General features: G+C 41.3%; 2 protein-coding genes across 4 annotated transcripts; both read left to right on the top strand.

Annotated features, from left to right (window-relative positions):
- The first annotated feature begins 20,965 nt into the window (after positions 1-20,965).
- On the top strand, positions 20,966-24,694 carry LOC121183212 (claudin-18-like). The gene is made up of 5 exons (XM_041040170.1): positions 20,966-21,185; positions 23,155-23,319; positions 23,412-23,550; positions 23,635-23,748; positions 24,405-24,694. Exons 1-5 carry the CDS (start codon positions 20,966-20,968, stop codon positions 24,547-24,549), a joined length of 783 nt encoding a protein of 260 aa, XP_040896104.1. The 3' UTR covers positions 24,550-24,694.
- A 3,759-nt stretch (positions 24,695-28,453) lies between these two features.
- Positions 28,454-70,374, top strand: lmo4b (LIM domain only 4b). Of its 3 annotated transcripts, XM_041040167.1 has the most exons (10): positions 28,454-28,867; positions 30,402-30,640; positions 32,737-32,822; positions 33,228-33,366; positions 33,464-33,561; positions 34,934-35,091; positions 61,263-61,503; positions 66,149-66,245; positions 67,054-67,209; positions 69,500-70,374. In XM_041040167.1, exons 1-10 carry the CDS (start codon positions 28,744-28,746, stop codon positions 69,506-69,508), a joined length of 1,347 nt encoding a protein of 448 aa, XP_040896101.1. In that variant the 5' UTR covers positions 28,454-28,743; the 3' UTR covers positions 69,509-70,374. The 3 variants fall into 3 exon arrangements, with proteins under 3 accessions (XP_040896101.1, XP_040896102.1, XP_040896103.1); XM_041040168.1 differs by lacking the exons at positions 61,263-61,503; positions 66,149-66,245; positions 67,054-67,209; positions 69,500-70,374 and adding an exon at positions 35,207-36,636; XM_041040169.1 differs by lacking the exons at positions 28,454-28,867; positions 30,402-30,640; positions 32,737-32,822; ... (1 more) ...; positions 33,464-33,561; positions 34,934-35,091 and adding an exon at positions 59,306-59,757.
- Positions 70,375-72,089: the final 1,715 nt, after the last annotated feature.

Raw genomic sequence — 72,089 nt, 5'->3', positions numbered from 1 at the left:
TGTCAGAATGGGGCAAAAAGAGAGGTGCTAATCTCAATGAAGAAAAGGGTAAAAAGAAGATTGATATTAATATCAAATCAGGGCATGTGTGGGAGAGGCAGCGTAGCGCGAAATGCTCAATCTAAACCACAGGGACATCCGTCGAGGAAGCACTAAATGTGGACTGACCTCCTTAACCCATCCACAGGATCCTTTCTGCTGTAATAAATAATAGAGGATTGGTTGGGTCAAGCAAAGCACCACTTCCTGCCCTCTCCTCCCACATGAAGGGTCTGTTTGCTGATCACCCCCGAAGACACAATACACAATGTGTCCCAGAAGCCTCAATCAATTATTGATGCTTGATGAGAGAGGAGCCAAGACAATCTCTTAACTTCTAACTTCTTGGTGATATGAAAGTGAGATTGAATGGTCCTGGAGTACACGGCACACCCTCCAGGTTAATTGTGGTTAAGCATCATTTGTGTGCACGCAGCGTGATTGCTGCCCGGCACAGCTGAGATGAGACTGACCCTGAAATGGGCGCTTTGAAATTGGTTCTGCGCACAGATTTTGTCTGGAGTCCTATTAAATTGTGAATTTATTTGAGCTCGGTCTAGCAAGTGTGCATGCTCGTGCTAAAATACTTCAGCTTGTTTGCAAGTTTCAGTTTTTACTCCTTTTTTTCCCCCTGCTCTCTCCAGACCGCGTTTTTCACTGCTTTGTGGCAGGAATCAGCCGCTGTCTGATACAGATGCTGAACAAATATGTACAGATAAAAAACAACTCCCATGTCGTCTCACATTTCAGCCTAAATGTATGTAGTGTCCTAAACAGAGATTATCTGGGCAGCTGATCTTGATTGTCTTCCCCTTTTCGCTCCCAGGTGGCAGAGCGAGGTCCACATGTTTGCACAGGCACAGCAGCAGTCCCTCGGGGGCAAAGCCACTGCAGCTAAACCCTCTGATGCTTCTGATCGCACATCACTCTGTGCATGTGTGTGTGTTTATCTATCTATGCATACAACACACGGACACATCTGCACAGTGAAGGTACAGTTGATAGACTATATCACACCCTATTATGCCACAAAGAGATTGAGATAGCACCAGGTTTGTGCGATTCTAATCTCCTTCGCAGAAACACAGTTTTACCTGAAACTTGTGAGATAATCAAACAGGAGACTTCTTCATCTGCCTGTTAGATGTAATATTATGATAAAGTAAAGAACAATAAAATTGCATTAGTGGCTTTGTGCTGTGAAAGCTGACTGATTTGCCATCACTCGGATCCGTGACAGTTGTTTATTGATGCCTTGGGGCCAAACGACAAAATGATGAATAGAGAGGAAGTAATCAGAAGCACTCTGAGATGCACCACAGATACGCTGCCTCCACAGGGTCTGTGCAGAACAATCAGGCTGCTGGATGGTTTTATTAAGAATATTATTCTCATTAAAATGGATCCTGTCATGGAAAAAAAAGAAGGGACGTTGACCTGAATTTATCTTTTCAGATAATCAAAATAAAACTCAGGACATTTTAAAAATACATTTGCTCTACAATCAAAACAATGCAGAAAAACCAGTTTATTTCCACTCATCAGATTCCTGTTGTGCTGTTTCCTGCTGCTCCATCTTTCATCCTAAGGTCTCACACAGTGGAGGTTTATGTGAGGATATTGGTGCCCAAGGTTAAACACATTATGTCTGCGTTCAAGCCAGCAGTTTGCTCAGCTTTATACAATTAAAGAGAATTAAACTCTGTTTTTTCCCAAACATAATTACAGGCTATGAAATGAGTCATGGTGGAGTGTTACAGACTCAACAATGGTGGAGGAAAAACTTGTTCATCCGATTGTGACTGCCAGAACATTGCCCCGTGGAGACGGGAGGGAAACAAACGCACACACATGCAGAAAAAAATAAATCCAAATTCATCTCCTTATTCTTTCATTCTTTTGTTTGGGTACAGATGTATTTACTCCTGTGTCACTCACTCTTTTAAAACTGCTCGTCTTGACTTTTTTACAGTGAAGCTGTTAGTGCAGCTGCTTCAGTGACAAAGATTTGACTCTTTTTGTGACAAATTTCCGGCGGAGACAGTGACAGACTAAACTTTCTTTGCCCCCACCAACTCCCTCTGTTTTTTTCAGGTAAATGGAAACAACTGTGTGTGTGTGTGTGTGAAAGAGAGAGAGAGAGAGAGAGAGAGAGAGAGAGAGAGAGAGAGAGAGAGAGAGAGAGAGAGAGAGAGGGGAGGGGGGTAACGGCAGGAGATGGCTCGCCCTGTGGGAGGATTTGCCCATGAAAATATTTCGCAATCAGGAGTGAATCAGACAGATAATAAGTGTTTAAGAATCTGTGAACCCTATGGAGTGCGTTCTCTTCCCTTTTATCTGATGCAACTATCGCTTGTCTTTTCTTTATCAGCTTACAGTATGGGATGCCACACAGCAGCAGCAAGAGCAAATGTTGGAGGGGAAAACGCTTGGCTGCAGTGCCCTCTTGTGGCAGCTGGTGGTATTTGTGCCGTGGAAACTTTGGGGAAACAAGGAGCGTAGTCATGCCTGAAGTTGTGTTCAGCCAGAAGACTTAAAAAATGTTATTGTCTCTTCTTTTGTCCTCTGCTAAGACACAGAAACACATATTTAAAGAGTGCATTTCTGGTAATCTCTTTGGAATATAGCTCTGCATGGTGCTAACACAGGCAGAACTGCAGGAGACAGGAGTTCTGGTCAAGTTGAAAGTGTCAGAGCCAAATCCTCCTGCCATGTTTGGATTCTCTGGTCCACCGCCTGCCCAAATGAGCCTCTCCCCCTGCTATGGGGATGAGAGGACAGGAGATAGGATTATGCGATGACTTGTGTTTGCAGATGATGAACAAGCCCTCATTAGTGAGCACTTTAATGTGCGGACAGATAGCGCGCTCATTAGCTCTAGTAATGACCACTTCACAGTGTATTGGTGCTCTAATTGCATGTTTTGTTCTCTCTGAGGCTCCAGCGCTGCAGAGAGGAAGACATCTCTCCCCTTCCCTTCCAAGAACCGAGGGCTATCGCTCCCTAACTTACCGTCTTTTCTCTTCCTCTGCTTCAGCCATTTATCACAGTTTGAGGACGCAGCATATCTGTGGTCACCGCAGCGCCTGAGTGAGGCACGGCAGATTAGAAGCTCCGAAAATCGTGACGACTAAATGGAACAGATGAGACTGGATGAAAACCTGGGTATTGTCCCTGTAGCTAGGGCAACAGAGGTTCCAACTCAATTGTACTTCTGTCGATTAATTCAGTTATGCAGCAGTAATAATTTTTGAAGATACTGAACGATATGATGGAGCACTAGAAATATGAAAAACTTAAGATCTCACCTTTTGATGCAGAGAAAATATGAGTAGCTTCCAGCATCAAAAGCCCTAATCATATCATATTTTCTCAACATAAAAGGCTCTCTCCTCTCCCCATTTTATTTCCTCTGCTGTAGTGATATGTCGTGTCAATCGTTATATTATGCACAAGTGCTGTCCTTTTTATTGTGAATTCCAGATCGGGTGGGACATTTGATATGGAAGCTCAGAGGATTCTGATGCCCTTCTATTTTCCTTGATTTCGTTACCAGTGGGACATTTTTGCCTCCATATTCTTTCATGTCCCTCCCTTCTCTGAAAGTAAGTTGTTTATTCTCCATGATGACTATCTCCGGCTCAAAAAATATCTTCTGAAAAGACTTCTGAGCAAATCTGTCCAGGCTTGGTCCCTTTTTAAATCTAAGGCTTGGGTAGAAGCCTACAATGGCTTAGACTCCTTGGAGGAGGCAGCTTTCTTTTACTCTCTTTCTCCATTCCCAGTCATCTTTGTGATACTTGTGAACACACAGCTTTATGACAAGGAGCTAACTTAAATCAATTTAAAACAGCTTTTGAAATGCCTTTCGATATGCCATTGTGTTTACTTGAAAAAGAATGAAAAGAAAATCTGAATTGTAACATCTGTCATATTGGGTGCCCCCCTCCCGTGCAGCTTTCGTCACACACACAATGAAGTATTGATCGATTCAAGTCCATTTAGGTTTTGAAATAAATATGAAAAAAACGTATAATCTATTGGGGCTAGAAAGCAGAGAAAGCAGGCAGAAAGAATCGGAGGGCCTGCAGGCAAACAAACGCATTAAAGACATCCAGAGCACAGAGGCAGCCAAGCTATGCTAAGCCAGCAGGATGATTCATTTAAGCACATCTCTCGTCTCTGTAAGCACCACAGTCATTGTTGCTCAGCTGTGTACACTGCAGTGAACAGCGGCTTTAAGTGGAAGCGAGCTGTGGTGGTCATTCTTTGGAACAACAGTAAAAACTATCAAAGTTTGCAGAATAAAGAGCGGCTCGCTCGGTTCATCTGGTTACTGTATTTCAGACCCAGGCTTGAGTGCTTTTGCTCCCCGAGAGGATCAAGTGCCACTTGAAATCATAGGAGGTACTGACCATGAAAAAGACCTCAGCCTCATGTTACACATTATATCTCATAGACCATCAGCCTGGCGCACAATGCAACTCAAGACCCTTCAAGTGACATCTTAGTACGAACAGGACGGGAGAATTGCGCTGAAATACCTCTTTGCAGAAGCCAACCTGAGCTACAAGCAAATCCTTTTAATCCAGTACAGTATACTTAAGGACTGACCATTGGTAAACCCTGGAGAAGAGAGAAGTATTAATAAGCTGTCACAAGGCTTACTCATTCTGTGATTTCCACAGACACTTCACTGCCATGGTGAGAGGCAGGGGAGGGCTCGGGGATGAGTGCTCACCCCTGATCTTTACCCCTCTTAAAGCAGTAGGGAAAATGGAGGCAGGCAGGGGATTATGGAGTGCAGTAATTGTGGAGAGGTGTTGGAGTCAGGATGCAGCGTTTCTGCTGGATTAAGACAAGAAGACAGGCTAATCTTGGATTGGGAGAGGAGACACAAGGGTCGGAGTTGTTCTGGAGCCCTGAGGCCGTTTGGAAAGCTTAAGTGGCAAAAAAAGGGACTGCTTATCCATACCTCTCTTGTGCTGCAAGACGGCCCTCTTCAAAATCATGCAATGCTACCATCTTTTAGCATATTATACATGTCCATATGTTGTCATTTAGCATGACAGAGGCAGACTCGAACTGAAGTCTGATTTGCTTGCTTCTAATGTGGCTAATGCAAAGGAAAGGATGAGACTCTGGAGGATGGTCACTTCCTTTTTCTGCATTTTTATGCGACTGCTGACATTCAGCAGCCCTTGATGCTTATTAGCAATAATAATCGTGATGGAAAACGCTGGCAAATTGCATTTTTCCTACTTTATTTCCCCTCTTTGCCTTCCTCCCGACGCCTTTGTGCCAGCACAGTCCCCAGTGCTTCCTCACTCCAGTTTGTTGTTGTGCTTCCATTGTCTCCCTGAGGGGAGGTGACCCCGTGTCTGTTGGTTGTATCAGCAGCCCTGCATTGTACTCAGGGGGGGATTTAGACTCTCAAAGCATCTTCCCGCTGCAGCTTTCCCAGCAAACACCCAAAGTGGTATCTCGCCTTTTCTCTCGCTCAGACATTAATCTTGCTCTACCCTTCTACATCAAAAATGCTTGTATTGTCAGGGAGCGCTAATGTTTGCCTCCTATTCACTATATATACACATATATGTATTTTTGTGTCTGAGGGAATCAGTCGAATGCATTGTTCCCAAATCATTGTAATATCTATTTAGAGTGGCAACAGCACTGGCTGCCGATGCTCAGTATTCATGGAGCATAAACCAGCCTTAAGACTTAGAAAAGCTGAAAGGGCTTATCCCTATATTCTTAAACTCCCCTCTTTTATGTTGGTCTTAGGCATTAAGGATAGGATTGTGAATAGCAATTGTTCAACTGCTGCACTGAGAGTGAGTGTGTATACGTGGGTGGGGGTGTTTTATTCCCTGGCAAAATCCTTTCCTTTTCTCCCATTTTTTTCAACTGTAAATATTAACTGTGTTCTTAACTCTTAACGGTGTATGGGACAGAGTAATGTGCTTTTAAGGATATATTATGTGAAAGATTTTCCACTGCATACACTGCTGCTTGAAATAAGAAAAGGCTATTTTATGGAGCCTGAAAACAAATTTGCTACGGCAGAAGAAAAAGAAGAAGAAGAAGAAAAAACAGATAGAACTTTGCAGTATCAAGTCGTCAGCAAACAATGAAGGAGAGATCTCGAGGGGGCCGGGCGAATCCTTAAAAAATGATTGCATCCCTTTTTTATTTATTCGGTTTTTTTTTTCTTTCTCTTTTTTGTTCCGTCGCTATGTTTCAAATCCGTACTCGGTCTTTCTTCAGAAAGTGTGTAGTGCTAATGCATTTCAAAAGCCCATTTTCAAAGCACAATAGAATATCGCCATAGAAGTTTAGTGGTTCCGCTAAAGAAAGTGGCTCAGTCATTGAGAGCTGTACTCCATTGTGCCGGAGCCTAAGACATTCTCGCTGAAAAGTCACCGTCATTTTTCAGTTTTCATAGCTGCAGCCGGAGTTAAAAGGTTGTCAGAAAGCTTACATATTTCTGTGCTGCCTTATAACCTGTTATAATAATTACCGTTGTGAATCTGATTGTGTGAGACGTTACTTTACAGCAGAATAAGATCTAGTATATAAAGACGAAGCACAGCTTTTAAGTTAAGTTCTGCACACGGCTGAATCAGTGTCCTGGAGCCCGACTTGTTTTGTAGAGACTCGTGCAGTAACTTGACCCTTTCTATCTCAGCGTAACCTCTGTAAACATATATTCTGTGAAGTTGCGAGAGCAGCATAGAGAAGACCTTTACATTTACTGTAAAGTGCAGCCGACTGTGTATAATCAAAACAGAGGATGGCACTTATGGGACTGTGACAGCTGCAGCCACTCCTGTTGGTATCAAATAAGACCTTCTGAAACCTTAAGGATGAGTTAGCATGAAACAAATTGCTCCTAATTGTCAGGAGGATAAATTGTGACTGTGAGCGTTTGTAATTCTGTCAGCTACCATTCACCCCCTCATCTCCATTCATCTGGGCCCATGTGCTTTAATTGACAGGGTCTGGACTGGCTGAGTGAACTGGTAATAGAAATAAGGACCCAGTGTGGATATTTTAATCAGCAGTGACTTCTGTACGGGGGCAGAAATGAGCCAGCGCACCACAGAGCGGCGGGCCATCCATCTCCAGAGCCTCAGGTGGAGATGGAAGAGTGCCTTCCCCATTGGATGTGACAGCCAGTCGGGGGGGTGGGGTAGGGGGGGGGGGGGGGGGCAGCTCAGCACTCAGTACTGATGGTTATTGGGATTTATGCTCCCTATCAAAAACAATAAAGTGACCTCTCTGAATCAGCACAGGCAGAGAAACTGTCACCATTAGAAACAAGAGCTTATTGTGTGATGGTGGAATGGACTGCACCTCTGAGGTTCGTGCTGTTTGGAGGTTTAGCCGTTGTGTGCTTTGTCTGCTGTGATATTCTGGATTCAGATCTTATACGTTCTCCACCTCAGCTAGCTGAAGATTAATTTAACAGTAATGTGATTCAGATAGTCTCATGTATAAAAGGAGCCACTTTCATTAATACTTTTTCTTTTTATACTTTAAGTTCATTTTGTTGATACAACTTTTCTACTTTAAAGAATAGTTTGGGAAATACACGTATTTGCCTTCTTGCCCTGAGTGAGATGAGAAGATTGACACGACTCTCGTGTCTGGACGTGTCAGTGCACCTGTACACACCTGCTCAGCATTTTTACTCTTCAATATCTGTATACACTAAACAATCAGTGAGTTAATCAGAGCTGTTTGTAGGTGGATTCTTTTTTTTTTTTTTTTAATATAAACCTTTGGCCAGAGCCAGGGCAGCCTTGTTTCCCTGCTCCCAGTCTTTAGGTTTGGTGTCGTGGTGCTGACTACTCGATGTGTAAATGCTAATCATTCACTCCATGCCTGCAGTATTATTACACATGACAGCTGAAGTCCATATAAAAACACATACTCTAGTAGTTCATAAATAGGCCGACAAGACTATTTATAAAATTGGACAACAGGGAACAGAGCAGAATTCATGTCTGTTTATTTAGCTGCAGGATATTTGGTGTGGCTTGCACATGCTAACTTCTGCATATTCTAATTTGTCCCTGTCATGTTTATCATTAATCTTTGGCCCTAGTTTGCTTGAGACATGGTGATTTGTTGAAATGTCCCCTGGGAGTACCAAAGACATTCTCCACTATGATAATGGCATTATGCCCGCCTCAGAGAAAATTTGTCATATAAATTATACATTATCAGTGACTACATGAGTCATATGTTGATATGACAGTCCTCAGTCTGGGGCAAAACACTTGGATGTGTCATTTATAAACATTTTCACCGTCCCAGGGCTCCAGTTAGGCCACGCATCAAAGCTCAGGAGTGCTCTTTGATTATAAATCATTTATACAGATTATATTAACTCACTGACAAATATACTGACTCTCTATAATCAAATCACAATGCAAAAAAACACTGATTTTATCAAGCAGGATTACTTTTGCGTTACAAGGGATACACTATCATATCTTTACTATTATGTGGAGGACAGAGACACAACAACAGTGTATTAAGTTTTGAAGGTTGCTGGTAACGTAAATTTTATTATGTTAGCTTCCTTTTCATGAATCATTCATTTGACAGATGCATAAACCGTTTCAGGCCGTCGCTCCACAAAACTCATCAATCAAATGATACAGTACAGCACATTTGAAATGATTGGTATTATTCACCATTGTCCTTCAGTGAGTACACTTTTTAAACGTAGTAGGCTCATATATCAATCACACTCATTGTTACTATTGATTATTTTAACCAGGCGGAATCACAAGATTACGAAGAAATGATTAATCATGGGAGTTTTTCTGCTTGTTGTAGTTTCATGTGTTTTCTTCTTGTTGTTTTTACTGTTTTGTAAAAAAAAAAAATAGAAAGAGTCCAGTGGGCTGATGACTGGATGAATCAGTGGACTTACAGGCCTCATTTCGCTGCAGTGGGGAAGAATAGGAAAGTAGAGACATGCTGCTGGCAGAGATGAATTAGAGCTGCAGAAAAGCACTCAGATACTCGCAGGTGACATTTTTCGCCCTGCCGCTCTGTTCCCTCTCTCTTCCATTTTCTCTCCACCAAAAAAGGGAACAGAGGGTAAAAAGGGTTGCATTGTGCAAAATGGGACAAAGTATGAAACATATTCAAAGTAAGTATGAAATTCCCCAACTTCAGAAAGCCCTTTAGATCATCCATCCGAGTGACGTAAGGGAAAATAATATACTTGACCCTTTTGTCTGTGCACTTTGAGAAGTTTGTTATAATGGCAAGCCCTGTAATAATTCACTGTACCTCATGTATATTAAGTAGAAATTCACTGGCTTTTATGATAAATTGCCAGGGTAACGCCAGGACACCTCTTTTGCATTTCAATGCGAGAGAGTGTCAGATTCTTATTTCATTACCAGGCGACACATTAGCTGATGGATTTTAATTTTCTTTTTTTTTTCCCTCCTGCAAGGAGGAATCCACAGAGACCGGGTGGAAACAGAAAGGGTTTGAATATGAGGATAGGTGGAAAAATGAAATAAATAAATACAAATCAGTGTCAAGTGCCTTTATTGCAATTTTGAGGCCATCACCAAGAAAAAAAAAAAAGTCAGTTTCTGTTCCTTTGCATACCTTTGTGGATTGCCTGTCCAGAGTGTGAAATGATGTAGCCCCAGTATCACTGGTGCAGCTCTCTTGCTGAGTGGACAGAAAATCAAGGTTTAATTCATACGGTGATAAAAATCTGGATGTGGTTGAATCTAAGACATGCTGAGCAGGGGCAATGTGGAGCAGACGTGAGAGCGTAGCCTTTTCAGAGCGTCACACAGCGGGGTGCTGAGCTGCTCCTCAACCCTCTCTGCCTTCACTGTGAAGCTAAAAACTCTGCTGAGGGATTCTTTCTGCTCAGCTACAGGGACGAGAGAACAAAACGCAGGTGCCAAAAGCAATTATCAAATTACCTAAGCCTTTCTTGCTCCTGTTTAATCTGTTTGTAGCAAATCCAGCTAATAATACATGAGGGTATTAAATGTGGCCCCTCTATAGAGATAATAATTACAGTAGCTTCAGTTTTCAGTGGGGAAAGAAGGAACAAAACTAGGTCAGAGTGAAAACTCTGCTAAAACAGAAGTTCTCTTTCAGGTCTTGGCCTTCTTGGGCTAAACAAATACAGCTGACTGGACGTGACCAGTAAAAGTCTATAGATCACTGTCTGTAACATCACTCTTATATAACTGTGACACTGTAAATGTCAAGCAGGATGCAGCAGCATATAAATGGTTTGTTCACGTCTGTGAATCTCAAATCAGATTAATTTGTGTCCATAAAATACATTAATATTTACCATAAAAAGTCAACTTACAGGGACTAAAACTGAGCATAAGAAGCCAATTTTCTGGGACTTTTGATCCTATGAGTTGATCTTCATCAGCAGATGGACTTTGTGAAGTTGTCATGGAACTGTATATATCTGTAGAAATATAAATATGACGGAAAGGAAAGGAAGGAAAGAGGAGGAGGAAGGAGGAGGAAAGAAAGACATTAAGAATCAGCAAAGCAATTTGCGAGCGAGTTCACAGGAAAGATTTTACTTTACCTAACTTAATTTGATTTTAATACATGGCCCAGTCCGTCATATTAACCTGACCAGGACTGGGTTGAATCCATAAGTTTGCTGCTGACTAGGTTCTCAGTAACCACTAACTAGTTTCAAACTAGTAATTTACTGAATCAGATTTCACTGTTAATGTCTTATTTAGCAATAGTTGCATATAACTGCTAAAAACTGCCCAAAAAAAAAAAAAGGTTTTATGAGACCCAGCATTATTAAACTTGAAGATATGATGTTTTTATTTATATGTGCACACAAGGAGAAATATGTGTTTCAGTAATATTAATGTAGTTTGGAAAGAGTGGGAAGTATCCAGTTATGCTAGCCACGCTATTTGGTCTAATGTTATTAGCATAATGTTTGGTCATTCATATGATATATTGTGTTATTTCTATTAATCCAGTTACATCATAATAGCATTAAGTGTCAGATATGTCGACCACATTTTGCAGTAATTTTTTTTACTGTGATTCATGGGTCATGTATTAGCAAGCTAACGTTGCTGTAGCTCAGTTTGCAGCTACTGGGTGTAAATATTTACTAATAACTAATCTTAACATAAGACCTAGTGTGTGTGTGGTTTCAAATCTCCGCTCCATAACAAGGCCAAGTTTGAACCGAGGCACAGTTTTGTCCACTGGGACAGTAACCCATCATCAGCTCCAGTTGTATTTAGCTTTTGGGGTTTGGCCTAAACCAGTCCTGTATGTTGAATATGTCCATAGCTGAGATGGAGCGCTGCAGCCTTCCTGCTGCCCACATTTCACTATATTCACACTCAGTGACAACGAGAACCTCCCTCATTTCACACCCAGTCCTCCGTCCGTGGAGCATGTTCCTACCATCCATTGTCGCCGCATTAACCGTAGGCTAACATAAAAGTAATTGGAAACTGATGCGAGCCAAAGCTTCAATTAATGCACCACCAAAGTCCCCGTTCTGTGTAATCGGCAATAATGGTTTCATGTTTGGGAGGGCGTTTGGTCACTCGCATTCAGCACTCACCTCCTGACAGAGACTGTTAAACCCTGCTCAAAATCCCCACTCCACAGTAATCTTCATTTCAGTCATTTTCCCTCTTTCTCCATCTCTGATGACAGCTCCAGTGTCTTCGCATTGCTTGCAGTCAGATCGTGCGCCCGAGTGAACAGGAGGTGTAATTGACTACTGACAACTCAGCGACAGGATTCTTAATTATTACTCTAGGGTATGGTGGCTGGCTGGCCTGGGTTCAGCTCTCTCACTGAGTATGCTAACAGAGTCATTTTCCTCTTCTCTGTGAATATTGAAATGCAGTTTTGTTCGCTGCATTTTCACGTCAGACCCCGAGACTTTGAATTTACGGGATGATTGCAAATGAAATGCATGTGCTTTTGGTTTAATGCTGCACCGATCTTACACTAGTGCAATGCAGGCTGTAGAGATGGGTCCAGGGCATTACAACCACATCAATAACTGACCCTATCAGTGCTGCTATAAGCCACTTTATTTACGTTGCTGTTGTCCTGTGTGAGAATTCTTATTCACAGATATACGTTTGATTAGTGACTGTAACTTATATATAACATTTACTCCAAACATGAGAATATGTGGTACCTTTTGTTTCCTCTGCCTTTGTGTGTCAATACTTCATCTGCCCTTACAGTGATAAGACATTATACTGAAGCTTCTGCTGCTACTAGTGCTACACAAGAGCATAATTCCTCTGGTCCTTGCCTGTTTGTGTCTGCACTGGGCCTGCTCAGTGTGATAGAGCAGAGGAAAGAGGGTGAGCATCGCTTTGTGCTGCAGTCTGTATCTTTTGTGCGGGTGGATATGGAAGAGGGCGTGAAACAATTGGACAAAATGGCCCTAATGTGCTTAAAGAATCTTCTGTCTTTAATCAAAGCTCACACACATGCACCACAAAGGCAGACAGAGCAAACCCAATTCTCCGCTGCTTCTGCCGAGTGACTGTTCCTCTCCTGGCTTCGGCGTTTCTCCTCTCTGTGCTGAAAATCAGGATCAGGTTGGCTTTGTGGGGCTCTTTTCTCAGCTGTCATTCTCATAGATTCATTGCCTCATCTCTTAAGGAAGGGACAACAGGGATTTGGCTTTAACACCAGACAGCAAAGTGTAACTTCGTATTTGTGTTGTCGTGATTATAGCTCTATTGTTTGATTGCTTGATCCACTCAGACGTTGTACTTTTCCTACCACCTGGAATGAACAGGAAATACATGAATAATTAAAACTTTACTGACCATTAGCTAAACCCTTCCTCTGAACAGTCACTGTCCAGCAACTGGGACGGCAAGTCTGTGGCTTCTCCGTGTGCTGGGGCGGTGTTCATGTATGTTCATGGGGTTGTAGTATGGGTGACACTTGGCATATAAAGACTTTGAAGGGTGTTGTCTTTTATTTTAGTTTTCCCTTAACCAAAAACACAAGTGTAAGGAAAAATGTGTTCATCTGCTCTAATGTAAGCTGGATTTGTTAGCATGTCCAGCTAACTAGCTTACAACACCCAAGACTGAAGAGCACAGTATTTAAAACGTATTAGTTTGTAGGGTGATGGAAAAAATATCCCAGTTTATGGAACTGTTTCCACTTCACCTCCCTTAGTAAACAGTATCTGAAATAATGAGAACATCTTTTCTCCTTTTATGTTAAACGTGACTACAAACCATGAGCTAAGCAACCAAACAGAATTATGTTAAAACAAATTTTACTTTTCACTTTTATATTTTACAAAACTAACCAGGTCTGCAGTAATATTTTGTATATGTGTGTATATGTGTGAGCAGCCATTAAGTGCATGGTTAAAATCTTCTTACAACATTTCTGCTTTAATCATTGAAAAGTAAGCTGAGTTTACAACCAAGGGATGAAGCTAGCATTGGTTTAATTAGCCACGTAGCTATTGATGATGAAAGCTGAAATTATGAACTGAATGTAAATGTAAAAATGGCAGGTGTAGCAACAGTAGCTAAAGGAGGCTGGGTTTACTGAGAGGTCGTTTGTCACCTTTAAATATATTCAGTCTTTGTTTATGGTGAAGCAGCTCAGTTCATATCACGTTTCTTTATTCCCGGTTCTACTTGTTCGACACAGTTAAGAGATCAAGAGTGATCGGAAATGGCAGCTCATCTCACCTGTAATTTGATGATGAAATAAATGGGAATGAAAGGAAAAAAGGGAGCGTACCTGGGAGCGTAAAAAGCATGATGGCTGCTTCATGACCGCTCCTCTTGCCCTTAGTGTAACATTCAGGGGAAGAGTGTCCCTTTGTTATTGCCCCCCTCTCCCTGGCAATTATCACAAACTCCACTTCCCCTGCCCTGCGGAGCCCAGAGAACGGAGTGGCCGGAGTGGGAGAATAGCTACATTTATAATTTTTTTCTTCTCTTTCCATAGATTAATTTTCTGGGAAGCCCTGTCACTGCTGTACAGGAAAGCGGAGAGAAAGGAATAGAGTGTAAAAGGGGGGAGACGGGGGGTGGGTGTGTGGGGTGGAGAGATTGGGGCTACAGTGCACAAGCCTTCTCGCTTTTTCGTTTCCTTTTTTTTTTTTCCTTGACAGATCATTTTCCATGCAGGGGTATCAGGGGGTCTGGCCGATAATTGGCATGCAGATTGCAGCTGATGGCGTCCCGCAACAGAAGAAAAGAACTGGCTAGTTAGAATAATGAGCCAGCCTGGCTGATGGATGGGCAAGGGAGGAGGTCATACAAAATGTTTCAGACAGAAACACTCCCCCCCCCCCCCCCCCCCCCCCCCCCGACCACACCGCTACCTGCACCTCCCATTTTTATTTTTCTATTTTTTACAAAGCCCTGATATTTCATTATTTCCTCCTCTCTCAACCTTCTAAGGCAATGAAAGCGTCCCATCTTCCTCTTTCTTCTCTTCTCCTCTTATTTTTGCCTTCCTCCCACCCCAGCCGCAGGACGCCTCCCTCGCACTGTGCAGAACTGTCTGCGTATACGTAGCACACAGTGACAGTACAGTTTTGGGTACATGGAGCCTCTAAAATGTCACAACTCATTAGGAGCCTGACACCCTTAAGAGACTCTAGTGTTTTAATTACAGTAAAGGAGTTAATTACTGGCCTCTCAATGGATTTCTGTTTCTCACCCTCTGCCAGTCCAAGTTTCTAATACAGGAAGTAGGAAGTAAATATAACAGAAACCAAACTTTTTTTTTTTTATGAAAACTTTTAATAGTGCTTTAAGGTGGGATGGGTTGGTATCTGTATCTGTATTTCACTTGATTCTGGTCATCAGTGGACATTTATAAACCATTATGAGCACTTTAATCATTTTTGTGCAGTGAAATCAAAGAATGATCTTTTTTGTTTGTGCATTGTTAAAAACACAGCTCCTCTTTGGGTGAGTCTTAGTATTCGATCTGGGCCTTTCCTCCAGAAAGCATGTTTTACCTCTCCACCACCTTCAGGGTTGCATTTTATTGTGAATTCTTCTTCTAATCCTCGCAGCTTTACAGATAATTAACCCAGACTGTCACTGTACTCCTCACCTCACTGCGCTTTTTATCTACCTTCTAGGTCAGGTAGTTAGGTAAACTGAGGAATTATAATAACCTGTAAGTGTTATTAAGTACCTTGTTGTGCAAGAGAGAATGAAGCGTTGCTTGTTTTGTTTGTTTTACCAGCACATTTTATTTAGCTCTGCCGGTTGATTCTTACCTCTGCTTTGGTGCACTGTGGTGTTTTAGGAAATTCAGAGTCAAGTCAGACGGCAAATATGAGCAAAGTATTACTGAACGACCAGTAAATTATCTCTCAATGTGCATTATGCAACCTGAACATGATAATCAGTGGTGGAAAGAAACACAGTACATTTACTGAGGAATGTTGGTTGGAGGTACTTGGGTTTTTCTATCTTGTGTAACTTTATTCTTTTGCAATGTTTAGTTTTAGGAGTTTAATATATATCAATCAATGATCATGCAATATATTTTGAGTATATTTACTTTCTGATAATTCTACTTCATGCACTACTACTTCATTGTACTTGTACTCATTTTGAATGATGGCCTTTACCTGCAGTGGAGTATTTTCTAAGAACTTCTTCCACCACTGCTGATAACTGATTGTGTACCAATCAGAAACCTTCTGCACTTAGTGTTTGATATTTTTTGTTTAAAACCATAGCATCTTAATTACGACATAATATAAACTAAATTCAATTCAGTTTTATTTATAAAGTGCCAAATCATAACAGAAGTTTCCCTAAGACACTTAGGCACATATAGAGCAGGTCAAGACCGTATTCTTTATAATATCATTAAAAGGAAAAATAATAAAAACAGACCACAATCTGAAAAAATTATAGTTTATAATAGATAGTTTAAAAAACAAAATACAAAACAAAACAAAAAAAATCACAAAACCAAAAGCAATAAACTCTAATCTTAAAAACCATGTGGACATGGTGATAAATACATTAATGAATAAATATAAAATATCTGAATAATACTGTAAAATAATATTGTTAATTAAAATCTAAAACCAAATAAAAAAAAGAACATAATGAATCAGTTTTCTAGTTAAGAATTCCATCCTGTTAAATATTTAATCCTACATTATTTTCTTTTCGCAGACGTTACTGCTGTCTCACCATCTGCATCTGTTGGTTTGTGGCAGCTGTTGGTAACGCCAGCATTTCCTTCATGCATTGGATGAATACTGTCCATCAACACAACCACACTCACAAAGTGATTTTTTTTTTTTAATGAACACTGACTTTGAGTGTCTCTGATTATATTTTCTAGTGTGATTTCTCTACAGAACAACAACAGGGGCACAGCTACTGATTTGTTCATTCATATTGATTTTTAAATACTTTATCATTTACAGGGGAGCGTGCACACCTGTAAATTACAGCACACTTATGTAAATACTGAAACTGCTGTCATGATGGCAGGTAAGAGTGTCCATCACTCACTAACACCACTCATGTCTTTAACATGAGTAGCTCTATAATTGTGGAGGAAATGAAAAAGTGAAATGATGGAAAGTGTTTGATGAAGTTCTGCGGCTGCAGCAGCTTCCATGCAGCTCTACAAACTTAATCTCACTTGCACCCTCATCAACACAACACAGAAGGGAACAAATTTACTGTTTCATCCTCATTCTTCCAGGCACGCTGAGGAGCTGTATACAGTACACACCAGATCAAAGCCTTAATTGAAAAATAATTATAGGTACTTAATCATAGAAAGCACTGGGCTAATTGAAGTGAAAACAAGGAGGCAAACGCAGACCCTCAGAATCGTGGCAGAAAGAGGATATTGTAAAAGCTTCTTCTTCAATCCCCATTGTCTTCCAGATTAAATAGGAGAGGGCTATTAGCAGAGTTAATTGGCTCTCTAATTTAGATCTCGCCCCACTGAAAGCATAACGGATGCGGGCCTGTCGACCAATGATGTGTGCACTCTGTCACGCTGTCCTGCTGGACTGTGATTGGTTAATTGCTCAGGGATTTTTGAAGATTTCTCTCATTCTTCAAATGTAACAGATTTGTGGGGGCTGTGTTCATCTCCCTGGCTGCTCAGGTAGTGTTCATTGTGTGGAGGTTTGAAGTGGGTGACAGTGGGAACTCACGTGACTCATTTACCACAACCAGATCACTCAGTCTGCCTTCTGGCTCACATTAGCTCAGTTTTTTTTTTGTTTTTTTATTCAACCAAATGCTATAACACTGTTAATTCATACTGATTTCTGGCACCTTATTCATAATGTGGAATATGTACTGAAATCCTGATCGTCCTCCCCCTGACCTGCTCAGATTTTTTAGAAGTTCCTGATGTCCTCAGAGAAACAGCACATTCTCCCCAGGCCTTCTTACGTGAAAGGCCTCCTTATCACACTCCCAGCAAGTTTGCTCCCTGCTGCGACAGCCGCCTGTGTTCTCTGCACTCACTCTGCCCTCTAGTGTCCGTCGCCCAGCAGTGCACCGATTACTGCCTAAAAATCCATTAAGACTCCCAGAAAGTGGACGGAAGTAAATGGGCCATTTTTCTACCATTTTCCGAGACAGCCTTTCATCATTTCAGCACATCTCTTTCTAGTGTTTTCTTATTGTAGCCTGAGTGGTAATGGAGCTCTTGACTGGAGTTCAAAATAGAAGTTGGTGTGGAAATTTTTCTTTCATGGTCTGTCACCCAAACTTTTTTTTCCCCCCCAAAGTCAGTAAAAATGACAGCAGATTATGCTACATGCTATGCTATATGCTTTATATGATTTTTCAGCCTGCAACGGTCAACATAGTGAAGCATTCAGCAGCTAAAGCGTGGGGTGATTCTGGGAGACTGTTGATGAACTGCTGTGACCTGCAAGGTGAGGGTCGCATTTTCCAACAAGTCCAACCTCAGCGTCCACATAGGTCGTTTGTCTCTATACCCTTGGATGGGACCCATAGGAGCCTACGAACAGTGGGGTCTCCGGACCTTTGTTGTCATGGTAACAGTAATGGACACAGTTAAGGTCAAGGAAGGGGCTTGGATGAAAGAAACAATGCTGACCATTGGCTGCACACGGGAAGCAAACAGCAGTCTCCCATGTGAAAGTCCTGTGTTTCTGTCCACCTAGACCTCCCCCCGGTGTGGACTTAGTGTGTGTACCAGATCACCTGACTCTCTCCTTTGCGCCTGATATAATTACATCGGCTGCTAGAGGTCGGCTAACAATAGAAGTAACTATGGGTAAGCAAAGGACAGTCTCTGCTTTTTGGAAGCTTGTTTGCTTGTACTCTAAACACCAACTCAGGCTGCAAGAGTCCACGTGAAATAAATTCTGTCATCTGCCAAGTCTGCGGGGGTCTGCATGGACCCCTGTGCAGGCAGCCACGTGCAGTAAAGTTTAGTAACTACAATTTTATGAAATAAAAATGATAGTTTCCTACTGACATTTGTCCATTGTCACATGTTTTAGTAAAAGCTCTTACCGTGTGTTGAGACCGAAGACGTCAGCAGCAGTTTCTGCAGTCGTATCTGCGGGGCTAACTTGATCAGTCATTAGACCCTCATCTTAGAAGTGAAACCAGTCCATGAGCGTCTCACAGATATTTCCCGAGTTGTTGTTGACTAAAAAAAAAAAGAGAATATTACGTTTATATTCATCATATGGATGCAGACAGAACTCCAGCGTGTCTGCCTGACATGTAAGTTGTTTCCTAACGCGATTGCCATATTGTTTTTACAAAGTAAATATGTGACTGTTGTGTTTTCAGTTTGTAGAAGATGTTAAATGATCTTATTCCATATTCTCTGACTGTGGCATATTCTGTATTGGCCTGTTCCGTCTCTTCAGTGGAGCTATGTTGTGTTTATTGAGTAAAAATTCAAACCCTTTTCGTGGCTTTGCTGTTCCATCAGAGGAAATATTCCTTTGCATACATTTCCCTAGAATTCAACCTCACATTTCTGTGTCCGGAAACTTTTGCATCTCCATTGGCTTCGTATGAGTTCTTGTTATTGTTGCCAGCTGGAATATAGATTTGTGTGAAGTAACTTCTCTTTTCATGCATTTCTATGGGCAGCTCATGGTAAGTAAACAGTGGCTCTTACAGATGCTGGAACAGTTGTTTGCTTAAGGTTCAGCCTGCTGGGGGACAAATGGCCCCGTGCAGCAGACAGCAAAAATCATTAACACTGCAAATATCAGGCTACTGTTATTTCTACTGGCAGTGATCAAATAAGGTTTGAGTGTGTGGGATATGCTTTCCTGGGTGGGTCATTTCAACTACTTTCACAATACTTTCATCAGTGATTTACTGCACAAAGAACGAGCTGAAAGGCCGAGTCTGAACTTTTTTATTTATTCAGCCTTGTTTGCCATTTGTCTTCAGCCTGTGGATTTTCTTCATAGCACCATGATTAGTTTCAGTATTTGTGCGAATGCTAGAATTCTAGTAACAATCTTTAAAATGGATAGAAAGTGTGGTAACTTTCACCATGTCATATCATATCCCTCTCAACTTACTAAATAATAATTTGGTAAACTTGTAATTCTATAATTAAACTGTGTCTGCCAGTTTCTCATAATTAACTATTAACTAATTATTGTTGTTCTTGTTTGAAAAACATGAACAACAATAATAACAATAATATCCAAAACTACAACACAACCTTTACACAGGTCTTCAGATACTTGACATTGATTCCGGAGTTGAGCAAAGGTATAATTACACCAGTACGAGTGGTGTTGTGCACACTGAACAAACCCCAGCCCAGTTTCGATTGCGTCCTGGTGTCTCGCACATTTTCCTCAGCATATCACGTTAGCATATCAGCGTCAGTCAAATTGGTTTCAGTTCATTACAATCATATCAGTATTTACTTTTTCCTGACTGGCTGCTGGTGCCACAGCGATACAGAGCACCCACCCCAACAACAGTGTCATGCAGTGCTGTTTAATATAGGCCAAGGCACAAGAACATACTAATGATCGAAAACCCTGTGTGCACTGTGCTTCATATGAGTTCAGGTTTTCATTTCTAAAAGGAAAACGACGTCATGTCTGTCTGTAAAACTTCCACGTTCCCACTGTAAAGCATCTGGTAACACATTTCCTCCGTCGGGCTCCTGCTCGGAGCACTGTGGTCCGACAGGAACACGAACCTTTCAGCCGGCGGTTGAACAGTTTCGCTGAATTCATTTGTGAAATTTGTGCGTGTGCTGTGTTGTCTTGTGATGTCACGTACTTCTGAGCACCAATCAGAAGTGATCAATATCTGAATCAAACTTTGATGAGGGTCGGTGGGTTGTTTGCTCATGTTGCCAGGCCATCGTCAGTCAGTCATTATTGGGCTTTTTACTAATGTCAGTTTTAGTGTATTATTGTGTATTATTTCATTTAGTTTATTGTAATCTGGGATATTTTTATATAGATCTGTCAGCAGTCTGTGCAGCAGCTGTGTTATTACTGTGGCAGTCTGGAGAACTCTCCACTCTGTGGACGGCTGATGGCCGAGGTCTGATGTGATCATCAACACAATTTGCACTAAAGAAAACAACAACAACTGAAGTGACTCTAAATGATGACCAGTGCTGTATGAGGTTCACTTTACCAACCAGAATTAGTGAGCAACGTTAATCACATCTAACTGATACTGACTCGCTCCACCCAGCTTCTCGTGTACATGACTGGGCTGTGTGCAAACAAACAGGGTCATTGCTGAGGTCCTTCTTAACTTCACACCTGCTGATATCACATTCAAACAGGCAGCCGCAGCGCGGAGGAGAGGCCGTTAGTTTTTACATCCAGACTTTTACTGTTTTTGAGAGAAAAGGCGGCACCATGGCAGCCACTCTCTGTCAGGTGATGGGCTTTCTCCTGAGTTTGTTAGGGGTGGCGGGAATAATCGCTGCTACAGGGATGGACCAGTGGGCGACGGAAGACCTCTTCGACAACCCCGTGACGGCCGTGTACTCGTATTCAGGCCTGTGGAGGTCATGTGTCCGGCAGAGCTCCGGCTTCACAGAGTGCCGACCTTATTTCACCATTCTGGGACTGCCAGGTATGTTCTGTCATTAGCAACACAGAGGTAACGTGTAGTGGAAGAAATGACTTTATGGATCCACAAGGGGAGAAAAACTTAACATAAGTAAATCTACAGAGATGTGCTTTCTTATTTATATTATAGTGCTGTCAGTTAATTAAAAAAAAAAGATAAAAAGTAGTTTAATCAAGGTGTCACTGGTGAAAAATGAGTGGACTGAGAGGAATATAAGAGGAAAATGTAACAAATGATTTTTTTGTCCCTGTTTCCTTTGAATGATTAAAAAAAAAAAAAAAGACGTCAGACCACACCCTCTGTAACGAAGGCGTGGAAACTCTCATCGCTACTGTTCCCGAAACTGGGACAAAGACTCATGAAAATTTTAAGTAAACATCTGATAAGACCTGTTCCTTGTTGAAGCACACAAAACGATAAGCAGCAGCAGTGACACTGCCATTTCATGACTCCGTGACATTGGCGGTCACTTTGTTTGAGCGGGACATCTAAAATGGCTGCCTCAATGATTCAGTTAATGGGATTCATGTTGTCAGCGCTGGGGCAATTTTTAATATCGGCAGCAACAGCAATGGACATGTGGAGCTTACAGGACCGATCTTTGACAGTAGTAACCAATGTTTACACCTATTCTGGGTTGTGGAACTCGTGTGTAGGGACAGCCTATGGTACAACACAGTGCAGGCCTTATTTTACCATACTTGGACTTCCAGGTAAGAGAATTACACCTACAGGAAAAAAAAAAAAAAAAAAGACGTTTATCAAATATTTCTCCACCAGGTTGGATTAGGAGAACGTTTTCCAAAGGACCTTGGAAGGTAATTTAGAATATTTGGAAGGTTTTAGGGCAGATTTTCTCCATTTTCCCCACTGCATAAAAATGCAGGCGACTGCAGAAAAGATGGTGTCTCTCCAGAATCAAATGGAAATTTGATGAAACATCCAAAGCTTAGCTGAGCAAGCACAAGCTTTACCAGAGTGTCACACAATGTAAAGTACATTTCCACACTCTGTACTTAACGGCTGAATATAGTGTAGAGCACATTGTATATAAGGTTTTAAAGGCTTAAGTCTTGAATAATACAGGTACAATATCTCTGGCCATAGAAAGATGGCATTTAGGTCAATGTGTTTTATTACATGGTGCTTTATGAATTTTTATATCACTGCTGCTAAAAAAACAAACAAAAAAACAAAAAAAGCATCATTGTAATGTTCTCTTTTCTTAATTCACCTTTTTTTTAAACTGTAATTGAAAGTGAGTGCTGTGAGTGCCGAGCTCTCTGAACCTCCTGATAAACACATGCATCAGTGAAACTAAGATTTTTTTCTCAATCAAATCAAAAACAAATATTTTAGGAGATTCTGACGCGACAGTTCCAACTGGTTCAGCTAGTCAGAATTAAAAGCTCAGAAATGAGTATAAAGCATAGGAGGATAAATATCCAGCCTGATGTATCTCTGTTGTTTTTAGTTGATGAAAATTCTGCAGTACTTAGATTGTTTACTTTAAGTAAATGTAGAAATATCACACTGTAAATTAAAAACAAAACCTTGTTTGCATTGAGAATATTAATGAAGTAAAAGTAAAAAAGTGTCATGAACTGAGTATGTGTTTGAAAAGTCATATTATTCACTACGTAAAATGGAACCTTTCAGAGTTATGTTATTACTGAACTACAGTGTGATATTTAAGGATTATTATTCCTGAAGCATTAATGTGAGAACAGTATTTTAATGTTGCAGCTGGTAGAGGTGAATCTAATATTTCATTTCCTGATGGGTAGTTTCATCTATAAATTTTATATTTTATTTTCTATCATTTTTGTTTGTAAAATCTTTAAAGGAAAACCATTAACTTGAGCTGTGATCCATGAGTGAGTGTGCTGATGTTACGACCCCCCACTCTGCACTGGTTGCACATTCATCTGATGTGACATAAAATGTTGTAACTGGTATGTTTTCCTTTCAGCTCTGCTCCAAGCCGTCCGAGCCCTGATGATCGTTGGTATTGTTCTTGGAGCCATCGGCTGCCTGATCGCCATATTTGCGCTGAAGTGCTTGAAAATGGGGAACATGGAGGACAACATCAAAGCCACGATGACTCTGACGGCCGGGATCATGTTTCTTCTTGCAGGTGCTGCAACGCTTTGCTCACAGTGTTTTGTTCTGTCATTGCAGCTGAGCCATTTTCCCTGATTCCATACGATTTCTTTTGTGAAATTCCAGGTGTCTGTGGCATTGCTGGGGTGTCAGCCTTTGCTAACTTGATTGTGCAAAGTTTCCGGTTCACGACGTATGCCGATGGTGGCTTCAGCATGTATGGAGGAGCGAGTGTCGGTGGACTCACAGGAGCTCTGACTCCAAGGTAAACATGAATTCAGACGAGCGTGCTCTGTGATGGTTTAACTCCTACATGAGTTTCAGTCATTCTTACCATAATTATCCGCAGGTATACTTTTGGCCCCGCTCTCTTTGTGGGCTGGATCGGTGCAGCTATCTTGGTCATTGGCGGCATCATGATGTGCCTGGCCTGCCGTGGCATGAATCCAGACAGGAAGCAACGGTATGTTCAGTCGCTGAAAGAGGAAATGTGTGACTTCTCGTGACCTTTAACAGGACACGTAGGAACTGCGGCAACTTTTGACGCTGGAACTCCTCTCCTCCTGCTCAGTAAGATAAATGAGTAAGCTGCTAAACAGAGCAAATGGCCCAACAGAAATGTCTAGTAAGCAGGTAGCACATGCAAAATATTGTGCTGGGGCAGACCGTATATTCTCTGCTGTAAAAAGACAGCAGAGACATCTTGGCTTCTGACAAAGCTGGACAACAATATATGGATATGGATGTATTTTGTCGTTCTATGGGGCAGTAAAAATCTTAGTTCCTTTAAATTTTAAGGACACATACTCAGCAAAATGTAAATGCAAGTCTTTTGGTGTCTGTATGCTTTTTTCCTGTGCATATATAATACAGAGCTGCAAATGCTTACGAGGCTGCTTGCAAAACAGTGCACAGGTTCTTATATTCCTCTCCTGGTCACACCTGTTTTCAATCATATTCTTTCTGGCTTCTTTAATATTCACATTGGTGGTTGAATGTCCAGATGTGAGGACGTTGGTGCTGGTGTGACTCTGGATGTTAGAATTCACTCCAGGAGCCAAAAATCTTTGTTGTGTTCTGTCTTTTATTTGAAATGTATAATTCTCTGATTTTCTTCAGGTACGATGGGATGGCCTACAAAGCTGCCTCTCACCACACTATCTACAAGTCGGACATCAGACCTGCACGTCCAGCCTACAATGATTCCTACAAGGCTCAGAGTGTGGATGGAAGGCAGTCGAACCAGAGATTTGACTATGTGTAGAATGATTTCAGCCATAGATACCTCCTTTTTATACTCCAGCTTTATAATGATCCACACGTTTTCTCGTTTTTTGCCTGCATTAATGGGAAGAGTGGTTATTTTTTTATTTCTCTGTTCTTTAATTTGACAGGCCTGCTAAACATTTAAGGCGTATTTTATAAATATTTTTTCAGTAGCATTATATAATCCTAATTATCAAATGCTCTTTGTTGATTTGTGTTGTCAGTTTTTTTCTTTCTGTGTCAAATAAAAACAAGAGTGATTCTTATTTTGTCGAATACAAAACTTACCATCACAACATGCGACACAAAATGAGGATAATGACAGAACCTGCAGCTGGTTGAACCATCTGTTTGTGAGTTTGAACTTAGCCCAGTTATAATGAAATGCTGCTGAATAATAATTTAAACACATAAACTGTTGTGAAATTACATAAAATTACAAAAAAATCATTCAGCCTAAACATCCAAACAACATTTGAACGGTTAGCTTACCTGGATGTATTTTATCATGTATGTATATGAATAAAACAAAGTCATACCTTCATTAACAAGATTAGTCTGGTAAGTTTAATAAACCTCTAAAACTGTTTTTTTTTTTTTTTTTTTTTTTTTTAATTTAACACTGCACAATTTCAGTAAGAGGGAGAAAAGCAAATTGCATACACTTGCAGAAATATAAAAAATCAGTTTGTGGATATCCCATCATGCTTGGGATGATCAAACCATCTGAAACAAACACCCATATTGTTGATTGTGTTGTTGTTTATCCTATTAGTGTTATCGAGAGAAAATACAGTGGTCATCAGTTTATCCATGGCTGTTACCTGTTATCTTCAGCCCTCCAGCTCCCGCTGATGAATAAAATAATTCTCACATTGTTTGATGGTAATTGATTAAAACAAATGGTTTCCCTCAGACAGACAGTGCATCTTTGATGTGAGCCTTGTTCACTGGTCAGACGCTGCTGTGCTCTGTATCTCTGGACTGGTCTTTACTCCCAGGGAACAGATAGAAAAGAGTTTAGATTATTTGCATGAAGTCACATTTCTTGATAAAACAATTAATGAAAATAATTTTAACATTTTATCACACTAAAAGAGAGTCATTCATTGTCTTATGAATTTAAGAAATAATGGCTCTGCATTAAGAAAATGTGACGAACCCTCTTTAAACACCTTTTCTGCTTTGTGTTTTTCAGACTCCTTCACGTCGGTGGAGACTGGACTTGGTCTGCAGTGAACACTCTGTTATCACCTGCTTGGCTCATGAGTTGAGAGTTCAGGTGAGGGCAGACCAGTAATTGCTGTAACAGTCTGTGTGCTGTGAAGAGTAGTTTGAGTTTGTTCAGATGGAAAAAAAGGACTTTGTGTTGCTGAGGCTGGAGAATGTAAATCCAATGTAAATATGGCTTCATCCTTGGAACTCTGGCACCACCTACTGGCTAAGAGACAATCATGTGTTAAAGCTCTGTACAAGAAGAGACGTATCACATCACAGAAGTCCTTTATTTTTCCTCTGTCTTCCTTTTTCCAGATCACTCTGAGACCTTGGTCTTATCCACCACCCACCACGAGGCAGACTGCTCGCACGCAGGCCATGCAACTGTAGGAAGGTGTTGGGAGATTATGAATTGTGAAGTATGTAAGTGTTGTTGGTAGCAATATAAATTAGCTCTAAATATTCTCATGTTCATATTCAAACATTTGCATTGAATTAACATAATTATCATGTTATTTCCTGGCTGATTATTTCAAAAATAAATATCCCAAATTCTTTTCATTCCATTTTCAATGGACTGATTGCTAGTGGTTTAATAATTAGAAAAAAAAACAAGAAAATGTCTTAGTGCTTGTCCTACATGTGAATTCACTGGACTTTTAGGCTGCTCCGGGCTGGCAGCCTCTTCTGTCTCATTTCTTAAAATCACTCTTAGACAGATACGAGGATAAAGAGCTGAAAGCTGTTTGCTTTTCATGTCCTTCAGCTCCTACATTATCTCCAGCAGCAGAGAATCAGGTCTTAGCAACAGAAAGAGACAAGTTATAGTGACGCAGGATGAAAGTGAAGCTCCAGTTATAGTTCTTATTGTCAGTGGAAAATGCTTCCAGCTCAGACAACAGCTGTGTTCCAGCTGAGGCAGCACAAACCCTGAAGGCAAGTAGTGAAACAATGGAGCTGGGCAGCTGTGGGTGGAGGCTGGGACACGCCTTATCAAGCTCAGCCACAATAATCTCATCTGTAACAATATACACGTTAAAGAGCACAGGAGGAGAAAAAAGCAGACAACAATCCATCCATCCATCCATCCATCCATCCATCACACACTTCTGAACATTTTAGTCTTTGTGATCAGAACACAAGAGACTCGGTGCTGTGCAATAGTTAGTCCTGACATGTCTGGAGGTGTCTGAGTTCTGCCGGCAGTTTTTTACAGTGCAGCCGAATCCCATTCAACCTGCAACCTTTAGATTTCAGATCTGCTGTGTGAAAACTGATCTGCTAACACTGCTAACACTGAAGAAAGGAAGAGGTATAATGTGAAACTGTGAAAAAGACCTGTTGAAGCTAAACATGTGCAACAAACATAAAAACACACTACAGATTTGCTAAAATGCTACAATGGATTCAGCCTTTGTCTGACACTGAGATGTTTCTAATATTTAGTCGACCCTCAATGATATAATTCAGCAAAATATTAGAAACAGCCCTCAGTGTGTATCTATGTGCTCACATTGCTCATTACAACAAATAGTATATGATCAGTATGTCCTCATACACCTGTCCCTCCAAACATCCATTTATATATAATCTGCCCACGTAGTGGATCTGGTTCAGTACATTTCACGACTCATCAAACAGAGAGTGAAATGTTCTGAGAGGTTTCTCTGCAGCACCAAGCAGAAGTTGATGTTATTTAGAACACAGAAAAAAACAGGAAGTGTGGTTACCTGATACATCCCCAGTTTTCTGATAATTTGGTGAGTTGCATGAACACAGTTCCCTGCTCACAGCAGATGAGGAAGCAGACTTGTTTGAGACTACCACACCTGTAATCAGCCGTGTTTGTATTGGTAATATCACATGCAAAATATATTTCTTCCTCTAATTTAATTGATCAATGTATTTTCTATTGAAAATAATAAATGAGTAAATTGTTTGATTGAAGTGATGAAAATTACAAATGTAACTGTGGTTCAGAGGATCTCTGATCACCACCACATGCATGTGTGAGTTGTTTTGTTTCACCTCTGCTGACCTCCACAGGCGGTGCTGGGAACCTGTGCTGTGCCCGTTTATTTCATTCCTCTTTGTGTTTAATCGAAAAGAAACCATCAGATCAGTGTCAGTGGTGTAATGCACTGGAAGACTGAGAACACGCTCTGCATTGGAATAAATACACACTGAGACATGACGTGAGATTAGTGAGGCAGAGCAGGATCACAGCCTGCGATCAGAGTTTAGAACGGCTGTGGAGAGCAGGTGATAGATCAGAGGAAACTAAATGATTCAAACTGTACCAACACGGTTATAGATCTGGAGAGGAAAGCAGGTTTAGCTTGTGTTTTAATATTTGCCTCTTTTTTCCCCTCTTCCATTTAATGCATTTATTTGCCACACACACCAGTCCAGTAGGCGGCGCTTTGCATCTTTAACTCTGGTTGGTGACCCTCCATTTAACACAAAGAAGAAGAAGCAGCTACAGTCCAGTGATGCTACTTTCTGCACCAAGCTACCGCTCACTCTGCTGCCTACAGCTGTAGTTTGGACTCGTTTGTTTTTTTAGCGATTTCTTTTCCTCTGGTTTCAAGTTGTGTTTAAATGTATGGCGCTTCATCAGTCTACGTGCTGTCGACGGGATTAAAAGAGAGCAAGCGCGAACTGAACACTGTCTTCATATTTAAAAGACGTTAGCATGTGCTTTACCTGGCTTTATAATGTTAGTAGAGAAGCTAGCTAATATTAGTTTGTTCGGCTAGCTGTAAATCCGTCCCTCTGTACGGCTGTTAACCCCTGTAACAACTAATGGCGCTAAGCGGCTAACGTTAGTGAAATGTATTTTTGATTAGTTTAAAGTGAGTCAGTTTAGTTATTCGCCCGCATAAGCTAGTAGCTTTTTGCTGGGTTAGCCATTAGCAGTGGACCTGAGACCCTTCACTGTCTGTGTCCGCGGTATGGTTCATCTGGCTGATTGATGGGGCTTTTAAGGATCATGATGCCGCCCAAGATCCAGCTTTTGGCTGTTTTGGCGTTTGGAGTGGCGATGCTGTTTATTGAGAACCAGATCCAGAATCTGGAGGAGTCACGAGCCAAACTCGGTAAGACCGAAACACAGGTGCTCAACAGTTTTCACACAGAACATACGGATCTGTAAGGCTAACAAGGAGCTAACAAATGTCTTATTTATTACTTAACAGTTATTTAAATGGCTGCATTACAGTAACTTAGCAGCCACTGACTAATGGAGAAGACAGTGTTTCATCATCAGCTGTCACAACTTTTCCAAAATGGGTCAGAGTGTACGTTCAGTGCACTGCTCTACAGGTGTATGCATGTAGTGTGTCCGTGCAGGCTTCAAGGATTTTAAAATGAATATGCAGTCATCATGTACCCACTGCATTACAGTGAGTGACTTAAAGCCAGAGAAGATGTCTTGAAATTTCAGGGTCATTCTGTGTCTTCTCTTCTTTTGGAGTCCTTCAGGTGGCTTCTGCTGTAAAGCTGACCTGTAGATTTTATTAAACACTGTAGGCTGCAAATATCTGACAGTGGGCAAGGAATTTAAAAAAATCATTTACTCTGAGCCAAGTTTATCATTTTTCTTCTCTCGTTGAATTCATTTCATGGGTAGGCTGCTGGCTGGGAGAGACTGCCAGCCACTCCGGTCCAAGCAAGTTTAATAGACTGAGAAGAATGTATGTAAAAACCAGAGCAAGTCCAGAAATGAGAGCACTGGAAGTGACCCATCCATTAACTGACATTCAGATGTCAATCAAACATTCCAGACGTAGTCGACCCAGATTTGAAGCGTTCTTAGAATCAGCTAACCTTGGTTCACTGCACAGCAGCTGAATAAAAAGCCTTGTTTTATATTGTTACACTTTCTATATCACAGCTCAGTAAAGCAGACTGTTGAGTGGAATGAGGTAAATCAGTGCATATGTTATTTAATAATACACAGGCGTGGATTGTGTGGAGAGGCATAAACATCCTGCAGATGCACGGCCACCCACCTTTGAGCTTTCTCTCTCCTCACGGTGTCAGACAGTGACGGGCCAGCTGAGCAGCAGGATCCCTGCATCACACTGAGCGACACACTGCCTGTCTAAGACATACTCACAAGATTATTCCTGTAATTGGCTTTAATTAACACTGCAGTGGAGAAAAGGAGCGAGAGAAAGCACTTTTAATTACGCCTCCTGTCAATATCATCAAAAGCTTAATTACCTGTTTTGATGTTACTGTTTTTTGAAGGACGATGTTGTTTTCCCTAAATAAGACGTGTTAACAAACCTCGCTGGCCTTAACTTAATTTGTTTATCTATACAGTGGATGTACCTTTGTCTTTGCTGGTGCTGTTATGTTGGTGGCCCCATGCCTGCTGTGTGTGTGTGTGTGTGTGCTGCTAAATGAGAATAACAATAAGCTTCAATCGACTTGCTCATTAAAATCCAAGCAGCAGAGAAAAGCTGAAAAGTTGAATTGATATGTTGAAGATCATATTGATCCAGTTTAGAAACACTTGCCATGAACAGCCAAGCAAACAGAATCTGCTGTGTTTATTTAGTGGTCTTTTCAAAGCTTCATGTTTCTGACCATTTACGGGAACTCCGACGTTTTCTTCCTCTGCAGAACGCGTCATTGCCAGACACGAGGTAGCTGAGGTAGAGCAGCGTCACAACGAGGACGTCGGGCGGGAATTATCACCAGTGGCAGAAAAAGACGACACGGTCATCATCTACAACAGAGTGCCCAAGACTGCCAGCACATCCTTCACTAACATTGCCTACGACCTGTGCGGGAAAAATCGTTTCCATGTCCTGCACATCAACACAACCAAAAACAACCCTGTCATGTCTTTACAAGACCAGGTAAGAACATGGACCGTTCCTGCATTCAGAAGCAATACTGCAGACAAGCTCACAGAGATATCAAACTCACATACGAAACACGTGACGTCAGAATGTGTTACAGCACACAAACTATTTTACCATAGCTGGAAATACTTTTTTATACTGTGGCAGATAAAAGATGGCCGTCAGAAACTAGATTCAACACATGCTCAGCTCATGACAGGCTTGTGGCCACTTTGATCATCACAACTGAAAATCTGCAATTAAAAATAGCCCATTGTTGTGGCCGGAGTTGTGCTGGTAGTAATATGAAACATTTTCACATGAATGTAAGAACTTTAATACGAGGAAAAGTTACAGTCCCACCAATAACCCTGACATCTGTGCAATGTTTGTGAGTTAAGTCTCCGACTGTAAATTCTGCTTCTGTGCTTTCGTGTCTGTGAGTTACGGAAAAGAATTTGTAGAAAAAGAAAATTCTTAGACAAGTTAATCATCGGTGTCAGTTGTGTCTTGGTATGTTTCCGTCTCTCGGGTGTGTTTGTTTCCGTAGTGAACATAATGGAAAATGTTGATGTTTTAGTTTAAAAACAGTTTATGTCTTTCCTCTGCAAACATATGGACTCCAGAGAATATGTGTGGCATCAGCACACATTACATGCTGCCTGTTACCCTGGCTGCAGTTATACTGCTGTCAGTGCAGCTCAGGACACATAGCGTAAATGCCCCAAAGCTGTGCCCGTGTTATTTTTGGCAGCTAGTGCTGAGGTAATATCCTGTCTGCCATCTCAGAAACAGTCTGCCTCCACTGCACATGATAAACCAGAGACATCAGTCTGCTGCTGCGCCTCAGTCCATCTCGCTTTACAGCAGGGACGTTCAGTAACAGCGTTTAGCTTGGACAACAATGTTGTGTATGTTTTACTTTGTTATGTTCGACTCTCAAACTGGAAAGATCTCAGCTGACCATCATCGAGACATTGTTGAAGAAAGTGAAAGTGACTCCTCTGTATCATTTGGAGCTGATGTACAGTGTTCGCTCACTTTGTAGTAGAATTAAGTGTCAGTGGATAAAAGTCTTCAGTCTATGCTCAATAACCCGTAATGACAAAGTGAGTTTTATGCCTCCGTGCCTGCGACAGCTGAGGCCAGAGGCGTTATGTCTTCAGGTTGTCCGTCCGTCCGTCCGGTACTTCTAGTTGAAAATGTATTAAAAATCAAAAATTGAAATCTCTCATTTATAAAATGTATTCAGACAATAAGTTCAGTACTTTGTTGAAGCTCCCTCTGACAGCAGTTGTTTCTGGGTAAGTCTCTACAAGCTTTGCTCACCTGGATTTGGGCAGTGAACTGTTGCCCCAGTCTCCTGCCCCGTGTAAACCTCTGTGTATTTGGCTGCATTCAGCTTTCCCTCAGTTTGTGTCTCATTACACCACAGAATCTTTCTCCTCGTCCTCGCCCTTTAAATCCAGACAGGCTGTCTTTTACTCAGAGTGGCTTCCATCCAGCTGTTCTACCCAGAAGGCCTGATGGAGCACTGATTAGATGTTTGTCCTTCCAGCAGGTTCTTCCATCTCTGCAGGCGTCCTCTGCGTCTCTGTTAGACTGACCACTGGTTAGAATACTTAAGTAAATAAGAAATTTCAGTTTTGGATTTTAACAATTTTGAAACGTAGCGTGCCAACAGGGAAGGAGTGTGAGTACGTTCTGGAGCCAGTGTATGTTGTGTGTAGTTTGTATGGTACAACCTGAATGTTGAATGTTTTTTCACTCTGATTATTATTCTTTGTTGTATAATCAGTCGGGGGATAATCAACTTGTCTGTCCACTAAATTGGTCCAAATGTATATAAATGTAGGACATAACTCACTGTGTCCTCCACACTGAAGCCAAAGCTGCTACTGACACAGGACGCTGAGTTACTAACACTGGAACTACAGTGTTCAGAAACCTGTGAAGACTGACCACAGCCTTTTTAACATGTATGAAAATAGGAGCAGTAAATGTCCTTTAAGCATAAATGGAAATGTAAAAGGAGCCATTTTAACTTGTCTGTGTTTTTCCTTCAGTTTTCCTTCTGCTCTGTGATCAGTTTCCATGATGTTTGGTTACAGGTGCGCTTCGTCAGGAACGTCAGCTCGTGGAGAGAGATGAAGCCCGGCTTCTACCACGGACATGTAGCTTATCTGGACTTCTCTAAGTAAGGCCCCTCATTTCCTGTAATACCATTAATATCCAGATTAGTTACAAACAGTTAGCAGAGCAGATAAAGGGAGGTCATGTATTGATTGCTAATGTGCGCTTTAGTGTTGATTAATAGCATTGTTGTCCTTATCTCCCCTGACACTATCATTTCACTGATCACAGGTAATTATCCTAATGGTCTAAGTGTTTTTCAGTGAGACGGATCCTGTTCTCTCAGTCCTCCCTGATGCTGCCACACTCTCACTAATGGAAAAGCTTATTCTTAAGTGGAATAAAACACTATGAACGTTGTACATAAAGGTTGTTGCCTGAGGGTCTTTTGTCGTTCAATCACTGAAGTGTCTGTTCAGTATGAATAGAATCTTTAAAACAAAGTGCCAATCCTTTTCCTGTTGAGTAGATATGGTGTGAGGAGTAAGCCGCTGTACATAAATGTGGTGCGAGACCCCATAGAGCGGCTGGTGTCCTACTACTACTTCCTGCGTTTTGGAGACGACTACAGACCTGGGCTTCGACGAAGAAAGCAAGGCGACAAAAAGGTCTTTATTTACAGCTCATCGACGCCACTCATTCCTGTCCAGGACCTGTGTCTGTCAGCATTCGTTGATGAGAGCGAGTGTTTGTGTTGTCTTTCAGACCTTTGATGAGTGTGTGTCGTCCGGGGGGTCTGACTGTGCTCCTGAGAAACTCTGGCTGCAGATCCCCTTCTTCTGTGGCCACCATTCAGAGTGCTGGTGAGTGGGCAGCACCTGCTTCATCACCAGCAGAACGCACCCACAGTAAACACGCCACCGTGGCACCTGAGCCACAGGACGTTATGTTATTGTGTGATTCTGTGAACGTAGCTCAAACTTCATACCTTCACCACAGGTTCCCCGTGTGGAGTAGATGATCTGATTAGCTTCTGGAGCACCTGTCTGCATGAATCTGCATTTTAATGAAGGAGCACTGATTTCTGCTGTAACTCCTTAACACTTTAAAGTGACAGGTTCATATTGATTCCAGAGGTGTAGTATGTATACAGACAAACATGTTGGTTAAAAAACCTCTGCTAATTATTTAAGTAATTAGCTTAATTAGGAGGAAACTGATTTTTCTTGTGAACACAATAACTCAAGAACAAGAAACTTCATAATTACACCACAGGCGCCGCACTTAGAAGAGATGATGTGGTTTAGATTTTTTTCTGTGCCTTGCTGCATGTTAATGAAGGAAAAGTGGAGTTCATGGAGGCGATGTGAGTGTCTCTTGCTTTTATTTCCAAATTGTAATTTGGAACGATACGATTTTCAGTTTTAGGAATGATCAATCAGCGGTGTCTCAGGTGGCAGCAAGGAAAAGTCCAAGCAGGCAGCCACCATCTGTAATGCCTGTACATTTAGCTGAAGATAGTTTTGTGTAAGAAGAAACACCACTCTGCAGAATGGTTAATATTTAAAAAAAAAATAAAGAATGGGCTGTGTTGTTGTTGTTGTTGTTGTTTTTAATGTATTAATAAAAGACTCAGAGTGGCAGGTCTCACTCTACAAAAACCATCTCGGTAATCTCTTGCAGCAGTTTCAGCCACGTGGTTAGCAGGTAGCTTAGTAATACTTTAGTTTAAATGAGTTTTTGGATTTTTCCCAGTTTGTGCTCATCGAAGCATCTTTTTAAGCTTGCCACCCTAAAAGCTCTAAATCTGGTTCTAATTTTAATCTTAGCTTAAGCAGCTACAGTTCAGTCATTCAGTCACAGGGTCATCAGTCAAAAACGTGCAGTTCACTGCAGCTTGGTGTTATTATCATACATATGAGCTTGTTATGTATTAATGTAATGTCTTTTTTGAATTCATAGTAATATTTGAATATTATTGATTAATTCTAAGTCTGCTATCACTGTAATATCTCATTAAATGTGTTGACTTTTCTTTAACTGACTGGCTTTAAAACAATCCGTGTAAAACACCTCAACAACATGCAACTGCATTATTTCACCGGACACTGACACTCAGATGGTTCCTCACACACACTGAAGCGAATCATGGAGCGTTCAGCATCAGAAGCACATGATGCAAACACCAGTCTCAGATGTCCTGATCGTAGCTTACGTTCACTGTTTTGTGTGCAGGAATGCAGGCAGTAGATGGGCCCTGGAACAGGCCAAATACAACCTGGTGAACGAGTACCTGCTGGTCGGAGTCACTGAGGAGCTGGAGGACTTCATCATGATCCTGGAAGCTGCGCTGCCACACTTTTTCAAGGGAGCCACAGAGCTCTACAGGACAGGTACCAAACACAGCGCCCATCATCTCACAGCACTCATTTTGCTCCCCCACAGATCAGTTGTAACCCTGTGTTGTCCAGACTGACAGACTCATTAAACCGTCTTATATTACTCCAGGAAAGAAGTCTCATTTGAGAAAGACCACTGAGAAGAAGCCTCCCACCAAAGAGACAATAGCCAAGCTACAGCAGTCTGACATCTGGAAAATCGAAAACGAGTTTTACGAGTTTGCACTTGAACAGTTTCAGTTTGTGCGTGCCCACGCTGTCAGGGAAAAGGACGGGGAACTTTATGTCCTGGCCCAGAGCTTCTTCTATGAAAAGATCTACCCCAAAGTGAACTGAGTGTAGCCAGAACATAGTGACAAGGGCCACACAGGCAAAAATTCTATTACAAGTCGTAAACACTGGGACACAAAGAGAGACACTAAGTGATGCTGCTGAACGTTGGATTTGTTGTTCCTGTACTTTTCCTGGGATTCTAATTTTGACCCTGGTACAGTACAGAAAAGCCTTTTCAGGCCATACAGTGGAATTTCTATGAGGAATGTGTCTGTTCTTTTTTTATTGCCGTGCAGCTGTTGAGAAAACCTAACATGGATAAAGTGTCTGAGCTGCGAGGAAGAATTTCTGCTCAGTTCAGGCTGAAGCGGTTTTTGAATGTGGTGCATCTCAAAACCCAAACACAAGGATTGTTAGGAAGCGATGTCTTTGGTTTCTGGGTTGGACCACTGAGATAAAAGCAGCAAACCTCAACATGTTTTTCAGTTCACTGACGGAAAATGGAAACGAGCTCATCTGGTTTATGTGTTTTTGTTTTTTTGCACACACGCTTTAGGTGCACCAGTACTTGTTTACAAATTACAAAAGAAATAACGGTTACAAAACAAAAGAGAAAACAAAGCTGCGTTTGTCAGAGTGTATTAACATGCAGTGGTATGTTTATGGACCAAATGGTAGCAACAGAAAATAGATCGGACCATTGCATCCTTTGGTACGTGACTAGTAATTTTTTATCTCAATTTTTTAGACGTTTAACACATTGTATGAATATTTTATCACAGAGGTAGTGATGTGTGTCTTTGCTATGACTGATCGCTGCTGTTTCTTAGCCTGTGAAAGGACGATGAGGAGCAGGAGAAAGGCTCTGATCACCAGTGAGAGGATCGTGTGAGTACAGGGTTAAACTGAGCTTTGGTTCACAGGGTTATTTCCAGCAGAGAGAGAAAAGGTGAGAGGTTGAACTGACAGTGCCTTTATAACAATGTACAGGACAATATATTTTTCATTTTCAGTGATCCCACAGTCATGTTTCCTCTTATCTTGATGCCTTCTTATTAACGGCACTTCCTGTTTTTGTTTTTGTTCTTACCACATGAACGGCCTAAACATAAAGACAAACTGCAAATATCCGTGCTCATTTCATTCTCATTGAGTCTGCTGCTAGTTGCTGATTGTGTCTAATGTGTGTTGGTGTCATGTGAATCATGATGGCACTGTCATTTAACGCCGGGGGCCTCGTGAGAGGCAGACTTTATAAATGAGACTCAAACTGATGTTTGGTCCCTAGTTCCAAAACACCTATTGAACAGATGTCATGTGTCTTATGTACAGCCGGCCTCATGCACCTAGATAACACTGTTTACTTGCTTTGTTAATCTGGACACTGTTGTTTGATTGTTATTGCTGTCGATCCTACACTAGCACTTCTTCCACACGTCAGTACTTACATACAGATGGTAAGCAGACAGTATGTTAACCTAATTAATACAGTGTGTTAGCATGCTAACGGATTAGCACAGAACACTTAAGAACAGCGGAGGCTGATGGGTCGTCCTCAGTTCTGCAGGTATTTGCCATAAACCAAAGTAATGGACACACTGAAACTTTGACCTGATGATGGAGCTTGAGGAGAAGACAGCAGAGCATGTTATTACACCTCATCCTGGGGAGGACTTGAATGGGTGTAGGAAATTTAATCTACAGAATCTATCGATTTCTGTTTGATCAGTAGAAAAGCAATCTGTCCAACAGCTGTGGAAACATTTCACTCAAAACCATGAATGTCCGTCTGTCGGTGGCACTTGGAAAAGTCAGGGCCCATGAATGTGTGAAGGAAACTTCATGGCAAGCCATCCAATAGTTGTCGAATGATGGAAGCAATCAACGCCTAGATCCCTAAGAAGATGGTTTCTGTACACAGCCTCAAGTACAGAGACTAAACCACTTCTAAGAGGAATGGTCAAAGTCAGAGCAGCAGAGGCCAAAACATCCTGACCTTTAGTCCTTAAAATGGGTCAAGCCCTAAAAAACCTGGACCCTACATTTCCCACAATGCAACGTGTCTGCATCTGTCATTAGCCTGGAAAATGTGCGTATTTCATCTGCCACGCTGGAGCTGAAACTAGTGATTATTTCCATTACTGAAAAATCATGTTCTCAATTAAGTGATGAATGTCTGAGAGTAGTGAAACAGTTGCCTAAAGCTTGTTGCGTCAAACCAACAGTGTAAAACAAAGACACAAAATGAAAAGCAAAAAAAATATTTCAGAAGGAATGAAGGATTGTCTTTAGTTCAGTGGCAACTTATCAAAATAGCTGCAGATTAATTTTCTGACTTTAAGAATTAAAGGATTGTTTCAGCTTTTTCTTTTTTAGCCTTTTTCCACAGTTTTTTTTTTTTTTAAGTTGCTTTTGTCAGGATCGGAGATGGAGATGGGATTACACACAGTACACACGGGCAGAACTCCTGCCATATGTGGACAGCCAGGCTTGTTCCTGCACCCTGTGTTTGGGTCTCTTACAGTGATTTACATGAGCCCAATAACTCTTGACTCCATTTCTCGTCTTTTGGCTCCATAATTACAGAATAATTGCCTCGCTATATCTTGCTCAACAGGGAGTACTTAACCACTGAAACCGTGAAATAACAGACTGGGACGGGATGATCTGCTGAAGTCAGCGGTATTACCGACTCTTGCCTCCTCTCTGATGGGAGAATAGACAGGAGGGAGGGAGAGTGTCTGCAGGGAGAGAGCAGCAGCAGCAGCACGCTCCACCAGTCCACAGCCTGTTCCCTGTGTCTACACAGAGACGAGCACAAAGGCCCCAACCCATATTTGACGCTTTGTGGCTATGGACACAAGGAGAGGCTGCTCATCTCAGAAAATAGAACTCAATTAACAGTTTTGCTGCAGGCACATTGGAACATTGTTTCATTAACGAGATGAATACAGTCTGATAATTACTTCATCTCAATTAGAAAAAAAGCTACAGTCTGTATTGATTGCGGCTGATGAGCTTGAAGGTTAATTAGGAACACAATATTTCAGAAGTCTATCCTGCTTGTTGTTGTCTGACAGTTGTGGGAGCTGTTTGTTAATGACTTTTTGCTTCTGTGCAGTTTTAAGGACTCTGTAGGACTAAGGACTTCCTGTCACAACTGTTTGATTTTTGTTTCAGAAAAAACAACAAACAAAAAAAGCCTGCCTCTCTCCTAACCTTGGCTGGAGCCTGTGTTTGAAGTGTTGGCTTTTGGCTTTGTTTTCCCTCCTGCTGTTGGGCTCTGAGCCACTAGAGGGAGCCGTGGTCCTGCTGAAATCCTCCACAGAGCAGCATGTGGGCTTGGACTGACTGAAACGGTTCACCAAGCCCCCATTAATGCACCTGTGCAAAGCCAAATGGAACAAACTAATAGTGCATTACCATTAACAATACAAATTACACCATTAGGCACACTTGGCTCTCAGGCCTTGTGATAGCTATAAATAGTTTCACTTGGTCTTGGGCAATTTGTGCTGTACTTGCATAATGACAGCACTCAAATTAATTCAGGGTGTGCGGATGGAGTACCCGTACTGCTGCATGTTGTGAAAGGGGACATTTTGGGCTTTTTTTAATGATGTGTCTCTTCCTGCAGCACCACCTTTCCAAGAGGAATTGAACTGCAGGGGCAGCAGCTCTAACATAAGTAAAATGTCTCCATTACAACCCATCCAGAGCATTTACTCCTGTTATTGCTGAAGCTGTGCACAGAATAATGACCTCTTTTTGTCAATGAAAGTTGGCTGGACTTCTAGAAATGGCTCTCTGGATTGGTTTTGGACCCTTTTTCAGCGGACCATAGGAGACCCAGCACAGTTTTTGCAGCTAGCTGACCTCAAAGTGGTTTAACTACTGCTCCATAAAACAAACAGAGCAGAGCAGAGGCAGCTTGACTGCCCCTCACTGGGACTGTGGACGGGACCTTAAAGCGCTTGGCCAAAGGGGACTATTATGTGTACTACTTTTTGCTGTGTTTTATGTAAATGTGCCACACTGAAATGGAAGGTAAAATTAAGCCAGCATGTCAGAGGCACTGGGCCAAGAAAACCTCAAGTGTTCCTGATATTCCTATTTTACTGGAGCCTGGTGCAGATGATAGATTTGCAGTTGATGGGGAGAGAAAACGATGGAAGCCATCACCATTATAAAGCATCGCCAGATTCATTTGACAGTGTGAAAAGGATAGATAAACAAGACTAAGAGTCCACAGCCATGCTAGCAGCTCTCAGAGGCTGCACAGTTTAGCCCCAGTTTCTGCCTTTCATGTATTAGCTTCAGAGTTGCATTCGAGTCACAGAGCTAAGCATCTATTTCTCTAAAAGACAAATACTCGACAGTGTTTGTAAAACCCTGATGGTCATTTAACAGGACTTATTTCTGTTCTGAAAGTATTTCAAGAATCATCAAAAAGTCTTGTAACCATCTGGATGAAAAAAATGTTCTTTCCACTGCACAGTAAAAAACAAAAAACAGCCTGCACAAAGACAGTAGCCAGTGTGTAACCTGAATAGGAAAAAGAGTTGCAACTTGGGAAATGAGGTAAAAATCTTTTTTATTGTGCAGTGGACTGGATTTTTTGTTTCCCACTCACATGGTTTGAATGGTCTGTTGAGGGTTCTAGAAATATCTTCAGAGCAGCCTTAAGTTTTGTTGAACAAGCTTCTGGGTTTTTCAACAATGTTTATCTTTCAGAGAAAAGGAAGCTTAGTTGTGTCATGAATGTCATGAATGCGGTGCTAAAACATGAGAGGTCATTTCAGTGTGTGATAGCATGCTAAAATGTACTAATTAGCACCAAACACAATACAACTGGGGCTGGTGGAGTGTCATTAGTTTTGCAGGTATTTGGCCAGAAACCAAAGTTTTGGACAAACTGAAATGTTGACCTGATAATACAGATTATTAAAGTTATGGCAGTTCATCCTGAGGGGGCCACGAATGTGTGCACCAGATCTCTTGGTCCGATAGTTGTCGACACATTACGCTCAACACATCTGAACTGATAGTGGTGCTAGAGGAAGAGTCGGAGGATTGCGATTGTTAATGGGGTTCATCCTGTGGAAACCATGAATGTAAAGCCATCACATAGATTTTGAGAAATTTCACCAGATATGTATGAACTGTGAGCAGGTAGGACAGGGCATCAATGAAGCTGGTAGGATTCATCCTCTGGGGACCACGAGTGTCTGAAGAAAAATCACAGCTGTTGTTTCCTAAGCTGTTGTTTCGATTGATCAACTGATCGATCGTCCCAAGAACTCTGCCTAGTGTGGTTAAAGCACAGACCATGGAATACATCTTAACTGTAATCCATTCATATATGTTGTTGGTTAAAATATCACAGAAAAGATAATAGTGCTACAAGTCTTTTTTATTATTATACTATTAAAAGTTAAAAAGAATATGGCACAGTAAGATGAAATAAAAAGATTTAATCAGCACCACATCCATCATTTACATGTAGGAGAACATGATGTACTACATAATGGACAAAATGAGCCTGTGAGCACAACAGGGAGGTTGACCCCATACAGGAAACTCTCTGATACTCTTAATTAGATTGCTGCATTGTAGTTTGACCTTGGTGGAAGACACTCTACACTACTCTGTCTCTCCCTCCCTCTCTGTGTGTCTTTCTCTTGCTCTTGGTTGTGCTGGCAGACTGAGAGCACATAGTGGAGCATGGGCATTTTCTCCTGGAGGGTAGGAGAGAAATGCAATCAGCAATTCAATCGTGGCCATTGTGTAGCAGTGCTGATGAGCTTTGCAGAGTAGATAATGGATTAAATTATTTATCCCCCCTCCCTCCTCCTCAGTGCTCATTGTTGCCTCCTCTTTGTGCTGCTACAGCGGTACACAGACGTAGGTTGAAGGCCTAGATCACTCGCTGCCTTTCACAGATCTAATTTTTCTAATTAGCGCTTGAATGCAGAATGGTCTCTCCCCCTTTACCCCCTGCCTCCACCACGGCGTTCATTGTCAGATACATTCCATGAGGTGAGCATGTGAACCTATCAGCGACCAATTCAGTGACAGAGAATACCAATGTACCACCACATCGCCGTCACTTCTCCCTGTACTTCTCTTATTGAAACGCTAAATGATCTTGATAATAACCTAATCAAGGACAGTCTCTTCAAATGAAAGCTATTAGACTGCAGCAGCTGTGCAGAGGACTGGCTGATCTGGAATCAGGAACAGTATGACCAAAATGTCACTGCTCTAAATGTTTTCTGTTATGTGGCGACTGTATGGAGGAAGTAGGAAAGCTGCTGGATTCAGATCATCTACAAGTTGAAACGTGGACAGTCCATATACCATACTGATGACAGAGGCCATCAACCAGGAGTCAGTCAACACTGACTGAGATGGTTCATGTACTGCATTCATGTTGCTGCAGCAGCTGCCAACATCTTTATCACGAGTTCTCGAAGATAAGATTAAAACCTTTTAGTTTTAAAAGCTGAAAAATAAAATGATCAAGTGAAAGATAAATAGAAGAGTAGAAGAAAGAAACGTGTAATTATTAACTGTTTAACTGAGATTATTAATTATTGATTCCTTCAGTTGTAGTGTTTGACTCATCAGAAAACCTTTTGTTAGATTTGAGGCTCCATACTCAACGTGCAGTTTCCCTCTTTGTTTCCTTCAGAAGCTTGAACATGTTCTGTGCATCATTTTATGCACATTTCCCCCAAATTCAATCTGCTGTATTTGATAGTTTTGAAATTCTTTGGGATGTCCACTAGAATTTAAAATACGGCATCTGTGGGGTTTATCAGTGTTTGGCTGCACAGCATGAGTTTATACTGACTGATACATGCGTCAGTTCATCTCATAATACTTTCTGACTGAGACCGATTCTACTCGTTCCTACTAAACATGTAAATCACAAACATATATTTTCCTCTGGGGACTATTTTCAGCTGAGGATTAATACAGGCACAGCTAGAGAATTGTTACGGCAGCTGTGCAGGGACTGTATGTGGGATTGACTCTAAATAAACTGCAGTGCCCACATTTGTGGTAATGAAGGACAACATCAGTGTAACAGTGTGGCTCACTGATGTTTCAGCTTTGATGGGACCTGTTGACAGTAGGAAACATAGAATATCACAAACCCCATTTCTAAACCATGTTTATATTCAGTGCAGTATAGCTCCTAAAACGTTTTGTATTACTATCAGTCCAGTACAAGTAGTGGTAGGACAGTCTCTTGTTTCTTGTGTCCAACAGACAAGGTTAGCGTTGGTATCAGGCCTGTGTGGCAGCATTCGTTCCTCTTCACTAACAGCTAATACAGACCCATTTCAGTGTGTTGACAGATGATGGGACTGTTGTGGTCGCGTCCCAAAAAAAAAGTGCCACCAGTGTCTCCCATGCAGACGGGAGTGATGCAGACTCTGTGTCTACAGACAGTCCTCGCTGTGGCTGGTGGAGGCTTGCATGTACTGTAAGTTCCAGAGCAATGTGGCCTGCTTGTGTTACATACTTTTGTGGGCCGCCTCCCTGACAACTGGCAACAAAGGATCCATTGAGCAGAGGCAGCGACGAGGGGCTTTGATGGGTAATCTGCATGTGTTTGTAGAGGGAAACTGGAGCTGGGTTAAAGGAAACAGGTGCAACTAATTACAATATCCCCAGTCCTCCTTTCCTCTGGATTTCCTCCTGCTTTCTCTCCTTCTTTCATTTTCTTTATCATCCTTGTTTTCCTTATTGCGAAATCTTTCGCAAGGGTAAATTTCCCTAATGAGACTCTACCATACGCACATGCTGCAGTAACACAGAGCATGCAGGTTCGTTCACTTCTTCCTCACAGGTCAGACATCAAAGTGGCGAGGTGAAATCTGAGGGAAGTAACAGGAAGACATTTTAATTTAATACTTCACACCACACGTGTTATGACTTTGTTCTTTGCACGTCACCAACATGCTTTCCAACCTCTGATAAACTGAAGCAAGATGATATGCTCTTCAATACTAAATGGTCTGTCTTTGTCAAAGTGCATGTGTTCTCTGTGAGCAACTGTGTGCTTGCAGCCACGGTCTACACAGCAAAATAATGGAAATTTGAGAGGTTTCTAAGGCACTTGGCACTGAGTATTACCTCTAAAGGAGATGTGATTTCCAGTATTTCAACTATCAGGCTCTGTTTCTGAGTCTAGCACAGCGCTCTAATACATGAGAGGTCATTCTGTGTAGACACACCAGATATAAATTTAAAACATGAGCCATGGTCAGACCTTTTGCTTTCAAATGTCCCCTTTCCTCCATTTTGCTCAGAGCTTGATTTGAGCTGAGGCGATTGGCCAAATCTATACAGATAAATCATAAAAATAAGCTGCTCAGTACAAAATACATCATGTGTTTGGCATCGTCTGTGGTTTTTTAAAATCATAAGCAGATTGTTTTTAAGGAGTTACAGGCTGATCTTAAATTTGGCATATACAGTGGAAGGGATTTCTATGTTGACAGCTGAGCCTGACATGAAATTGGCAGAAAGTGACCATTCGTTAGATAGCTTAGCGACCATAACTAGGCTGGATAGGTTTTGGGTTTCTCCACATGTCCAGTCGGTGTGCATGGGGCTGTAGAAAGAGCAACACCAGGCACTCAGAGACTTTAGAGGATAGCGTTGCCTATTTGGCTTTTACAAAACCAAAAACACGAGATCAGACGTGAAAGGGGTGGATCAAACACTGACTGGCTTATTAACTTGTTACATAACAGGAAGGGAACATATCTAGATGTATGTACGCAGCGTGTTCTAGTCTCCAATGCGGCTGATGAGCTGCGCTGTGAAGTACGTTGTAATACTAAACAACAGATGAACACATTCATTCATGTGCTGCTACACAAAGCATTCATAGTTTCCAATAGGCACATTATTTGAGATAAAATTAACACATCAATAGACATTGAACATAATATAAAAGTAGGACTTATGTGTGTTAATGCGGTTGATATGACTGTGACAGTGCAGCTGAAAAATGCCTCAGAGAAGTTTGTTCACTCTTCGCCTCTTTGACGTAAAAGCAGGATCAGGCTGTTAATTGATGCCTTCAGATCTTCGTCTTTTGTTCTACTTCTAGTCCTTGAGCTCTCCTTTATATCAGTGCACCATCAAAATATGGACTCATTAATTTGCAGTTCTGTGTCATGTGGTTTCATTTGCTGAAAAATACAGTCAAAGACTGTCAATAAAACAAAGTGCTGAACCTGTGCGGTTTCTCTGTGGCATGTTGGAGAGCTCATACTTGGATTTTTTTCCCTTTACAATAAGTCATTATAATCTTGACTCAGTAGATGTAGAGGTGGCTCCCCAAAGAAAAAACGGTTTAATGATACGGATCTATTCATGATGAGTGAGTCATATTAATACAATTCAAAGCCTGATATCTTGTAACAACACATTCCGAAGTCTATGTTTCATACAGGGTGCAATATCTTTCCTGCGCTGCCACACCTCCAGTGCAGATTAACTCCATCTATGTGTGTGCGAGGGAGGAAAGGAAAACAATCTTGCACTAACAAAACCATTATTAGTTCATTATGAATTAGAGAGCCACATCTGCAACTAATACATGGCCAGGTGGGATTTGTAAAGAGAGTACAGTGTAGAGTTTGTTCCACTAATGCATTATAAACACTGTGAGAACATGTGGCCTTTGAGGTTATAGTTACACTGAATATGGAGCTTGATGTTGCTCAGATATAATGTTTCTCACATGGGTCAACATTTTTGAATTAAACAATCTGCGATGAAACAAAGCACTGCCCTTGTTTTAACTCGCAGAAACCTTTTTCCACGTTTTCTGCAACGTCAGGGCAGAACTCTCGCCTTTGTCTGTGGGCTTTTTGCAACCTTTTGTGAATGAATAGAGCATTAATCAAATCCCGTGATAAAGACAAAAAAGTGACCACAGCTCCGGATGAATGTTTTATCCTTCATAACAAGATGAAAAATATATCTGTAAAGCAATCAGGAGCATATTCACTGCAACCAGAATTAAGACACGAGCAGTTTATTTAGTCTCAAAATTCATCTCAGTCCCATTAGGCTCTTAGTTGTCCTGTCAGCTCTGTGACTAGGAAGGTGGGTAAAAGGCCATTTTCCCAGGCAGCTCAAACAGATTTGGGCTTGAAAGAGAAGCACCGCAATGAGAGAAAAGGGACATCAAAATTGGCCTCTTGTCATCAGGCCCTGGTATGATCCCCATTTGCCTTTCTCCGGGCGATCCGTCAGCAAGCCTTGATCAAAAAGGGATACGTCTTCAAGCATTCCCCCTTTCCAAGAGATGAGTGTCCCTCACTGTCCCACTGCAATCACTTCCTGTGAGCCAGGAAGCCCCAAACAAAGGCCTGCCTCTTTCTCCTGACCGGCGTGAGTGCCGAAGAAGAAATACAACACATATTTATGAGATTATCTGGCATCTCATGTTTCATTATAATGAAAGAAAGAATTGTTTCAGCCTCACAGAGCTGAAACATGTGACACCAGGAAATGGTTTGGTGCTGTTACTCTCTTGTCTGAGAGAAGGAGTGTGCTTTTTTGGCAAGAGAGATGAGTGATGATGTTGTTCAGAAACTGGTTTGACAGCCTGGAATCAGTGGGGAAGAAGTAACATGCTGTTTGGAGAATTTACTGATGATTCAGTGTAGATGTCTTATGTCAAATAAGAACAATAACGGTCTTATCCTAATGCCCTAATTTATGAAAATTTGAAATGCAGAAAGTATGTTTTGGATGAGTAAAGCGAACTGTTACAGAGGAAGCTAGTGGGTTTGTATCTGTTGGACTCTCCACATCAGCTGGGAAAATCTCAGAGCTGAAAAGGAATGAGTAATGTTTTCGCCTCCAAAAACAACCACTTTGCTCCCATTTGTTCTGCTAATGCTGCTCAAAGGCCAAAAGTAGACAGTTGCAAGAGCAAGAAAAGAAAATGCATGCTTGGCAAAACCTTTCCTGTGATAAATAAAGGTAAAACATCAAAAGCCACAGGGACCCGCCTGCCCGAGTGTCACTTTCACTGGGACCATCTGAGGCTAAAGCCTGCAGGTACAGGGGAAACAGAATGACTGGTCCAAAGGGAATGTCCTTATTTTGACTTTGCTCTGAAGTTAACATTGTGGAGCAGTTGACCTTAAGGTTACAGCAGGGACGTGTCTGTGTGCTGATGCTGCTGTATGAGGCTTGAGGACTTTCTTTAACTGTTGAACTTTATACCGTTCTCACTGGCAGTTTTTTTTACTGCACCAAATTTACTTAACAACCTAGTGGTTAGTCTACTAATAGTCTGCAGATTAAGATTTTAAGCTTTTTTTTTTTTTTTTTTTTAGATTTAAAACCATAAAAACTGGTTAACAAGTTCACCCTGCTTCTTGTCAGGAGGCAGGTTCCAAGTGGAAAAGAAAAAAAAAACAGATTAATAACAGCTTAGCACATGTCTCAGGACTACACCCGTGCACGTTGTTTACATCCCACAGGCTCATATTCTCAATTCTAATCACTCAAGAACAAAACATGCTCATTTTTCATCATTGAATTTATTACCTGGAATTTACATGGCCACAAATATTACTGATTGGACCATTAAGTCAAGCATAACCACTTCATGCTCAAGAGAGAAATTCCTCAGTAACTGATCCACAAATGTCATTCTCTTTTTGGGGCAACCGTGTTGACCAATGATTATTGAAGTTTTTTTCTTTCATGAAAATAAAACATTAGTTTTTGATCATTTAAACTGATACAGGTCCATTCAGCCACGTAGAGGAAGGGTTATTGTTCCGCCGATTTACATCTGCTTCTCTGTGTGAGTGCCCAGCTCAAATGTCTTGGGTACACCTTCACAAAAGCGTATGTTTTTCTTCCACTCATTGATTTTTCTCAGAAGCATTCATCTTGCCTCACTTATCCCCGTCAGAAATCACACAGAAAACAGAAAACTCTTTCAGTGACTAATTGCACTTTCTGACACGTCGTCTCATTTTCCTACAAATCTGATGGAGCATTCATTTTAGATGTGACACAAAAAATAATAGTCCAGCCCCCCCAGAGGAATGTTTTCCCTCTCTCTGAGGAGAGAGGTGGATGGGTGAATGTACACTGTTATCTGCTTTTCATCACAAGCAACCTAAGCGGCTATAAATGAGGCAGGGCAGTAGAGCTTTGCAATGGTAAATAGGGTGTCTGATTGAAAGATTGGCCCACCTGGCCGTGACTGTCAGGAGGCCTCATCTGAACGCAGGCAACCACAAAGCTCAGCCGGCGTCCTTCAGCACCCACTTCCCACTCTGTGTCGCCCAAATAGCCTGGGACGGGACCCGTGTCTGGGGAGATTGCTTTCGGAGCGCTGTGACTGGACCCTGATAGAAGAACACTTATCTCTGGGTAATTACCCTCTCTGCACAATGAATAAAATGAGAGACAGCTCCATAATCTATGGTCTGGCGAGCTCGGAGATTACACAGCCACTCATATTATTTGCCAAGACTAATATGCAAAGATGATAAACAAGTGAGGTTATCTTTGGCTTGTCTTAGTATAGAGTGGGAGCTGTTCAGATTTCTTTTACAGTAAAATTTATTTCATTTTAATTAGAGGAACATGCATATTTGGGAAAACCACTCTGTTACTGGATCTGGAGTGCACCCCTGGAAATATAAAATGACTTTGATGTGTGTGCCACAGGGAATTGAACCTGCAAGTCTCATGTCCACTAATTTGGGCCACACACACATATAAAGAATGCATATTTGATTTCACTTCCCAGGAAGGTGATAGTGTTTTCGCAAAGTCACTCCATGCTCATGGATATTTTGAGCTCTCCATAGTCTCCCGTCTTTGTGGAGGGTATAAGACTTCCCCACTCTATTGTTGAGCTTTGTAATTGGCTGTGTGTTCATGACAAAAGAGGCTCATGGAGGGACCCTGATGAGAAACTGCCCCAATCCAGCTCCTCTGTTTTTGGATGGGCTTAATTAGACTTGCTGCAAAGAACCCACGGGCCAGAGAGAGGGCCTATTTCATTTTACTGTTGTCTTTTGTCATCCTCACGTCGTCTTTCCTAATTATTTCATAGCCAAGAAAATCTGCTGGAAGGACTGGGTAAATGTCTGAGGAGGTCAGTTTCTTAGATTACTCAGAAATATATCATGAGAACTGGGAGAGACTAAAGTTTGAGATGGAAGACACTAATTCCAATAATGTGCTGCATTGGTGCATGGTCCAAACATCTGTCATGGACAATGCAGCATACAACATGTGAACAGCTGGATCTATGATAAACATCACAGTCCAACATGAGTCCAACCAACAGAATTTATAGACAACGTGGAAGATTTCTCTGTTTATAGGAAGAGTTAATAGACATTTTGGGAAATGTGCTGTCTGGCTTTCTTTAATTACATGAGAGGATTGATTCCTCTGTCAAGTCTGTACAATAAACATGAAGCCACAGCTACTACCTGGTTAGCTTAGCTTAGCACACAGAGCAGTGACTTCCTGATGTCGCTGTTTAACAGCAATGATTTTTTTTTTTTAAATTTTCACAGAAATAGTAATATATACCTTGAATTACAAAAATGTTATGCTAGTAATGACTAAACAGTGTTGGTTAGGTTAGCATAACTGCTAACTCTGAGACACATTTCTCTTGATTGGCAGTTAGGTTTCCTGTAGTGCTTTTTAGTTTTCGTATTTTTGTCATGTTTAGCTTGTGATGCTGCACTGGCTTTCTGTTTACAGTTGACTGATTTTGATTGGAGGTGCTTCACAAAACAACCAGTTTACACATTACTAGTCTTTACTTGTGTGACACAGTTTAATTAGTAACCACTCGCTGTTTTAGCTAACTAATGATAAGAACTAGTTTCTAAGAACTTCCAGATAATTTAACATATAAAATCATACATTTCTAAAATTTGGAGCAACCCAATGTATGTATTAACATGATCCTAGGATTCTGCAGTGCCGTGCATGAGGCTTATTTAGGTGAAATTATATACAACCACCTAAGGTGAAAAGAAGACATGCAACAGTCAGTTCAGATTCAGTACACATACATGCAACATCTGTGCACATGAAGTGAAAAAACATCCTGGCATAAAAAGCCCCTGACTGTGCAATCTGGATCACAGAATTTCACGCTTAATGAAAGGTGTGACAGAGGCCGCGGTGCCATTACTGTACACAATATGTCTCATTCAGTGAAACTGTTAGTTGCAGCAGTTAATCACTTGACATAAATAGCCTTAAGAGTAACAATTTACCTGTCAGATTTTACATGTAAAGTCAATCACACTGGTTCCTACTGCACATACTGCCTGTACTGTAGTAGAAAGCTATTTAGCGGGGATGTTGCGCTGTATGAGGGTGATAGAAGTAATCAAGGAGGGGAGGGGGCTTCTCCATAGGAAGTTCCTGCAAACAGAGTGCACCCACTTTTTAAACCCCATTTGTCTTGTTAATGCTCCCCTCTGATTACCTGATTGCACTGGATGACTGTGGAGAAATCTGATTGCGTAAAATTATATAGAGCAAACTTTTGATTGGGGAGGGATCTGGCGAGCTTGCTGCCACCATTGACAGGCTTTGTGAAATTTGGCCTCGCTGATTTGAAATCAGCTAAGTGTCACGTCCCGTAATTGTAATCAGAACTTAATTTTTTATCCTTGTTCTCTTTCACAGCACAACTTTTCTCACGTAAACTTTTAAAGCTTGAACAATACTGCAGCTAAGTTCTACATACAACAGCGTAAAATACACGCATCCATTTTCAAAGTGATCTTTCACTGAGACATACTTTACTTCTACATGGGTCAATAACAATGGACACTCATTATGGTCAATGTTTGCACAGCTCTCTCTTAAACATGCCACATAAAGAATTCATTAGCTCCTTATTCAAGCTCATCTGGACTAAAGGTGTTCAAGTGTCAGGAATGAAAATGATTATTATATTAAGTAGATGCAATCTTTATACATAGCCAGCAGTTGAATCATAACTTTGAATAGAATATTCTGAATAAATAACTACTTTAAAAAGAATCTCCAGCCCGGACTTTTCTGGCTAGTTTCTTGCTAGTTTCGAAATGAGAGCAATTTGTGGATGTTTTGAGGAAATTCTTGGAATGCCAAAAAGGTGATAAACCTACTTGCTGTGAGTCCCAAACTACAGTGTGGATACTGTGGCAGCATGTGCAATTTCCTGTATTTAGGATGGAGTTAGTTCAGGCTTACATTAAGTCGAAGCCTCAGAGCCTTTAATCTGGGTTTGTTCACACCTTAAAGTTAAACATCTTTGTCGAGTAGACTGCAGGCAAGTTGAAGGCAGACTGTAGGAACACAAACACATAGCTTGTCATGTCCAGTGTGCAGTTTCAGGTATTGATAGTACATTAGCTGAAAATGTCCTGAGTGCAGTGACAGTCATACTCTGTGGAGGAAACATCATTATAAACTCAGCAACTCTTCAACATTTTGGACCATCTCCACGCAGCATTCTCTTTGGCTCCTCAGCCTCCAGCCACCTGCACAACTTGTAATAAAACTGTCACAAATGAATGAAAGTCGGGTGGAGGAGGGAGGGAAGGGGGGCGAGGGGGTTAACACAGATGTCCAAATAAAGTGTGAATGATTCATTTTGCCAAGATTAGTGGCATTCTCCGGCAGAAACTTTCCCATGGCAAAGGAACTCGGCTGCTTTCATTACTGCCCTGCGGATTGTCATCATAAATTGATTTTCTCTCTGAAAGACAAATTAAATTGCATATGAAATACAACAGAAAGAACAAGAAAGTGTCTGTTTCTCCATTTTCTTCCACAGCTCCCATTCCCTCCCTTCTCTTTGTTGTCCCCCCTTTTTGTCAATTTCCCATGTCTCTCACATCTAAGTGATCCAGAGTGTTCAAACTTAAATTAAGATCTCTGGCAAGATAAACAGTTAAAACCAGTTCCCATAGTTACGGCTCACACAGCGTGGTGATTGCATTATAATCCGACAGCAATCAACTCTAAATGAAACAGGGATGATAAGGGTGCTATTTTCTGTGTGTGTGCGTGTGTGTGTGCGTGCTTGAATCTAGCTTATTTCTTTCCTTTGTTCGACTTAGATTTTTATTACCTTCCAATCAGGTCAGCTCCACGGCGGAGGCTTTTTGGACAAACATGGCCATGATGTGGGCAGAATGAGATTAAGACACTACAGCAAGGCCTCAGTGAAGGGCCTTCTGCTGTTGTGGAAAATTCAGTGTCCCCAGATGACTCGAAAAATAATTCAATTGATAGTAAGTGTGAAAGTGAGTTTGCCCTTCAACTTCACATTCCATCAACTTCCATTAACTAAGAAAACAAAAAATATATCCATGTCACGGTAATTTGGCCCTGCTAACATTACTGTTTCACAAGTACACAGTAACTAGATGTCCAGAAATACGTGGTCAGTGTAGTGTGGCTTCTTTATTGAACGATGTCATGAAACTTATGAAAGGAGATGTGGCTCCAGCAAGCAAACGTATGGTCTTCTGGCAAAAACACTGAACTGACTCAATGAAATTCAACATCACCCAGCAAGGTGCTGCATTGTCCATGCAAATACATGCAAGCACACATTCGTGGTAGATTACTTTGTGACGTGACGCTGTATTTCTGCTGTCTACCTTGCAGTTGCTGTGCTGAGAGATAAAATAGTTGCTGTGATAACTTTTCATGGTCATACAATCCTGTCTCATAAGTCTTCAAACTCATGGACCTTTTATTTTATGCCAGTATGGGTATCAAAGTCGCACTGTGCCATCTGGTCTGCATAAATCCAACCTCAGCAGTTCCACTTCACCCACCTTGACGCAAACATGTTTGTTTAAATCCATGAAAATACCAAATGAGACAAACAGCACACAGCAGAATAGCCTACAGAATGATAAAGGTTGAGTAGCGATCAAACGCAAACTCATTTGTGCTACTACAGTTTGGAGCCAGCACACAACTAGCAAGTCGTCTGAGCTAAGTGACTAAAGGTTGCTTTGGTTCGGTTTAGGACAAAGATGGTCAGTTGTGTGCTCATTCAACAATTCAGCATTTTTTTTAAAAATCAAAGTAGTTTTAAAAACTAGCACACATTTGTCCCTGATCTTTACAAATTCCTAAGCATGACCAACTCCTGATCCACTATCCAGTGCGTCTCTCCACCATCAGTTTCCCATGGCTTGATATTAAATAGAAAGACTTTACTGTTCATTCTTCCATGTCTGAGACTCAGTGTCTCTGTGGGAAGAATGGCACTCATCTGAGATGTCTGCAGGTTGTCAGAGCAGGGAGGAAAAGGAGTGAGGGTGAGGCAAACCCCGAGGCAGCCCCAAGACAAACAAGAGAGGCATCTGTGAGTAGAAGCCATCATCAGTCATCTTAAAGAAATTATCCCCACCGCCATGTCCCACTGATCAACTGAGGAGCTGCATGCTCAGACCACGGTCTCCTCACAAAAAGACAAAACCCTCTTTCATTATTGTCTTGTTTTAATCTACATTAACGCGAGCAGATATCACTTCGTCTTACCACTTCTTTCAATGGAAGTTTTAGACGAATCAGTAAAGATGGACCAGGTAAATCTGGCTCTGTGTCTCACTGAAAGAAAAATGAGCAAACTCTGAGGCGGCGAAGTTAAAGAAATGCCACTCTTGAGATAAAGAGCTCGGTTCTAACAAGGGAACAACATCACCTCCCACACTGTATTGTATTGTATGACAGTGATAGTATGAACAGTACGCAGTGCAGAGCACGCTGCAGTAAATAAAAAAAGGGAAAGAGCAGCCATTCAGTAAAGTGGGGTTAGAGCCAAATGAAATATGCTCCCAATTATGGCAATGGGTGTAAGGAGCTAATAAAGTGAATGTCCCTACAAGACACTGAACCCTAATGGATCCCAGCTAATTTGCTTTGACTGATGAATTTCCTGCTCTAGTTCTGTGGGGTTGAATAATTATGAAATTTATCACAAGACATTGAGACTCATTAAGGATTCACGACATTTCATTAAAGCAGTGTTGTTAGAGGCAGCACATGGTGTTCTGTTTGTGTTTACGTGTGCGCATGCAGAGAGTCTGAAATGTGTGTGTAGAAGTAATTATCCAAAGATTAAAGCACTTAAAGGAAGGGCTGTTTTTGCTTCTCTGTTATTTAGTTTCTGAGTTCCTTCATTTCACATCTTTTCTTCTCCGTTGCTGAGATATTTTCTGGCACTGTTGTGCACATTCGGTTCTGTCGAGGGCTTCTGGTGTGTTTGAAAATTTGCACTCTCCATGATCCATCAAAAACCTACAAAATCCATTACATTTATATGAAAATGTCATGACAGACTAGATGGGTTCATTAAATAGCTTTACATGAAAAGCTTGGTTCTGAGGCCCAGATCCTGCACAGACACAGGCTACAGTTAATTTTTGGAAACAAAAATCCCTTCTTGTTCGATGGTGTCAAATGAGAAAACCTTTGTGGGAATAAAAGCAGATTTATAAATATAGTGTAAAGGTACAAATACATGTATCCTGATGTCCTCTGATGATTATGCCACCTGAGGGTTAGAATGGTCAGTACTGTCAGCATTTTTTTCCCCTTTCTTTGCCTTTTGCCCCACATCTTGTCAATTACTCCATCAGATATTTATGTCTTGTTTTCCTGGGAAAAAACATTCAGTTGAGTTTGTTTGCAACAACGGACATATCCAAAAACGAGCCTCACAAACAGTGCATCGTGCAGCTGAGCTAGGTTAGGCTAGCCCAAAGCCTGGAGGCAGGGAGAACCAGTTAGCCTTGCTTTGTCTACGTGTTACTTCTTTACTCAAACAGAATTCTGCCATTTCATTGTAGTGGAAACACAATACTGAGATACAGTCACCTTTTAAGTTTTGAGTGACACCTTTCATATTACGCATACCACTTATTGTTAATAAAAATATATAGATTATAGCAGCTTTAAGTTTTGTTGTCACAGTGAGATCACCAGGTTTGGTCACTGTGCCTGTACAGAGGCCAAAACAGTGTTCTGATATACACTCTCCCCTGAATACCTGAAATGATTGTTTTTACATATTCATGTGGCTCAACACTTGAACATAAGCTGAACATAAGCACTGTATAAATAAGACAGTTGGACACAGTCAGGCTAACTGTTTCTCCGTTTACAGGATTTTTGCCAAATTAGGCTAAAGATGACCTGACTTCAGCTCCACGTTAAATGAACAACAGACATGAACTTGATATCAATCTTCTCATCTCACTTTTGGAAAGAAAATAAGTGTATTTCCCAAAAGGCTTTTTAATTACTTTTTTTTTTTTTTTTTTTTTAACAGGGATAGTGTATGTTTTTGTAAATGTACCAGAGTTAGCCAAAGGCTAATTAAGGCCTCCATTAAAAAGAACAACAAACAAACAAACATAAAATTACAGATAAAAATGATGAAAAGAAAAAAGGAAATGAATTAAATTAATGCAAACATGCCAAGCAGTTTTAATCTGAGCACAAGGCAGTATACAGTATATCACATAAAATATCAAAGAAAAGCATTCAGCACAGTGATAGAATGAAATGACAACCACAATAAAGGACAAACAGAGTTTTATTAATTATACAATACAAGGTTGAAAAAACCCTTAGAAATGGTTAGATGAGTGATTCTCATAATTGGGTGATCATAATTTTTACTCTATTTAATTGCTAATTGTTTAATTTCACAATGTTTATATATTTCTACTCTAATGTTTATTTTAATTTCTCTAATGTTATATTTATTTTTCTACTCTAATGTTTATACTATTGCCCTTATGTTTATACTGCATTTTGTTCACGGCTCTGAATGGCTTAAACTGGGACCTGAGTACTAATTTCGTACCATAACATGTAAATGTCCTGGTATGACAATAAAGTTCCTTGATCCTTTATCCTTGATCCTAGATACACTCAGATTTTTCAGCATCATGGTGTCAATACCACAGACATCTTTTTCTCTGTGGGATTTGAATGATATAATAGTTCTGCAATTTTAATAGAAGACAGCCTGTGAAAGAAAATGCAAATTTGGACATATTTCCATCCATTGCTGTGATTCGAATATAAGGAGTTGGTTCATCGAGGTAAGCAGTGGGTTGCACAAATTTTCCAGTAAGGTGCCATTAAACCTCTGAGGTCTGGAGAGGACAGAGATTTTGTTTTTGTTTGTTGCATTATTTCAGAGAATGTTGCAGTGTCCTTGTCAGTCCACACATGCCTGATGGTTTTGTCTGCTGCCATTTTTGTCTCTCCTGGCGCCGAGGCTTGAGTGACATTTAAGTAATGTGATTTCTGTATATCATCGTTGCACTTAGTCGCATATTCCTTTTATCGATACACCAACTTTTCCACCTCTCCTAAGCATAAAAACGTTTTTTTGACATTTCAAGGTTTTTCCAGATTTTCAGCATTTTCACTCAGGTTTTTTAAAGTGCTAATACAATCTGGATTGTGAAATCGTACTTGCTCTCTGGTGACTCATTTCTATTGTGTACATGTAACTTGGGACTATGTGTCAAACACAGTGCAAAAAAGCGTTTGACTTTCATTTTGTACCTCTCTCTCTCTCTCTCTCTCTCTCTCTTGATCTTCAGACCACTGTATTGGTCCTGACACATTTTTCAGAACTGTTGCAGAGCACTGCCCAGAGCTGATGAAAAACTGTCAGCACAGGCCTTAAAGAAAGACTGACACTGACATACATGGGGTATTTACTGAGTTGTTCATTTCCATTTACTCATTTGCTTTCTGTTTAATTACGAACGATAAATGAACAAGATCAATGCCACCAAATAAATGAAGTGAGGCATATTTTAGAGGGTTACATCAAGCAAAAGGCTTTTGGCCGTTTCATTGTTTCGTGACCCAAGTCGAGCCGAACCACATGGTAAAGTGGAAGGCGTACAGAGAACATACCACAAGACAAAGCAACACAGCCATGAACTCAGATTGAAGGGTTTGATTACACTAATTTAGTCATTCTGAATGTGCTTATTTTCATGCCATTTCAATGACACATTCCATGCCTGTAGTCTCCCATAACCATGAAATGGAGTGTATTGATTTGCAATGTACTGAATGGAATGTGCACTTATAGCATCCGCAAATCCACCAGAAATGCCATTTTTAAAAGAAATTTATCACCAGTCTTTCATATAAAACGGTTTAAAGAATTGAATTTGATAAAATTACAGTATTTCTGGAAATTTGCTCTTCTGACAACAGTTAGGCTAAAAGATAGATACCACTCTCATGGCTGTACAGTAAATGTGAAGCTACAGCTAGCAGTTGGCTAGCTTGGCGTAGCTTAAGGGCTGAAAACAACTAGTCTGGCTCTGTCCAGAGGTAACTAAATCTGCGTACTGCTCAAGTATTGAACTACTGTTTCCCCCTTTTCCAGTCTCTATGCTAGGCTAAACTGACCCTGGCAGCTGGGTTTAGCTTCATAACTCTCAGCAAGGACGTGAACATGCATATTTCCCAAAATGTCAAACTATTCCTTTAATGTGATTTTATGTAAGTAGCCAGATGCTCATTTAGTAGATTTCATTTCGAGATCTTTCTGCAGAGTCTGCCGTACTCCATGCAGCCATGGAGTGGGCCCTCTCTATCTGCAGATAATCTGAACTCTAATCTTCCCTCATCAGTTGGCTCGGCTAACTAAACATCATTCTCTCTAAAAGACAGCGCACACACACAAACGCAGTAAAGCGAGTCTGATGCTATATCACACAAACAGAACACAAGGCCACACATCGCTGTGGTCAACAATCCAATGTGATCTTATGAAATGAGCAGGAGAGATTGTTATGGTGACCTGCATGTTGTTTAGTTAGAGGACTGCCTGTGGTGTGTAAACTTGCAGATTGAAAGCGGCCTCTCTGTGGCTCATGTCATGTTAATAGAATATAACACAGAGTGAATCTGAATCTTAACCACCATGTTGAATGTGGCTCTGTTGCTTTTTCCCACAGGACAAGCAGCTTCATTATGAAGCACCGTGGTCTCCTTTTCATCTCAGTGAGATCACCCCTGTGGGGAGTATCAACACTGCGAGCCACATCTGACGCTCTCTTGTCCCTGTTTAAACACTGAAATAGTGTTCTGTCATATTGTTGTGTACCGTGTTTTTTTTTTTTTTATCTGGTCCGCTTCATAATGCAGCTGCTTGGAAACTGCCACAAGACTTGAAAGATCTCAGTGGAGAAAGGAGATGATCAATTTCTGAGCCCCCCCCCCCCCCCCCCATCTCTCTCTCTCTCTCTCTCTCTCTCTCCTGCTCATCTCCAAACCCCCCCCCACAAAATCCCTGACCCCTCCATCCCCTCCTCCTCCTCACTTCAACTAGCCATAATTATTTTGCAAAAGAGAGCTAGAAAAAGAACATGCAGAGTAATTTCTCCTGCCCAGTTATGAAAAGCTCATTAAAATAGGCCTGGAACAAACAAAGCTTTTCCTGTGAGGCCCCTTTTCAAATTCATTTCATAATTTCCCTCTGTTTTAATCATTTATATCAATTAATCATTCCTTGGTGGAAAAGATATTCTTTGCCATCTTCTGTGGTTTTTTTGTTCTAGCGAATGAGAGGCTTGATGAGAATGTCAAGAGAATGTGGCTCAAACCAAGGTGGAGTAGCATTGGCTTTGCCAAAGGGAAATCAGCTTGATGCAGCACAATCTCTTTGGAGCTGCAGGAATAATTAAACAATTAAAGTCAAGAAAAAGATAATCTTTATACATCTGATGTCTTTCTAATGAAGCCAGGGGCATCTTATAATAGAGCTGTTTTGTCATGTAAAACCACTCAACCCGGTGAATCTCAAACAACTTTCCTCGGAGGCAACTTTTCTCCAATAACAACACTTTTTTTGTTCAGTTGAAGAGATTCTTCTTTTTTTTTTGCACAGAGCAGTTTAAGGCTGTTACACCCCAAAAGAGGAGTTATTTTCTTCTCTTTCAGCATCACATTAGAAAACATGTCAGCACCACATTAGTTTTATTAAAAGGTGTTTCGCTTGCTTCCAATTTAAATTGTCTTTGATGTCTCACATGATGGTGACAAACTAAAACTGTAAGACCGAATTAATTAAACGATCTCAGCCAAATCGAGGTCTTGCAGATTAGCCTTAATAGGTGTTGAAACCAATGACCTGAGGCTTAATGAGGTTGTAAACGACAGAAGGCCTCGCTGCGATTATTTTCAGTGACAGACGATGGCGCCACCACGCAGCTATTAGGCCTTGATATTTCCCAGAGGTTGGAGTCACCCTTGGTAAACTAAGTAGTTATTGAATGTCAACTAATTAAACTCAGACGTGAGATGAATGTAGGCTTCAGGGTGTTGCCATGAAGCCTGTATGTAAAAAATGTTTGGTCTGATCTCACAGGAAACCACTCAGAGCAGAGACAGGCAAAACCCCATGCGTTTTACCAGGATAATATTCAGCTGCCACAGCCAGTCACTCCCGTTATGAATACTAGAGACGGTTAAAAAAGATCATAAATAAACATTGGATATTGTAAGTAATGAAAGCCAGAGTCGCACAGAAACACCAGGCTTCTGTTGATCTGCAGCTTCTCCAAACTGTCTGTGTGTGAGTGCGTTCACTCTTCTCAGAAAAGTGTCTCTTCTCCGTGTCTTTCGCACCTCTCAGGTCCATCTCGACCGATCACCTCCGTTTCCATCCATCTCTGCGTGTCCAAGTCAATCTCCCCTCTCTCTGATTGGCTGGATTTGTTATTCCTCCTAAATGGAGTGCGCGCGGATTGGCTGCGTCGGCACCTTCGTCACGCGGCTAAAAGGGGTTTTTTACTGGAGGTTTCTTCCTGTCAGCGACACATGTAGAGCAAGCAGCTAACGGGAGCCGGAGACCGGATCAGAGGACCGTCAGTTACATCCTCTCTGCCAGCCTCGTTGTTTTTCCTTTCCGTCTCCACAACACGCGCTTCTCGGCTCCGAGGACGTTGCGGCATGCGCAGACCTGTAATCACGTCTTGCAATGGACTTCTTTTGTTCCAGCGAAAAGAAAGAGCAGTAAAGCAGCCACAGTAACACGGGAACCATCCGGTGGAAATACTATCTGATAACTCCATTTGCTCGGCTCTCCGCTTATTGCCTGTGAACGCACGAGCTCAAGTCCTCGCTGAGGTTCGCTGTCGCGCGGAGCTGGAGGCCGACGGCGCGCGATAGTGTGTCCGCTTTTTACCTGCACTTTTCGGGACTGTTGTAGCCTACCTGTTCACCGACTTCCCCTTCAAGTCATCAACTTTACAGCCATTACACTTAAAAGAAGCAGACGAGGTGGGTGTTTGTTGGTATTACAGCTGTGTTGCCTTATTTTCTAATTATAGCCGCTTTTCTCTGGAAAGCGTCCTCGGTTGTTCTCGCGTCTTTATTGTAGGAATGCTAGCGGTGATATTTGATAGCCTGTATAATTCCTGCGACATTCTCCTTCCTCTCCTTTTTCCCTGTTGCCGTTTTGAGCCCGCACCAGCAGCGGTGTGATTCTACATTTCTTTTATTTTCCATTAAAAAAGCAGCAGCCAGCGGACAGGACCTTTCAGCACATGGCTGCCTGATATGTTTTTCCCCTCGCTCCTATTTCCATGACTCGGTCTCTGCGCCCAAATTGCCTGCCCGTGTAATTACTTGAGTTAGCCCATTTAAGTTAAAAGCCACCCCCCCCCCCCTCCCTCCTCTCCCCCTCTGTCCCCTCCATCCCTCAGCGGAAAAAAAAGAACTCCTCTCTGAATGAAACTTGACGATGGTCCGTCTTGTTTATTCAGGGAGTCACTTTCAGGTCGGCTTTTTGATTCATCTCCTGTTAGATTTAATCAGCACTAAGGTTCGCCGTGGTTTGTCCCCGAGAGCCATCGCTAATGGGCTTAGTGAATGCTTTTCTGTGCAGCCCCCCCCCCCCCCCCCCAACTCTAATTAGCCTACCTGCCTTTCAACAAAGATTTGGCTTTATCCAGGCATGTAGTCTGCCTGACCAAACTGGAGAAGATTACATTTGAAAGAACTCACATTCATTTTGTGGGGGAAACAAATTCCAGCATTTCATTAGATTAGAACACTTAACATCGTGATGTTTTGTGTCCCATTAAGGTGCTGTTAAATATTGGTTTATAGTCACTAGACAGATCATATTCATTGTTTGGGTGAAAGGCCTAGCAAGTGTCAGGTGTCTGTAAACACAGAACCAATATGTCAGAGTGTTTTCCCATGTGACTGTGAAGCAAATTCTGTTTCAGCCTGTCCTTTTGTGTTTTGCAATAACCACCACATCCGAGCCGTTCGGTGAAGTATCGTGCTATTTAGAATTTCTTAGGGCAGCTCAACAAAAGCCTGCGCTGCGTAATTGTTCCTTTGGTCTCATCATTTAACAGACATTCATCATGAGAGGTCAGTGAAGCAACAGCGTGGGGATGAGACAGAGATCAAGGGCAGATTAGTTCACTAAAGGACTTGTAGCTCTCTTACAGCAGAACAGGACTCGGATCTGTTCCCTTAATGAGATCAGCTATTGTGCTTTGGTATGATTTGCACTTTGCAGCTCCTCAACAACGTGTTTAAAGGTCTGGATTTTTAAATTTCATAACTGATCATTTTCATTTGTGGAGTGTACATTATTGTATTAACTTCTCATATAAGGATCCAGCATTACCTGTGACCCATCTCAAGTCCTGACGCCACTGCTCACAAAACTATACTTTCCTGGTAGGAAGAGTAAGTATGAACTGCAGCCTTCTGGGTTTGACATGTACCGTCCACATCATCTCTTCTGTTTGTGTTTGTGTTTGTAGGGACAATGGTGAATCCCGGAGGCAGCAGCCAGCCACCACCGGTGGGCACAGGTTCTCTTTCCTGGAAGCGGTGTGCGGGGTGTGGGGGCAAAATCGCAGACCGCTTCCTCCTTTACACCATGGACAGCTATTGGCACAGCCGATGCCTCAAGTGCTCCTGCTGCCAGGCCCAGCTGGGTGAAATCGGCACATCGTGCTATACAAAAAGCGGCATGATCCTCTGTAGAAATGACTATATCAGGTGAGAGGGGGAACTCGTAATGCATGCACGGTTCATTTTCAAGAGAGTGCCACTGATTGTTATTACTACAGATTATCTGAGGTAATTGCCGTTCTCAGGGGACAGTATGAGTTGGACAGCTTATTTCTCATCATGCATGAATTTTTAAAAGTTCCAGAATATTAAATAATGACGTTAAAGCAAATAAAAAAAAAAAAAAAAAAAACAGGGCTAAATTAACAGTGATCTTTGCTGGTCATGCAACGATCGACTAAGTTGAGTGTATTTCAGCAGAACATGTCTCAAATCGTGCTAACGTCATCGGGGCTCATGAAAGTATCCTGGTTGAAGTCTCACTGGCCTGAAAGAGGTCAAACACGTTGGCATGTTGACAGAGCACCAAGCAAAAGAGTTGCTCTGCGGCCATCTGCATGTCTGTCCTGTTTGCTGTTCATGGTCAACTGAAGGACAGAAAATTGGTCTTGTGGGATTTATGTTTGCTTTGTGAGCAAACGTAAATGTTGTTTTATTTTTCAGTCTTTTTTTTACATAACAGAAAAGCACAGTTTAATTAGCAAAGAGAGCCTTTTTGAATATTCTAGTAGGTGTGCCAGACACCCAGACAGAGGTTGTTGATGACACTCTTATTCTGGTAATGTGGATCAGCTCGATGTGACGGTACGAGGCACAGTCAACTGAAAGTTAAAGCAGTTTCTTGTATCACCTGGGATGATTTTAAACCCATCAATCAGCTGTTTTGACCTTTATTCTCTTTACACTTCAGTTCACTTTTATATTCATGTTTTTGAGTTGAAATTTTTTGTCTTATTTCTTTTTGCATTAAAAATCTAAAAGATGGATCTGTACTACAGTTAACATGCAACGCTGCTATTAAATCTGCATGGATAATTCCAAATCTAAAGTGTGCCTGTGCGCTCTCACACCCACCTCATAAAAAGGATGAGGAAGTCAATGGGGTACTTCATTCATAATGGGACTATAACGTAATTAAAATTGGAAGGGGGGAAAATGTGGATACACCTTTCCACTTGTAATGAGAGCATGCTTGGTGGAAGCGCTAAAACGCATATTATGGAACCATGAGATCTCTGTAGAGATAAAGATAGGAGAGGAGGGAAAAAAACATCTGACAGTGAGTCTACACAATTAAATGCTTTAATTATAGTCCCCCTCCATTTCCTTTAGTCCTGATGGGTTTTATCTAATGAGATCTGGTCCCTGGCTTGTATCCGCTCCCAATGACGTGTCCGAAATGAATGAGAGCCACACTGCAAACAAAACATTTAATTAACCAAATTGGCTTTTGAGAGAGAGCAAGAGAGAAAGACAGATAGAGAAGAGGGATTATTGCGAAGGCCATTTGCCGCTGTTTTTTTCCCCCTCATCTTAAAGGGCCAGACTCATTTTTGTAATAGACTGTTAAACTGCCCATATGACATACATTATCAGCTGTAGCTCCCAACTTATATTCATACAGCTGATATGAAAATGCTCATCGGATTTAGCCTGAGACAAAGCGCATCACGTCGGGGCTTTAATGGGATGGATCCCTGGCCTGGGATGATGCCCATCTCCCATCAATCAAGTACGAATATTCACAAACATCACAGGACAAACACCGTCTTTGTTTTTCATGCAGCGCTGCCACCAAGAGCTTTGATGTCAAACTTAAACCCAAAGTTGCGTTTGCTGTGGGGATCATGTCATTTTAAGCTGGAGCTGATATTATTTCTGTGGGCTGCTAGTAGAGGGAGAAGTAATTTACTTGTGGCTGCTGGATTCAGGGAGAATGCTGTCCCCTTAATTGAATAAGCCTAGGTAATTAAATGGCACTTTTCCAATAGAACGTGTGAGGTAAATCTAATAGTTGGTTATTTAATATCACTTTGAAGTCTGCCCACTCAAGCACTATGACAGCACAAGAGAATGTGAACTATTAGGCCAGGAAAAAACCGGGATCTCAGAAATTAATTAAATCGCATGCAATTTAGGGGAAACGTTTATCTTGATTTGTCATAACAGAATTAATTCAAGGCCTTCAATTCACTTGGGGCCAGATCTGTTACTCTGAATTAACCAAGTGTAATTTGGCTGATCCCCCCCCCCACCACCACCACCACCACCACCCCCCGACACCCCTATACACACACACACACACACACACACACACACACACACACACACACACACACACACACACACACACACACACACACACACTTCCCCATCCCCCTCCTCCCAGAACACATGCACAACACAGATCCGCGCGCAACCTCCCTCATCCTTGCAATCTCCCCATCCCTCCCTTCCCCACCCTGTCCCCGGCCCCTCCACCCTTTTCTCTAATGCAGCTCTTGCCATTATGCAAAGCCCCGCTTCAGTATCAATATGGCCTAGTGCTTTTAAGGTGCTTTGGCTGCTGATGTAGAGAGGCATTTTTAATGGACTGTGTTGCAGAAATCATTGTTGTGGGGTAATTTTACCCTACTCAAAGGCCTTGGTGAATGAGGTCTGCGTATACCAGACAGCCCAGCAGCAAGCCATGCCATATTTCACCTGGCAGTCAGTGCTGAAATGAAATCCAATAGTCATTGCTTATATAGACAACAGACAGCTCTAAATGTCTTTTTTGTTTGTTATTTAATTTAATCAAACATGTTGGTTGGAGTAAAGTCAGATCTGCGGGAGTGTGGGGTGGTGGGGGCCAGATAAGGCAAGATAAATCCATCTTCCAGAAAGATAGTATGAACCAGTAGTACCAGTAATAGTATTTTTAAAGCAGAAACCAGATGTGTCATTGCAATTAAAGAGTCCCTTGGCCTTAATTATACTGACCTGGGGTGTCTGCTTCACCTCGGCGCTGTAGTTCACTGGCAGAAGAGGCCATTAGAGCCCAAGTTCAAACCGATATAGCAGCTTAATTGAGCACCTAAAGGCTTTGGGTCCTTAAATCAAATACTATCAAGAGCTGTCTCATGGTGAAAATAATCATCCTGGTGTAAGTTCCACACTGTGGTGAAATAAAAAAGGCTGTGGTGAGAAGGTCCTGTAGTTTCGACAGCTCTCGAAAGCATTCATGCATTCACGCATTCACGCAGTGGAAACTCAGTGATGAATAAATTCAACACGAAAACAAGGAACATGTTTTCAATTTGAGCAAAGTTTGAGTTTTAGAATGAGGCGACTTTGATGTGCAGAAATGTCTTTGCGTGGAGAAGTGTAGTTTTTCCTTCCTCTACGCACACATTGCATGAGCACAAGAGTCTTAAAGCAAGGCCTATATGTTCATTTCCACTATCATGTTTGTCCCAGTGAAAGCAGAGAATTGGCAGTGTTGTGACGACAGTCTCCAGTTAATTAGTTTCTGAAATTGAGTTTTGATGGAGCCTTTCCAAATGATGCCAAGACAAAATTTGCTTCTGCCTAGGCTGTCTTATTGAAAGCCATTTCTGTGTCCCTTTGCAAAGAGCTCTCACTTGTTTGTTCGTCAATCTATCTAGCAACTGCTTGGGTTATGGTTGGGATGGTGGAAGCATTTATTCCCTCGCTCTGTCTCAGTGTGAATTTGTTAAATACTTTTCATAAAATTGTCCTCAAGACTGTCTTGACAGAAAAAAACGAAAATCTTAAAACACTTTCCTCTTGTTTCTTTTTCTTGTTAATGTTTTTTTTAGCCAAACAACTTTATCTGATGCACACACACCAGTGTTAACCACTCCCCCCTATCCTTTTCTTTTTCCATCCCTGTCTCCCTCTCTCCCCTTCTCTCCGGAGCATGTCAGATGCCGTGGTCTTATTTGATTGCTTAGGAAAAGTGCAGTGATAGAGCAAACACCCGGTGAGATATGATGACAAATGGGTCCAGATCCCAGTAAATTACTTTCTGCTCAAATCGAAATTTCATTCAGTTTGCTGCTCACCGAGATGAAGTAATCTAAATTGTGGACTCAGAAGGAAGATAGAAGGGAAGCTGGAGCAAGCATTTCATTATCAAGAGGCAGAGGGAGAGAGAGAGAGAGAGAGAGAGAGAGAAAGAGAAAGAGAAAGAGAGAGAGAGAGAGAGAGAGAGAGAGAGAGAGAGAAGGTTAGGGACGAAAGAGATGAGCAGAAGCAAATCTAAAGTGTTGACACCATGATTGAAAAGGTTAACCCATGCACATTATATATCAACCCGAGTAGCTACGGGTTTCTAATGGAAACACGGCACTGACAGAGCATTCACAGGAGTCCTAATGGCAAAAGCACTATGTCTCCGCCTGGATGTACAATCAAATCCTCTTAGGTCCTGATTGCTTATGTTCCAAGTTATTATTAGGTTGCAAAAAATGTGCACCAAAAGTAATATGCAGTTTCAGCGCTAGATGCTCGTGGAGAGCAGAGAACTGGAGGATTCATTTTTCTGTTGATACTGTGATGATTGTCTATTTCTCTCCTCTCTCTCTGCTCCTGTGTGTTTTCCCTTCACGACAGAAATGGAGCTGGGGAATAGTGAACTTAGCACTAAATATAGTTTTCGTTCAGTCACATACTCAGCAGACAAACGTGTGGCTGCCACGGTCCATTACACAAGGCTAAATCTATGCAGATGCATACAATGGTTCCATAGTAACACTTGCTCTTTTTCCTTCTTCTGCCCTTTTCTCAGATTATTTGGAAACAGTGGAGCTTGCAGCGCTTGTGGCCAGTCCATTCCAGCCAGTGAGCTGGTGATGAGGGCACAGGGCAACGTGTACCATCTCAAGGTAACCGAGAGTTTCCTCTGTGAAGCTTTGACCTGAAGGAAGTGAGATAAAGAATGTTGCACACAGTTTTTTAAAGCTTATAACATTTGATTTCCTCTTAGTTTTGTGATTAACAGCGTTGTTGTTGATACTGTGCACAGTCGCACTTATAGGAATAAATAAAGTCGTATTGAATTGAATTGACGTCTTAACATTGAAAAGCTTTGTTGTCTTTGAAATAAAAGATTTAGAAAATGTTTCTTAGCAGCACAGTGTACAGCAGGGCTGTTGACTGTTTTTATTTTTTATAAATAATTTTCACAAACTAAGTCCGAGTGTTGAAAATGACAATAAACTCATTAAAGCAGAAAATATTTTTTATTTCAAAACATTGAATGAATGAATACTTGCAGGACTGACACAAGTAGCTAGTAGATTTCTACACAAGTAGGGTGATTGATAAAAATGTAATCAGCACCTGTTTTGATGTACAGTTAACTGATACTGTGTTCTCCAGCTTCGATCTAAGTCTTATGTGAGAGTAAATTAAATATTTTAGGATTGATCTGACGTCACTTTGTACTTCAGTAAATTGTTGGAGGTATTTTTTTTCAGTTCATCAGTCGATTTATCACCAAAAGCTGTAAATTATAACTAGTTTTATGTGTATTTTACAGCTTTATCCACCCAAGCACCTAAACACATATTTGTCTGTGTGTGTCCCTTCGTAAGCATGTGTGTTTGCTCCAAGCTGTTATTATGTAATAGGATTGAGCTCTGCCTCGTGGCCATCAGGCCTGGTTGGTGATCGCTTTTCTCCCCCCCACAGTGTTTCACATGTTCCACCTGCCGGAACCGGCTCGTCCCCGGGGACCGGTTCCACTACATCAACGGCAGCCTGTTCTGTGAACATGACAGACCCACAGCACTCATCAACGGCCATTTGAGTTCACTGCAGACGAACCCACTACTGCCCGACCAGAAGGTAAGACACCCACCGTCCTCCCCATGTCCTCGTTCTCCGTGCACCGGAGAAACATGACGGGGCCTCTCTGATGGTGGAGAGTGCTCCAGAGTTCTTTGTAGTCTCAGCTCTACGTACTAAAAGGGGCAGAAGTCAGTAAAGGCTTGTCTTCAGTCAGTTGGAGTCATTAGCAGGAAAAGAAAAACATCTGTAATATTCAAGCCAACATTTTTCACTCTGTTTATATTGATGTCGTCGATTCGACTCCACTGTAAGGCATGCAGCAGATATTAAATCTTACAGAGCAGAGATGAATTTTATTTTTAGACAGCCAATGGATTTTTCCATCATTCTTGTTGGAGGACACGCACTCAGAAAGTCTGTATTAACCGTCAGCACAAAACATGTGAAAATGATTTTTTTTGTACTGCTGTCCTCACACTCAGCTTGTTATGAGCAGATACATATTTGACTCATCTTGAATTTATTTGCTGTCCCGAGCCAGTCTCCCAGTTGTGCTGAAAAATGACGCGATGCCATTAATACCAAGTGTTTAAAACAGTATTTGACTTCTCTATCAACAAGACTGGGATCACCTGGGCTAAGTTATTACTCCAAGGCCGAAAATATGTATCCAGGACCCGAGTTTGAACACAGACGGCGAGCTGCAGCAGCTAGTATATCATGAAAGCTGTCATCATGGCTTTCCCTGATTTGATCTTGATGGCTCCAGTGAAAGCAAAACAGAAGGCCTAATCATATACGAAGGATAACTTCATTCTTCAGGATAGCTTCATTCTGCCCGCAGGAGATATAATCATTTTTGCCTCACAACACGGAGCTTTATTGATACCTTGTCTGCACACACAGCACACACAGAGATATGGGAGGTGTTTGGAGTGTGTCAGAGTCTGACTGAAAGAGGAATTATATTGTTGGGAGCATGCATTTCACCTTGAGTGGTTTTGTGAGTAGAGGAGAGGTAGAACTCCATTAAGCCCCCCCACCCCACCTTCCCTCCCTCCCTCCCTCCACGTCACAGGCCTTTTAAGGGCTTGTCACTTTTACAAATCAGCTCTTAGAGCTCTTAGAGCTCCTCACATTTAAATTGAAAGCTGTTGCATTATCTAGCTTAATTTTAAATGTCTGTTTAAGCCCTTACTCCCACCCCCAATGTCTCTGGTAGCATTGCTGGCATAGTAAATATGAGGCCTCATTGTTTATTTATGTGCTAACATCAATTGTAGTGAAAACTGCTGAATTATTGATGCTAAAATGCAATCTGAATATTGGCCCTGGTGCTTTAATTATAGCAGAGAGAGAATTATTAAATAAACAGAGACACATCGCTCAGTGGGAACAGTCTCAGGATGCTTTTGTTATCTCACTGAGTGAAATAAGGAGCATTATCCTGCTGCTGAAACACTTCATCACACAAACAGTCTCATTTCTTTTGCTAAAGCAGAATTTGGATGGCCTCAAACAACACAGACGTACGGTGGATAACAGCTCTCAAAATCAATATACCTCATGTATCCTCAACAGCACAACGCAAATTGAATATAGAGGCACAGGCTGGTTTAGCAGAGGAGAAAATGAAGCAGTCACAGAAACACAGGGTTATCTGCTGACCATTGTTTTGATGATGTGCGATTTTGCTGTGACATAATTGGTGCTGTCTACGCTCATGGCATAGGATATTTGATGCTCATTTATTACGCTTTCTTCACAGTTTTTTTTTTCCTAATCTTTTTGTTCAGAACAGACAAATTACCTCTCTCATACGGAGCTGCTCTGACCCAGGGGAGTGCGACCCTCCCAGCGTCAGTCACTTTAATTAGCCCCCAAGTAGGAGTTTGCAATTACTAATAGACTGAAGCCCTCCTAGTGATTTGAGGGATGAAGGGAAAAGTAAATCACTCCTTAGAATCATGCAGAAAAAAAGCAAAAAATAAGAAAGATGAAAAAGTTGGATTCTGGTGGAACCCAGACAGATAATTGTCTTTACTCCCCTGCATTTTTCTGTTTCACAGGACTGAACACCTCCTGCAGATATGTTAGAGCGTGGTTCTAATTATACCAAAGAGAATCGCTTCATGAATGCACTTTTAAGTTAATGCAGAGTAAATAGGACACCAGATGGTTTTCAAAGCCTGGCTGATCAATAAATTAAGCACTGAAGCTGGTGGAAAGTTGATTTATCAGGGTGAAACACTGATGGCAATTTGTGAACTGATGCCCTTAATGACGACCCTATTTTTTAAAAATGAAAAAAATTCTTTTTTAAAATATTTTATCTCTCACTATCCAGGTGTGTTAAGCGGGAGCTGTGCAGGAAGCAGGATGTGTGCCTTCATTTTAGCCCTTACTCATTGTCACCCGAGACAGCGTGGATCAGCAACACCCCAGCCTTTTAGCTGTGCTCCCAGGCCCTTTGCCCTAAAGGAATCCTCTACCCATCTTACCAGTAACCTGACTTTTATTTCTGCAACCCATACCCAACGCTCAGCCTTCAACCTTGGCTTTTCCCCAAATATGGGTGGATACTTGCACTTACTGCACCTGAATCGGGACGCTGAGGACTCCATGACCTTGGACTAAAAAGACTGGAGACTGATCAGCATCCAAGGGGGACTCTTTAGGAAGAGAAAAGACTGAGGTTAAAAAGATGCAGGCTTTTCAACTCTGCATATTTGTTTAAAAACATTTTGGGGAAAAGCGGGACCTTTTCATTTTTCCTCTTCCTTTTCTATCCTCATTTCCCAACAACATGGTGTTTCCACTTTATATATTTTAAGTGTTGTCAAAGGGGAATGTGTTTTTTTTTCTTTGGTGGTATATATATAAAAATATGGGGTTTTAAAAAAAATCTGTGGCTTTTTGTGGAAAACAAATCACGGACACTCTCTTGGTGTATTTGTAAAATGACCATGTATGTACAGTATGCATGTAAATGTCGTTGTCCAGGCGTGGCTACAGTACATTCAACCTCTCCGCTCTCAGCTCCAGTCCTCTCTCCTCCCTCCTCCCCTCGAAACCCGAACCCATGGCAAACAGAAGAAATTTGCTCATAGTAAGTAATGTAGAGATCATCACCAACATATAAATGCTGAATGAAAGAGAAATTTATTTGTGATATTTTCCGAGACATTTGCTCCAGTATGGTGTATTTAATTAATAAAAACATTGAAGATTTAAAAGCCTCTGTAAATTCATTGAAAAGTCAGAGTTAGTTTGTTAAACTTGGTTTTATATTTTGTAACTGTGAGAATTCCAGTTCACAGACTTACAGCTGCATCTCTACAGAAAGCGGGTGTGCTAATGTTGTCACGAGTCCCTTGTTTTTACCAGTGAACCATTTCAGTCACATCTTTATGTCAGTAATTACATAATTACTGCAAGATCCCATTATCCAAGAGCCCAAGAATTTATCTTTCATGAGAAGGGCCTGATCAGTGCATGACTCGCCTCACCACTGGAAATCCTCTATTGAAGATCCTGTAGCCCTGCCATTACATTTCCAGCCTAGCAATCATCAAGGCGCATGATGAGAGTCTAACTGAAAATGGATAAACATGTATCCTCTCTTTCTGTTCAAATGACCGTTTGCTATTCATCACTCTAATACCTGACAGAAATAGAGGAAAATGTCCCTTTGAAGATTCAATTACTGCAGAGGGGGAGAGAGGTGTCTCTCTTTGGCAGGCACAAATTGAATGGGCTATTTGCAGAACAAATTGGTGTTTGAAGTCCTTGCAAGACCTAATAGGTCTGAAGGAGGGACCCGGTAATGGCTGATGCGCTCGTCTGGGCCCCTCATGAGCCCAGCTGCTGTCGCTGAAACAATGCTGCTGTACAGGAGAAGACTTTCACATAAAAATCAGCTCAAACAAAAGAGGAAACAGGCCTAAAGAGTAAACAGACCTTTGTGTTTTAAATCGTAATTTTAATGCTGCAAAAACCTCGCAAAGCTGGAGAAACTGATCTGTTTTTAATGCCAATGTTTCTGAAGCCGTCTCCCAAAGTTTAACTCTACACATTTTGATTCCTAAATGTTTAAACATGACTCCTACAAGTACTTTTATCTTTTGTGAATGTTGGAGCATATTGAACCTCTGGTGAATTTTTAGATTTGTTTACAACTCAAGAAATCTACATATATTTGAGCAAAACATAAATAAGTTTACACATGAGCCCACTTACAGTAGGTTCATGTGTATTTAGATCTGTAAACTAGACTGACCTTTTTCACAGATATTTTTACATGTCAAAGCCAGAAAAGCACAAATGTAAATAAAGAAATTAATAACGTGAAAATAATTCAGCTGCTTCAGTCTCAGGGTCCTGGTATCGTTCATGTAGGTTCACTGTCACAATATTCAAGTTTCCGTCCACATTTAGAGCAAATTTTAATCAATAGTAAAAAGTAAATTGAACCATTAAAGTGTTGCAGAAGAGGGCAAACCAAGGTGACATAATTGAAAGAGCTCCAGTCAAACCTGAAAGAAGTGAAAACTATGTAGAAAATGTGATGGAAACATGACATTCATGGTTGTTTCATGTATTCATTTGAGGAAGGTTACAGTCTCCTTATCATTCTGATGTTTTCATCCACCATTATTTTTTGTCTCCAGTGGAACAGAAGCTTCACTTATGTTTAAGTCACATGTTTTATGCACATCACGATTTCTGTTTCCTACTGTTTGTTGCATTTTGTTTTTATTGATTCACCAATTTTTCCACCTCAGCCAAGCACAAAAACTTTTTTGTGATTTTTTTTTTTTTTTTTTTTTTTTTAGGTGGGGGGGGGGGGGGGGGGGGTGAATTTCAGATGTTTCCACTGAACTTTATGAAACAAGTCAACAGAAACACACCTGGTGTTATAGCATTTTGAGACAGAG

This window comes from Toxotes jaculatrix, chromosome 6 (assembly GCF_017976425.1).
Source record: "Toxotes jaculatrix isolate fToxJac2 chromosome 6, fToxJac2.pri, whole genome shotgun sequence".
Lineage (NCBI taxonomy): Eukaryota > Metazoa > Chordata > Actinopteri > Toxotidae > Toxotes > Toxotes jaculatrix.
Note: the sequence above shows the minus strand (reverse complement) of the source record. Positions and strands in the feature narration are given on the sequence as shown.

Excerpts from the sequence above, each read along its gene's own strand:
- LOC121183212 (XM_041040170.1), top strand. The coding sequence starts at position 20,966 with ATGGCAGCCACTCTCTGTCAGGTGATGGGCTTTCTCCTGAGTTTGTTA. Across the intron at positions 23,320-23,411 it reads GATCATGTTTCTTCTTGCAG|GTGTCTGTGGCATTGCTGGG; the intron begins GTGCTGCAACGC and ends GTGAAATTCCAG. Across the intron at positions 23,551-23,634 it reads ACAGGAGCTCTGACTCCAAG|GTATACTTTTGGCCCCGCTC; the intron begins GTAAACATGAAT and ends AATTATCCGCAG.
- lmo4b (XM_041040167.1), top strand. The coding sequence starts at position 28,744 with ATGGGGCTTTTAAGGATCATGATGCCGCCCAAGATCCAGCTTTTGGCT. Across the intron at positions 33,367-33,463 it reads GAAAGCAAGGCGACAAAAAG|ACCTTTGATGAGTGTGTGTC; the intron begins GTCTTTATTTAC and ends GTTGTCTTTCAG. Across the intron at positions 61,504-66,148 it reads TGTAGAAATGACTATATCAG|ATTATTTGGAAACAGTGGAG; the intron begins GTGAGAGGGGGA and ends CCCTTTTCTCAG.